Source organism: Cyprinodon tularosa, unplaced genomic scaffold (genome assembly GCF_016077235.1).
Source record: "Cyprinodon tularosa strain WSP-4 unplaced genomic scaffold, ASM1607723v1 ctg165, whole genome shotgun sequence".
Taxonomy (NCBI): Eukaryota; Metazoa; Chordata; class Actinopteri; order Cyprinodontiformes; family Cyprinodontidae; genus Cyprinodon; species Cyprinodon tularosa.
Genome location: NW_024038483.1, coordinates 654,929 through 725,301, shown reverse-complemented (window position 1 = coordinate 725,301; position 70,373 = coordinate 654,929). Strand labels below are relative to the sequence as shown.

The following is a 70,373-nucleotide window of genomic DNA, read 5'->3' as shown; positions in this document are numbered from 1 at the left end:
CGATTGGCTGATGTCTCACACCAAGCATCGCCCCCTGGTGGCGATTATTTGCGGCTCAGGACTGGGAATGCTTGCTGACAACCTGAAATGTCAAGACTCCTTTGATTACTCTAAAATACCAGGCTTTCCTCAGAGCACAGGTAGTTTGAAAATAAAAGAGTTAAAAGTTTATCAATATAAAAATATATATATATTTTTGTTACAATAATATCACTATTATTGTATTTTAATGTACACTATATTGCCAAAAGTATTTGCTCACCCATCCAAATTATTGGAATCAGGTGTTCCAATCACTTCCATGGCCACAGGTGTATAAATTCAAGCACCTAGGCATGCAGACTGTTTTTACAAACATTTGTGAAAGAATGGGTCGCTCTCAGGAGCTCAGTGAATTCCAGCGTGGAACTGTGATAGGATGCCACCTGTGCAACAAATCCAGTCGTGAAATTTCCTCGCTCCTAAATATTCCACAGTCAACTGTCAGCTGTATTATAAGAAAATGGAAGTGTTTGGGAACGACAGCAACTCAGCCACGAAGTGGTAGGCCACGTAAACTGACGGAGCGGGGTCAGCGGATGCTGACGCGCATAGTGCGAAGAGGTCGCCAACTTTCTGCAGAGTCAATCACTACAGACCTCCAAACTTCATGTGGCCTTCAGATTAGCTCAAGAACAGTGCGCAGAGAGCTTAATGGAATGGGTTTCCATGGTCGAGCAGCTGCATCCAAGCCATACATCACCAAGTGCAATGCAAAGCGTCGGATGCGGTGGTGTAAAGCACGCCGCCACTGGACTCTAGAGCAGTGGAGACGCGTTCTCTGGAGTGACGAATCGCGCTTCTCCATCTGGCAATCTGATGGACGGGTCTGGGTTTGGCGGTTGCCAGGAGAACGGTACTTGTCTGACTGCATTGTGCCAAGTGTAAAGTTTGTTGGAGGGGGGATTATGGTGTGGGGTTGTTTTTCAGGAGCTGGGCTTGGCCCCTTAGTTCCAGTGAAAGGAACTCTGAATGCTTCAGCATCCCAAGACATTTTGGACAATTCCATGCTCCCAACTTTGTGGGAACAGTTTGGAGCTGGCCCCTTCCTCTTCCAACATGACTGTGCACCAGTGCACAAAGCAAGGTCCATAAAGACATGGATGACAGAGTCTGGTGTGGATGAACTTGACTGGCCTGCACAGAGTCCTGACCTCAACCCGATAGAACACCTTTGGGATGAATTAGAGCGGAGACTGAGAGCCAGGCCTTCTCGTCCAACATCAGTGTGCAACCTCACAAATGCGCTTCTGGAAGAATGGTCAAAAATTCCCATAAACACACTCCTAAACCTTGTGGACAGCCTTCCCAGAAGAGTTGAAGCTGTTCTAGCTGCAAAGGGTGGACCGACGTCATATTGAACCCTATGGATTAGGAACGGGATGTCACTTAAGCTCATATGTGAGTCAAGGCAGGTGAGCAAATACTTTTGGCAATATAGTGTATGTTAGAATGTAGAGTTGTTTGTTTTATATTTTTCTGAAAAAAGTAAGACAAGAATCCACTGCACATTGTTTCCAAGTTTGAAGATGTTTCACTTTTCATCCAGGAAGCTTTTTCAATTAAAAGTTTTTTTGAGTGACTATGACCTGGATGACTGCGAATCTTCACCGGCGTTTTATATTTTTTTTCTATCATAATATTATCTCTTTAGTATGGAAATGGATTGGGGCCACTGAAAAAAAAGTCAATTAATTTTTTTTTATTTTATTTCAGTAAAAGTCAGAATTCTGACTTTAATCTCAGAATTCTGACTTTTTTCTCAGAATTCTGACTTTAATCTCAGAATTCTGGATCTTAATGTAGATGGGCACCATGAAGGAAGAGATGTGGGAGCACTCAGCTTCACTGACAAAGATGTGAGTTGTGTGAGGAACACTAACACATTGGTGGAAAAATGACGGAATTAGGTGATTTTTTATGTGCCCAAGACGTCCCCGGTGATGCTATTTCATTAATGATAGAGCAGAAGGTGATTAAGGCAAGAGAGCTAGTTTAGTCTTTAAAACAGACAAGGCTGCGGCTTGATGCTAACATGTTTGTTAGCTGTCAGAATTCTGAGATTAAATTCAGAATTCTGAGAAGAAAGTCTGAATTCTGAGAAAAAGGTATAAATTCTGAGATTAAAGTCAGAATTCTGACTTTTTTCCTCATATTATATTGAAATAAAATTTAAAAATCAGTTAACTTTTTTTTTTTCCGGTGTCCTTAATCCTCTTCCTTATTTTAGACTGATATCTTGTAAAAAAAAAAATATATATATATATATAATAGTGAACATAAAAATCTAATCCTAATTTATTTACAATCTTCTTTGTTTTTAAGTATCTGCAAAGAAACAATATATTTATTTTATTTCACTTTTTTAATTACCAGCTATTGTTTAATTAATGAAAAAGAGAAAATGATTGTTTCTGTATATTTGCTCTTGTTGCAGTGCAGGGTCATGCAGGTCGCCTGGTTTTTGGGGAGCTGAAGGGGAAATCATGTGTTTGCATGCAGGGTCGCTTCCACATGTATGAGGGTCATTCCCTCCTTAAGGTATGAACTTGCCTATTTAAAATGTTCTTATTGTTGTTAACATTTCATATGTGTTTCTGTGGTACATAAAACCATCCAAAGATAGATTTAAAAGTTGGCCAAGCAAAATATTAAAATGGCTCAGACTTGAATATCTAAATGGTCTGTGAGCAAAAAGAATTCTGCATTAAACATGACAAACAGATCATGATCACTGTCATGGAAATAATGTTACTAGGACATGCCTTGTGATTTTAGCTTTGGAGAAAACCTAATTCCTTCATATGTGTATTTTTAGACAAAGTTTGATTAAATGTGTGGAGAAATTTGTAAAAAAAAACAACAACAAACAAACAACACAAAAAAGCATAAGAACACATTAACAACAAGAATGGTGCTACGTATAAAGACATTTCAGCACACTAACAGACTTAAACAATGATCTGCATGACATTCAATCCTATGTATTTACTCTGAACATGTTACGTGTCATAAAAAACAAAGTATACAGGCCATGATTCTGACCTGACAATAAAAACCACTCACCGACAATGCGCTCCTATAAACAGTGGGATGAAAAAGTTCAGTCATGCAACCCTTGTACAACACTTACATAATAATCAGCAGGCTAAAACCTGTGCGTTTGAGAGATGGTCATGCTCCGGTTCAGTCACATGCAGGCTTTTAGTGGACTATTCAATGCAGCCTTTGTTTCCTTCAATAGAACACACATTAACACACAAACGTGCTCTTTTCTGCATGTCACAGTGAGACTGCCCTAGCCTCCTCTAGGTGGCGCTCTGTGAAAGGACCTTCAAAAATAAAAAAAAGCACTAAATCAAAATGAAATCTTTATCCAAAGGGTGAAAACACCCTTTGGATACTCAAATGTTATGTATAAAACAAGGTTGTGTGACTGTCAGGAGACACAGCCTGTTTTTCTGTGGTTATCTTTCGAAGCAAAAATCCTGCATCACCTGACAATCCAGAGCAAGACTGGGAAGTTAGTTCTTGGATGGCACTAAAACAAACACAAATAAGAAATACAAATCTATCTGTTTTGGGTTATTTATTTAAATATATATATATATATATATATATATACACTATATTGCCAAAAGTATTTGCTCACCCATCCAAATTATTGGAATCAGGTGTTCCAATCACTTCCATGGCCACAGGTGTATAAATTCAAGCACCTAGGCATGCAGACTGTTTTTACAAACATTTGTGAAAGAATGGGTCGCTCTCAGGAGCTCAGTGAATTCCAGCGTGGAACTGTGATAGGATGCCACCTGTGCAACAAATCCAGTCGTGAAATTTCCTCGCTCCTAAATATTCCACAGTCAACTGTCAGCTGTATTATAAGAAAATGGAAGTGTTTGGGAACGACAGCAACTCAGCCACGAAGTGGTAGGCCACGTAAACTGACGGAGCGGGGTCAGCGGATGCTGACGCGCATAGTGCGAAGAGGTCGCCAACTTTCTGCAGAGTCAATCACTACAGACCTCCAAACTTCATGTGGCCTTCAGATTAGCTCAAGAACAGTGCGCAGAGAGCTTCATGGAATGGGTTTCCATGGTCGAGCAGCTGCATCCAAGCCATACATCACCAAGTGCAATGCAAAGCGTCGGATGCGGTGGTGTAAAGCACGGCGCCACTGGACTCTAGAGCAGTGGAGACGCGTTCTCTGGAGTGACGAATCGCGCTTCTCCATCTGGCAATCTGATGGACGGGTCTGGGTTCTGCGGTTGCCAGGAGAACGGTACTTGTCTGACTGCATTGTGCCAAGTGTAAAGTTTGGTGGAGGGGGGATTATGGTGTGGGGTTGTTTTTCAGGAGCTGGGCTTGGCCCCTTAGTTCCAGTGAAAGGAACTCTGAATGCTTCAGCATACCAAGACATTTTGGACAATTCCATGCTCCCAACTTTGTGGGAACAGTTTGGAGCTGGCCCCTTCCTCTTCCAACATGACTGTGCACCAGTGCACAAAGCAAGGTCCATAAAGACATGGATGACAGAGTCTGGTGTGGATGAACTTGACTGGCCTGCACAGAGTCCTGACCTCAACCCGATAGAACACCTTTGGGATGAATTAGAGCGGAGACTGAGAGCCAGGCCTTCTCGTCCAACATCAGTGTGCGACCTCACAAATGCGCTTCTGGAAGAATGGTCAAAAATTCCCATAAACACACTCCTAAACCTTGTGGACAGCCTTCCCAGAAGAGTTGAAGCTGTTCTAGCTGCAAAGGGTGGACCGACGTCATATTGAACCCTATGGATTAGGAACGGGATGTCACTTAAGCTCATATGTGAGTCAAGGCAGGTGAGCAAATACTTTTGGCAATATAGTGTATATATATATATATATATATATATATATATATATATATATATATATATATATATATATATATATATATATATATATATATATAAAATTCATAAACTACAACTTTTCCAAAATTCTAGAAAGAGAAAAATTACATGTTCTTTTAGAATTAAAAGTAAAAAAATGGCCAAATGCTTTTATATTAAGTAACATTTACTGTAACAACTACTGAATAAAACTCATAAAACAAACATGTAAAGTAAGGTCCTCTAACTTACTTGACAAACTTTATATTGTGAATGCAAAATGTTTTTGTAAAGAAGACAAATGCCTTTTTATTATATAATATGTAATTTTTTTTTTATATAGCACTTTAAACATCCAACAAGACCAAAGTGCTTTACACAATCATAAGATACAAATGATCAAAGTAGTACATAAAATTAGCAGATATAAAGAATGAATAAAAAAAAAAAACAGTAAGACAAATTCAACATCCAGATTGTCTCAAAAGCCAAGCATTAAGAAGAGATTTATAGGTCAACATTAAGGTTGAGCCGCTTGTTAGGGTAGGTCACCTTCCATGTTGATATGTTGCATTAAGCTCATCATGTACTGTCTGTTTTATCCCCTAACTTCTCTCATACCCACAGCATGAAAACCAAGTTCCAATAGCTATGAGATGCTGCATGTGGCATCCTTCTCTAGATTCAAATCCAACTAAGATCTTAGTAAGCTAGATACTGAACTCTCTCTCCTACAGACGACCTTTCCCATTCGGGTCTTCAAGCTGATGGGTGTGGAGACTCTGATAGTAACAAATGCTGCAGGCTCATTGGCTGATGGCCTGCAGCCTGGTGACATCATGATCATCAAAGACCACATCAACTTTCCTGGGCTTATTGGTCTAAACCCACTGTGTGGGCCCAACGATGACAAGTAATCAAATTGCCATAGTTAATATTTTTACCTTCATATGCATGGTTGTTTTGATGATATTTTACAGTCCTTGAAATGTTTTTCCTGATGCCAATAAATTGATGTTTACAGGTTTGGGCCACGTTTCCCAGCTATGTCAGGTTGCTATGACAAAGGGCTGCGTAGCCTTGTGATGGAAATCGCCAAACAGATGGACGTTGCTGGCCTTGTGCAGGAAGGCGTGTATGCCATGGTTGGTGGGCCCAACTTTGAAACCATCGCAGAGGCCAAACTGTTGCATCGACTGGGCGTGGACGCAGTTGGTATGACGCTCTAAGACGCAAGATGTGCTGAACTGTATCTTGGCCTTTCTCTCTTTTTCATACTGTAGCTCTAACCCTAGATATTTTTTTTTTGCATTCACATTGCATTCATTTCTGTTGTGTAGGGAGAGGGCAGCATGTGGTTGCTTTTCTGAAGAGAGTTTTCAGTTGCATGCATGGAGAATAAGGGATAACAGGTTCATTTAATAATGAACATTTACTCACAAATGTAAACATTTATCTCCATATTGCTCACTGTAACATCTAGTTTGGAGTTTTATACAACTGTAGTTGTTCTTTTTTTACAGCTTTGTGTGTAAATGCTCAAGAGGACTAGGGTGCCCATTAGTTTTCACATTTAAATTTTTGTTTTATTAGGTTTAACCAACAGAACTTACTGTAATTCTAAAAAGATTGTGTAAAATCTACCCACTTTGCAAGCAAGTCATCAACTGCTAGCACAAACATGTTTGCGAGCAATTTACAAACCATATAAACATACATACTGCAATATTTAAAAAGTCAAAACAAAGTAAACAATGATATTTCTTAGTGTTTCTACAAGCACTGCTTATAAATGTAACTTTCTGTTAAAGCTTGGCCTTAAAATACCTCTGCAAAACGCTTTGCCGTTTACTTTGATCTTCTTGTGTTGCAATGTGTTCTGACTGATTTAGATGGTAATAGACAATCTTAAAAAACAATTGCATTAAAATCTGTCCTCAAGTTATTACAACGGATTTACCATAGCGAAAAAAAACCCTGCAGGTTTGTCACAGAGTGGCTATGAGCTGTGCACTGTAGAGGTGATTCAGTCATTGAAGCAATATTATTATTAAAATATCAAGACAGTTGTGATTCAACTCAGCTGCATTTTGTTAACTCTTGATTTGATTAGCTGTGTAGCTTTACAGATGAATAATTTTGACCTAACCTCGTGTTGCTCTGCTGTTTTCAGGGATGAGCACAGCACCTGAGGTCGTTGTGGCAACTCACTGTGGTCTCAGAGTCTTTGGCCTCTCTCTGATCACAAATAAGGTATTAATCCGTCACACTGACATCATGCAATTATAACTCTGCATATTGTTAGACTGTATGTTTTTTTTAAACATTTGCAGGTATTGAGGAATATAGTCACTTAGAAATTGGTTGCTAGGCTGTTTCTTTTGTTGTATCACTGCCTAATTGATTCATTTGTCTCCGCTGCAGGTGGTAAAGAGCTACGAGGACTCTGAAAGTGTAAACCATGAAGGAGTCCTGGAAGTTGGCCGGTTGCGCTCTCAGACCGTGCTGCAGCTGGTCACTGAACTTATCAGCAGGATGGAGATCAATAACAATGAAAACACAAATAATGTGTCCTGAACTAACACAGAAGAATCTGATTGGTGCCTTTAATACTTTTATAACAGGGAATGCTTTTCTTGTCACTCCTTGTTATTACTTACCATTAAGTCTGTTTTTTATTTTTTATTTTTGCTGAACTGGAAATATTATTTATATCATTATGGTGTCTACCTGATGTTTATTATTGTAAAATAGAAAATAAGTAATCATCTCCGATTATGTGATAAAAACAACAAAACTTGTACAACAATAACAACCTTGTTTTATAGTGCTTTATTGGAAAAATGCTGTTGAATGTATGTATATTGGTCTTGAATGATTAAATTCATTTGTAAAGTATTTACATCTTAATCTGAGTGGAATGTTCTATAAATCCTAACAATTTTTATCTTTTGTTTACTCACCTTTGGTCTAATATTTACATCCTTTTTACATCTTGATCAGCTCAAATGTACCTTTCCCTTATTGCAGACTTTTACACAATATTTAATTTCAGATATGCATAAAATCTTAACATTATAAATTTTCCCCCAAAAAGAGTTAGTTAAATATATACCTGCAAGACCATAGGCAGAACTTTGATAAACACATCTATACTTGTTCAATTGTAAGAAACATGAGTTTGAATTTTGAAATGATCAGTTAAAGAAAAATCTTATTTGATAAATGGTTTGGAGACAAAAACATTCAAATCTAAAGTTTGATTACCCATTTAACATCTATCAACTTCAACATGGAAGAATACACTACACAAAAGACATCTGATGGACGTGCAGATCCTGCCTGTTGATAATCTATGATGGATAAATCAAACAAAAACAACTGAACAGGCTTTGTATAGCAAATAGAAAATCTATTAAAGGAACAGTCGATTAGGATCTGGGAATTGTGGCTGTGCTGGTTGTTCTGGTTCTCTTAGATATTTGCCAGAGGGCGTCCTGAGACCACTGCTGGGCTTACTGATTCTTCACACCTGAGTGACTGCACACATGTGGAACCGATCATCCTCTGCATATAGGAGGGGTGGTACTCCAGCCATTTAATGTCTGAGTATTATCTAGATATGGTAACATAAAGCTCAGCTCTGAGCCATTTGTTCCTGTCTTTTCTTATCCTCACTGTTTCTGTGCTTGTATATATGTATGCCCTCCCAATGTACTTGAGGGAATCAGACAACTACATGTTGAATTTAGCCTCCAAGTCACAAGTTAGAATTGTTACTTCCTGGTCTCTCTCCATTGCCCTCTGTCATCAGGATGCTTCTCTGCAACCATTCAAATTTTCTGTTAACAAATTTGTCTCCTCCTCCACGACTGGGAATATCTCTATATTCCCCCTCTGATGATAGCAGATTCCCTGGTCGTCAACTGTGTCAAGTAAGGAAGTATAAATTCTTAGTTATTTTAATTAAATGGAAGTTTTGCTTATCTATACTTTACTGGACTAATTATTTTTGAGTTGACCTTTTACTTTTATTCCTTAAATTTCATGCAATCCTCAGTACTTTCTACTCCTTACATTTTGACCTCAATACTAAAGAAAACGCAGATAAACTGGGCTATCCGAAAAGTTTTTAATATTGTGATTGGATAAGAAGATGTCCAACTTTTGTAAACCTGTGTCTAAATGTAGTATTGTAAATTACCAAAAAAATTTCTAGTTTTTTATCAGTTTGGTCAGATAAAATACTGTGTAGTTTACCTGACCAGCCATACACAAATGATTGTTACAAAGTCTGTCATATATTTACTGGTTCCTGTCCTGTTTTGTAACCTTTTGTTTAACGTCAGTGCAGCTAAGCTTGAATGTACTTTTACTCGTCAATAAAGGCTACTCAAAAGGCCTCTGAAATCTGAATTTTTGCACAATAGCAATTAGTCTTCATATCTTGAAATGAAACACATTACTGCTCACTAGTGCACATATGGGTTATTTATACATTACTATTGTACAAAAATGCAATACTTTTCAGTGGACATATATAAAGCTGAAATTGGCAGCCTAATACAGGTGCTGGTCATAAAATTAGAATATCATGAAAAAGTAGATTGATTTCAGTAATTCCATTTAAAAAGTGAAACTTGTATATTATATTCATACATTACATACAAACTCATATATTTCAGATGTTTATTTTGTTTAATTTTGATGATTACAAATGACAACAAATGAAAATCTCAAATTCATCATATCAGAAAATTAGAATATTACTGAAGACCAATAAAAACAAAGGATTTATAGAAATGTTGGCCAACTGAAAAGTATGAACATGAAAAGTATGAGCATGTACAGCACTCAGTATTTAGTTGGGCCTCCTTTGGCCTGTATTACTGCAGCAATGCGGCGTGGCATGGAGTCGATCAGTCTGTGGCACTGCTCAGGTGTTATGATAGCCCAGGTTGCTCTAATAGTGGCTTTTAGCTCTTCTGAATTGTTGGGTCTGGTGTATTGCATCTTCTTCTTCACAATACCCCATAGATTTTCTATGGGGTTAAGGTCAGGAGAGTTTGCTGGCCAATTAAGAACAGGGATACCATGGTCCTTCAACCAGGTACTGGTAGCTTTGGCACTGTGTGGAGGTGCCAAGTCCTGTTGGAAAATGAAATCTGCATCTCCAAAAAGATGGTCAGCTGCAGGAAGCATGAAGTGCTCTAAAACTTCCTGGTATGTGGCTGCGTTGACCCTGGACCTCAGAAAACACAATGGACCAACACCAGCAGATGACATGGCACCCCAAACCATCACTGACTGTGGAAACTTTACACTGGACTTCAAGCAACGTGGATGAAGTGCCTCTCTTCTTTTCCTCCAGACTCTGGGACCTTGATTTCCAAAGGAAATGCAAAATTTACTTTCATCAGAGAACATGACTTTGGACCACTCACCAGCAGTCCAGTCCTGTTTCTCTTTAGCCCAGGCAAGACGCTTCTGACGCTGTCTGTGGTTCAAGAGTGGCTTGACACAAGGAATGCGACAGCAGAAACCCATGTCTTTCATACGTCTGTGTGTGGTGGTTCTTGAAGCACTCACTCCAGCTGCAGTCCACTCTTTGTGAATCTCCCCCACATTTTTGAAGGGGTTTTGTTTCACAATCCTCTCCAGGGTGCGGTTATCTCTCTTGCTTGTACACTTTTTTCGACCACATCTTTTCCTTCCCTTCGCCTCTCTATTAATGTGCTTGGACACTGAGCTCTGTGAACAGCCAGCCTCTTTAGCGATGACCTTTTGTGTCTTGCCCTCCTTGTGCAAGGTGTCGATGGTCGTCTTTTGGACAACTGTCAAGTCAGCAGTCTTCCCCATGATTGTGTAGCCTATAGAACTAGACTGAAAGACCATTTAAAGGCTTTTGCAGGTGGTTTGAGTTAATTAGCTGATTAGAGTGTGGCACCAGGGGCCATCAATTTTGAACCTTTTCACAATATTCTAATTTTCTGATTTGATGAATTTGAGATTTTCATTTGTTGTCATTTGTAATCATCAAAATTAAACAAAATAAACATCTGAAATATATGAGTTTGTATGTAATGTATGAATATAATATACAAGTTTCACTTTTTAAATGGAATTACTGAAATCAATCTACTTTTTCATGATATTCTAATTTTATGACCAGCACCTGTATATTCCAAATTATTCAACGTTAACATTTTTATATAAACACACACTTTTATACTATGTGGCATTTTTTTGTCCTTCTCATTACTTTTTCTTCAATACTTTAAGTAGTATGGAAAAATAAAATGTTATACTTGTAGGCTAGGCAAGGCAAGGCAAATTTATTTGTATAGCACAATTCAGTACAAAGACAATGCAGAGTGCTTTACATGACTAAAATACAAGAAGATAAAACAGAATGAAAGCAAGTAGGAAAAAATTAATAAAATAAAATAAAAAATGTAGAAACAAAAAAGAATATTTGTACAGTACATACTTGTACATGAGTAAAAAGCTTGATCTAATACTTCAATTTCTTCAAATGTTTTTTTTATTTTTTTTATCCGGGTATCTTTAAATGTTAAAAATGTAAAAGTTTAACACTAACAAAAGTTTAAAAGTTAAAAGTTTATTCAAATATATATATAAAAAAAAAAAAAACTTCTACTTGAGTAATGATGGTGATTAATTTTGAGACCTCTGCTGGTCGTTCCTTGCGGGATCATTGTTGTTTTTTTTTTTTTTTTGCTCAAACTCTCTTTTTTACTTAAAGCTCAGAGAGCTAGAAAACACCAGGACAGAACCTCAGGCCAATAGACCCACAGGTGCCTCTCAGGAGAACTTTAGCAGAACAAGCCAACATCAAGCAGACACATCAAGCAGTTTTGGCTTGTTTAACAGTGTAGTCCTGTTTCTCTGACTGTGACTAACTGTATGTGCTCCCTTTCATTCTCTGACATGGAAGCTGATCTGCCTGGCTGTGTCTTTCCTGGGCCGGGCCGCCTGTGGAGCTGGTTGACAGTTACCTTATGTGTCTCTGCTTCTTTTTTTATGTCAACTCCTTGAACCCCATTCGGCCTCGGCAGATGGCCGCTCACACTGTGCCTGGTTCTGTTGGAGGTTTCTTCCTGTTATAAGAGTTTTTCTCTTTGCAGTGTCGCTACAAGAATGCTTGGTGTGAGGGATTGTTTTCAATGAGTCATGTAATCAGCTGGTTTTCCTTAGATAGAAAACTTTGAATCCATCTGACTGTATGATCTGATTGAAGTGTCTCTGCAAATTGCCTTGAGATGAAGTGGTAAACCAGGCATCCCCAAAGTCGGTCCTCGAGGGCCGCTGTCCTGCAGGTTTTAGAGGTGTCCCTGCTTTAGTATAGCTGATTATGATGATTGAAGTCAAGCAACAGCCTGTTAATCAGCTTTCAATTAAAATTAGCTATGTTGGAGCAGGGAAACCTCTAAAACCTGCAGGACAGCGGCCCTCAAGGACCGACTTTGGGGATGCCTGTGGTAAACGTACACCCATTGAGCTCTTTCTCCTGCTGTCTTGATGTTTTACCCACATTTTATATTAAGACAGATTTGCCATAATATTATCTGATTTAATTCAAATAATTAACACACCAAGGCCCTAAAAACACAAATTATTTAACCACTGTTCAATAAAATAAAAAGAAAAATTTGGACAAGCTGCTTCTGCAGAACCACTGAACAGGCCCATCTCAAACCTTCCTTTCATCAGTAATCAAAAACACTTCCTAATGATGATAAGTCACTTTCATGTCTTCTAGTCAGGTTTCCATCCTCACAACAGTATAGAGACTATCCTTGTCAAGGTGTTCAATGACATCCATATAAATGCAGACTGTGGAAGAACCACAGTACTTGTGATGTTGGACCTTAGTTCAGCATTTTAAACTGTTGATGACCTGATCTTATCTCATCTTAACATCTTGCAGACTGGGAACTGTCCTGTTGCTGAAATGTGCTATATAAATAGACTTTCCTTGCTTGCAAAGATTGATTATGCTGCTTGAAAGGACTTGGTTTGGCTTCTTTGATAATTTAAGCTTCTAAGAGTCTCTTCAAACAAAGTGAAGTTTATTGGTAGCCAAATTTCTGAAAAAGAAGTTATTCCAAGGAACTGCCAGCTAATCAGAAGCAAAATGATCTCAGTGATTATAACAAAGAGATGAAAGAAGACAAATATAAAATACTTGCCAAATATATATTTTTTTAATAGCATCTGAGATAGCTTATATAAACAGTAACATTTGGCTTTTATAGCAGGAAATGTAGAAAGAGATGTACCAGCACAATGAATCTAACTGATAATACTGTTAAGAAAAACTGAAAGTCTGTTTGTCTTATAAATGTTTTTTTTGTTCGTTTTTTTTTGTACGTTAACTAAAGAATGTTTTTTTAAAAAAATGACAAATTCCAACACAATGCTTTCTTTTAAATTCAGAAAAAAAAAACTGTTAGTTTTTCCGACAAAACAGACAAAACAATCTTGGGACAATAGCAGAAAAAGCAGGTATGTTTCTGTTTTATTTGTGATGCATAATGCCATAATGCTTCTTATTTCCACTATAGAAGTTTCACTCATGCAGGCCTATCAATTAGAAACTCTGCTAGCAGCTCTAATTTTATTCTAATTCTCTTACTCCTCAGATAAAGACATTTTGATTTGTGCAGTGTGTAATTCATTGGAAGCATTTCAAGATTTATTTTTCATTTGGCATGATTCCTGTCTCCACAGTTTGCTATAAAAAATTAACTGTTAATTTCTCCTTTAGTTCAAAACGTTGTTAAGTGGCCAAAAGTCCTTCACTACCCTCTACATTTCAGGACTGAGCTCTGCAATGGCCAATCCGGAGTCAATAGACCTCCTCTTCATTTCTCTCCTGATTTTATTTCTTATTTTGTTGGTTCTGATTTTGTTCTGTTGGGTTCTGAAGCATCACAAATACAGGTAAACATCTTAACCTTGCTTTAAAAATATTTTTGATTGGATTTATTTAAGTTATTTGGAGAGATGTTCCATTGAAGCAATTCTAAAGTTCAAACTTATAAAAAAAAAAAAAAAAAACTGAGTGCAATATGTGAAAGGTTATAAATCATTCAAGTATCTTTTGGTGGAGTTTCAAAATATTTCTGCGGGGTTCTGGTTCTACAGAAACCTTACCGAGCTTAAGATCTCTGCAGGACAACCTCCACTGCATATGGTCATCAGAACAAAACCAGAAGATGCAAAAGAGCTCATCGATCACCTCATGGACAGATTCGTTTTTCAAGTGGAAATGGGGCCACATGAGGAAGGATCCACAGAGGAATGTAGGCAGCGAAACGAGTCAGCCTCAGCAGCCACTTCCAATCCTTCAAAGTGTACGTGTTATTAATTTTTTTTTTAACAGTGATCACCAGTGGTTTATATGGAGGTAAAAAATCATCTAATTTTAGGTCACATTTTTCTACAGTATTTACAACGTTTTATTCATTTTTTTAAAAACATATTTTAATCATCTTTTGTCTCTACCGCAGCTCCAAACATTCTTACCGGTAGATATTCCAGGTGGATCAGTTTTGCAATGCCTTCACAAAAAGCAAAGGAATTAGGTATTAGTATGTTTGAAAATACCAGTTTTGATCCATTTTATTTTCTGGATTTTATATCTAAAAAGCAATTTTATGCTAAATAATATTCTCCCTTGCAGCTTCAAATTCTTGCTCTCCATCCGCTGATCAAAGTCAAGCTGAAATCCACGCTCTTCAGCAGCCGGACCAACCTCAGCATGCTTCCTCCTCCTGTCAAGGAGCATCCAGTATTGAAATCAATACAGAGAACAAGCATTAGAAGAATCTTCCTGAAGGAATCATTCACAACTCCTGATAAAATAAAGAACTAATTAAAAATGAATGACCTATCCCTTCTTAGAGTGACTCACCTCTTCGACTGGAGTCCCTGCAGGTAACAGAACAGGAGTCTGTCAGCAGATTTTACAGCCAGTATGCATTAGTGTTGTGTAAATACAGAAATCCCATTGGTACACAATTTTTGCACAACCTTTCACCTTAAAATTAAGAGATATAAAATAAAGGTTAAATACCTTAAAGCTGTTTTTTTGTCAAGTCAAAATGTTCTTACAAAGCTTTGTGCTGTGTCAGGAGAAATATGATGATTCAATTATAGAAATAGAAAATATTATGAGAAATATTGGAATACATTAAATTAATTATTAATTATCAATAAGTTATTTCCATGATTTTGGTATGGATCATACTGGCTTTCAATATTGTATCTTTGGCAGAAAATGTTACATCTTGTTTATGTGAGAATAACAAAAAACAAATCAAAAACTAGAAAAGCACTTGAGAGCGCAGACCTCCGCCAGGCAGCAAATTCTGCCTGTTATTCTGACCTACACTTAAAGCTAAAACTCTCACATGATCTGGATCATTATCAAATTGAATGAGGTGCACTTTGGTAACAATTTCCTTAAAGTCTTTTAAGTAAGTTTTAAGTAGGCTGTCAATGGTCACTGCTGCCACTCTGTTGGGGGGGTACTGCAAGTTATTCCAATTAATGTAAAATAATCCTTTTAGAAAAAGCCTGCATTTAGAATTATAATGTGGATCATCACCATAATTTAATGGATTGTTCCTTGGACTGAGGTGCACCTTTGATAAAAAGTTCATTACAATCCGTTGATAACTTTTAAAGTTATCCTGTACGCAGACCCACAAACAGACAAACACACAGACAAACCCGACTATTTATTACCTCCTTAGCAGAAGTAATAGTCAGTGACAAAACACAAATATCACCCATACTGTTGCTTTTGTTTTGCTTAAGTTAAATGCACTACAGTTTGGTGACATACATCACTCTGAGCCTACAATTGATATATATAATACATAAACAGCATGTCTTCCATATTTAGCCTGCAGAAGCATGGCAAGCATTTTAAAAGGAGAATATAACCACATTTAGGCAGCATAAAAACAGCAGGTCAAAGTAGCCCAATGTTACACTGACGTTTAAACTGCATTCTATCAGGTGTCTCAGCCATTGTGTCTTTGGGCAAAACACTACCTGCATTGCTTACTAATGGGGGGGCCCAGTCCTGCCTGTGTATGGCAGCGACGATTCTGTCAGTGTGCCCCAATGCAGCTGTGCCTACAATCTAACTTGCAACCATGTATGTGTGAATATGATTGACTGGGTGACTAACTGGATGTTGAAAATGTGATATAATTACAGGCTGTTTCGCTTTCACAATAACATTACATATAATATAACACTTAATATTCAAGCTTACAATGCACTGTTCTAACCACTTTGAAGTGAAGTTTGTTTTCGGTTTGATATTGGATTTTTTTCCACTCTCTGTATTCAGACACATCCTCCTCCTCCTGTTTAACCCGATGCAGGTGCAAAGGCTTTACCACCCCTTATCATGCATACTATTTACTAAGAGCTACTTGTGCACCAATACATAAGTCCTACTGGAGGCTGGTGATTCAAATTAGTTTAGCTATAGTTGCAATTGAAGAAGTACATACCAGCTTTACATCTATTACTTGTGAACACCACATCAAAATGCACAAAGCCGCCTGCATCAAACAAAGAATTATGCTTCAGTTTAATATGACACTTGATCATTCATTTATATTTTGACAATACAGTAACAAGATCAAGAAATATAGCTATGCAACAAAAACAAATTAAGAAAAAATATTCCAGTTTTTTCGTCTTAACAAAAAAGCAGTGCATAAATATACTTTACCACTATCGTTTCTTTAATTAAACTTGATTTTTTTGTTTGATGCCAAACCACTGCTTTAATAATTGTTCTACTTTTTGATTAATTTTAGAATGAATACAAGTATTGATAATACCACATGGGGGCAGTAATGGCAAGTATTATACATTATGTTGTAAGAACATTGAAAAATAAAACATCTTTGGACAAAAAATAGAATGAAAAATGAAACTGTCAAAAGTAATTGTCTCTAATTGACATTAAGTAAAGTCAGCTCTTTTGATCTCAAATTGAGAATCCCTGAATGCTACTGTTTCTATGTAAATGTTAGTCTTCATATGAGGGTAAAACCTTTGTTTAAATACACAATCTGGATGAGGTACAGTAAACTTTAGCTGACTTTTAGCTAAACCTACCATCACTCATCATAATGCTTCTGCAAATATGTACCTTATCTGTTAAAAACAGGGCAAGTTAAAAGCACCTGCAGAGAAATCTTCAACTTGTTAACTTCCACCAAAAGTAAACCTTGCTGATTTGACCCATGTAATGCTGATTAATGCTACAGTCAACTATTTACTGACCTGAACTGAACGTCTCTTCCCAAAAAGGCAAAATTTAACCCCAAAAAAATTCCTCCACTTGTAACAGGGAACCATAAACATGAAACATTTCAACATGAAAATGTATCTGAGTTAATGAAGCAGTAAGAGAGAGTTATACTTATTCAAAAGCATAACAGCATTTTCTTTTCACTACCAGTGCCAGCAGGACTAATTATTCTAAAATAATAGTAATAATCATATATCTCAAAATCTGTAGCACTGTGTATGTCACTTCAGCAGATAAGAATGTTTATTTTTTTACTTGGTCCATCTACATTTATAGATGAAGGTGAGCTGTTTTCCAAAATGAGTCATCTGGAAGGAATGGAAGTTCAAGTTTTAGACCAACTTCAAAGGCTAATGTCACCCAGAGCAGCCTTTAAGGATCAGATGATTCAAGAGGGAAAGAAAAGCTTATATGTTGGTTCGCTACTACCAAATAGAATACTGCAATCTTCAGTACTTTAAAGGAAAAAGTCAGACTAAGTTAGTTTCTAAAGGATATTAGAATAAAACAGATGGTTTCTGAGTATGACTTCTTACGTTCAGACTATAGATGGAAGCGCTTCCTCTCACTCTTAAACCTTTGAACTGCGGGGGGTGGACAATATCTAAACATCTGTGATGTGTTAAGTTTCATTCACTCACACTGACACAGAGGAAGCTCTGTATACCCTAGATAATCTAATTTTCCATCACGTTACATTTAGAAACTATGGACACTCATTTGTGCCAGGAAAGATATACACAGTTAAACACGTAACGTAAGACTATGCATAATACATTAGTATCAAAACGTCATAAAGATTTTTTGAGGGGGTTCTAAGTTTTTTAATCAGCCTGGGTTTGTTTAATTTAGTTGCAAATACCAGAAAGAAATTATTGATTGTAAATTGATAAATTGCTTATACTTCTTATAGGCCAAAGATTTAAGATGTTTTTGAGTGGGATTTATTTTGGTTCATATCAATAATTAGTTTTTTCAATGTTATAATGCATCAAATCTCATTAAAGAAGGAATAAAATTTATGGTTGTCTGAAATCTCAATTACAGTATAATGTTTTGGGGGGAAAACTAATATTCCATCTATTTAATGCCTATATGGTGATTATCTCTAGCCGTGATGGTGTAAGATGATGGGTAGACACTCGAGAGGTCAGCAGTATTGTTCCTTTTCTTGTGTTAAAGGATAATATGCTATTTTACATCTACTATAATTTTGCATGTTAAAAACATGTTACTGTTGTAACAAGGTGGACACGGCTTACCATCTCTTGAATGAGCAGAACAGTGGGGGCAAAGATTCGACATGTTTGCCTTCAAGATGCTGATCATCACAACTTGCAAAATACTGGAAGGAAGATATAAAACTGAGGCATTGCTTGGTGTTCTGCTCTCTTTATTCTGTTTAAAATTTAGGTGCCAAGTGAGAACCAAAAAAGTTTGCAGCAATTATAGCAGAAAGGGTCATTTTTTTCATTCAAGGAACTTCCTGCAACACTAATCTTTCATGCATCTGAAGGAATCATTCCAGTGCACTCACTGACGCATCTTCCAGAGTCCTTTATCTGGTAGGCTATACGCCTGCATTTATTTTATAGGTGGAGGTGTTATGACGCCTTGTTCTTGTCAGTGTTTACTTTTAATCCCAAACATCAGATCAAGTCAAAAAGTTGTTCAGAAAGAAGTCAATCTTTTAGGAAAGGAGATAATAATTTACTCTTGCAATAACTCAAGACACTCAAGCCCCTTCCAAGCCCGGATGATTTCTGAATAAAAGGTGAACCTTGTATTGTATTTTTGCACTTTACAATTAAATTATGTTACTGTCAGATACTTAATCTTCATCAAAACATTGACAATTTTTGGATGAAATGTGACAAAATGTTTTACTGTAAATGTTATTAGCAGAGCTCTTGCTTTGTCAACTGCCTGGCTTTCCAAACAAAACTGACAGCACAAAGTGAGAAAGCGTCAGACTGAAACATGGGAGTTTGTGATAGATGCCCAATAAAATATACAAGATGTTATCTAAGCATTCATTTTTTAGTTATGCATTTTGTGCAGGAGTTTTTTGACAAACTCTAATAAAATGAGCCCATTGTTAGCCATAGGGCTGAAACAATTAATCGGGATTGATCGATTATAATCGTCAACTAATTTAGTAATCAATTAACCAATTAACTGGAGTTTAAAGATGGTAAAATATGCCTTCAGGAGACAGATCAACCAACCCTTGAGCAGCAATTATTCCAAAATTGTAAAAGAAAAAAAAAGAAAAAAAAAAAAAATATATATATATATATAGAACTTTTACATTAAGATAAAAAAAAAGCTTTTTTCTTCTGTAAATATGTCCTATCCAGAACTCCTCAAGTGGAAATGTTGTAGTTGTACCTGACTTAATTTCGTAAAAAGTGTTCTTTAAGGAACCTTTGGTTACCTGATAATTCATCGATTAATTGAAAAAATAATTGACAGATCAATCGATTTGCAAAATAATCGTTAGTTGCAGACCTAGTTAGCCACATAGTCCAGCTATTTAATATGATGTCAAAGAAGTGAAAGGTTAGAAAGAAGCATTACAACATGTGCAATCCTCATTTAATTTCTTCAAGGTTATGAACACTCAGTTTGGAAAATATACAACTATTTAGAAACTTTAAAAAGAGAAGTATCATTTAAGATGCATACTTAATATCTAGTTCTATCTATATAATTTTAATTTCAACTAGGTTCAAAGTAAACAAACACCTGATTTTGGTAAATTGGATTAGTTTTGAAGCTGTTACAGCCTGTCTGTTAGATTAAACAGGGAGTGACCAAAAATGTTTGCTTAAGCAGCTGACCCTCCACTCTGATAGAAGTCCTGCACACTCTCCCTCCTCAGATATCTGTTTCTGCTCTGCTGTCTCCCTGACACACACACTCACACAGAGGGAGGCTGATAACTGTGATTCCGCTGCTGAATTTTTAACGCTGTTGTGGAACTTTTTTTTTTTCCAGTCGGGTTACTGTGGCACCGGGGTACTGTTACACAGACAGAGACGGGGAGACTGGGCTCAACTCTTTTCTGTTGTTTACTGAGGCTGCACTGACCCAGACTGTGCATGGAGTGTATGGTAGGTCCACATATTTATCTGCACCAATGCATGTTTTTTTCTGTAACATTTTAAATAGTTGATGTTTTAAGCAGTTAACTCTGTGATGTCTGACAAATAATAATACTTGTAACTATTCATTGTAAAACAATCACTAATATATCAGCACCCAATGTTAGTGAATATTGGCTTATGATATTTAATCTAAAGAGATAACAAAATCTACTTTTAGCCTGACTTATAAAGTGCATTTTCTCTTTAGATTTCTCTGTTTATATCTGTATATGTTTTGCTGCATGTTCCGATGGCTGTCATTTAATGAAAAAAAATTGGCATTAAGCAGGTTGATGAAAAATGTCTTGTTCATCTTACTAAGTTGTCAGGGTTATGCTATTGATCATAGCATAAAGAATATCAATAGCTTCAGTTCTGCTTTCAAGAGTTTTATGTTTCGTCTTTAACTTTGCCTGGTCTAATTGGTGTTTAATATCCCTGACTGCCATTTTTGGCATCTTGAAATGCCTGAATTATTTATCTAAGTAGGTTTGTTAAAGTGTTGCTGCTATTGTTTTCCATAGCAGTTGCATTGGAAAGTATTTCTATTTTACTTATAACATTTTGTCATTCTGCTTGCCTGTCAAGATATTGTTTTTTTTAGCCATTTTTAGCCATTAATGTTTTTTGAGGTAACGTTGAACTTATTTAAGTGTTTGATTTCCTATTGAAGTTAGTTTCACCTCAAACTGGCAAAAATGAACTGCTTGTTTATTTCAAGCCAAATTCCTACTGACATTCAGAAGGCTGGAAATATTTCAGTGCCAAAAAAAAGAAGGAGGGACTAAAGATGAAAAGCAGTTAAATGATAAATTCAAACTGACTTTACTTGACATCTAACCAGGCTGACAAACTGGGCAAGTTATGAGAAAAGGTAACCTGAATTATAAACCCACAAAACACAATCGAATTTTGTCGCTTATATTAGCCATTTATGTCTCAAATGAGGTTGTAACGGTTAGAACTGAGGCAATCTATGTCAAACTTGTCCCATTTGAAGTTAATATGTGTGATACAAAAACTAAAAAATTAACAATACAGGAAAATGCTACCCGCCATGCTTCATAGAGTTGCTAATGTAAAATTAACAAGGTTTGCTTGCTTAACATAGCTTTAAATCACAGTTCACAGTTTTATTTCCAAACTTTTTGTTGTTCATTTCACTATTTTACCTGCTCTGAGTCCCTTTTATCCTAATTTAACCAGGAAACGTTTCCAATTCCCCAAAGTTAGCCAACTATGACAGGTTTTCACTGCAGTTAGACTACTTGCTAAAACATAAACCAAACAACAAACCTGAAAAATTTGATCTTGACATAATGATATATATTTCCAAACCAGGTGAAACCAAGACAACATACATAAATGCAGTGGCAGGTGGTTCATATACCTAGGCCTTCAGCGGGCACCCTTCAACTTAATTTATGTCTCCAATGCATATGTCCGTACCTTGTACGGCATTTAATTTAAAATAACAAATTGTACGCCCTGTTTCTACCCAGGAAACTTTGCTCAACTGCTCAAAATGTCACAAGCAGCAGATGCTGAAGTTGGAAAAATTGAACTTTTGCTGCTTGACGTGTCATATCAACAAATCAGAGAAGCTGATCTGGGCACTGGCAGGGAGACAGACACAGCTGCTGCTGGAGATTCCCAGTTTTTTAATATTTTAAGGCAGGATTCTAATCTTAATGAACTGACTGCACAGACCATGTTTTGAGGTTGACTTTCTCACTTTAAAACATCTTAAAACTACTTTTTAACCCACTGATCACAGGAAATATAGCAAATGCCATTGAACACAGGAGCAGCAGAACGATCAGACGCATCTGTACACAGTTTACACACCTTAATGTATACATGCATAAAAAATGAAGCAGCAGGCACCTCTTTGCTGCTCAAATCTTGGTGTGAACCTCTAGCTCTACTTTATAACCACAGCTCGGCAACATTTACACTATCAGTAGCCGTTCAGATTCAAGATGCATCTAATTACCAGTTAAAATAGAACATAAAGCATCAGGGATGCTGATTATTTTTGAACAAAATACATACTTCTGTCTTTGTGCAGGAAGTCTTAGTATCTCTATTTAGTATAAGCCAGAAAAAAAATTAACAAAAGTGAATCTAAAATGCAGATCGTTGCTAGTTTAACTTAAATGTTAACATTTTGCTCTAACTGACCAATCAGAGGACAGAAAATCCTGACGTTAGGTTGAGGACACTTGCTGGCCCAGCGGGACAAATGTGAAATCTGATTGACTGAAGAAAACATTCATCACGAATGTTGTTAAGGTAACATCAGCAAACACTGGTGATTCTGAAGGCCCTGGGCAGATATGATTGACATGGCAACGCACTGAAATCTGATTGGACAAAAAATATAGCAACCACATAAAGCAATTGCAAGCAGTGCAGCTAAAAGAAATGCTACAAAATTAGGAGAATAGATTGTTTGGAATAAATTAAAACAGTCGGAAAGAAGAAAAAGTTTCGTTTGTGAACTTAGGTTAATGTTTATGATTTATTTTAGGCGAGCAGTGAATGCCTTGAAGGCCCTAACAGCCCACCACTGAATACATGTTTTCAGTAAATGGAGCAAGAGATTTATAGTAAAAAACTGAGACAAAAAAAAAGAAACTCAGAGAGTCTGTGGATTGATAGTAATACAAATGTTATGTTTTATTCAAATCTAGATCCATAATTTCTAACAAAGCATTCTCCAAAAAAATAATAATAATCCTCAAAACTCATTGTTTGTTTTCTTCTATTTACATCACCAACATAGTTCTGAAAGTCACAAAGCAAATTCATTTCTGAACAATGCAATATAATTATGATTAAAATGGAATAAGGAAGACAAAAAAAAAAGAATCACTTTAAAATAAGAAGCCAACACACTAGTTCCTCTTCCTGTTTGGATGTGACTCCATCCTGAAGAGAATTATCAGCTATGCTGCTGCCATCAACATCTTTGTTTATAGATGTTGGAGATCAGCCTATTTTTCAGTGTAGCCCTGTTTCTCTGACTGTGACTGGCTGGATGTGCTCCCTTCATCCTCTGACATAGGAGCTGGCTCGGAGCTTATCTGTCTGGCTGTGTGTTTCCTTGATGGAGCCGCCTGTGGAGCTGTTTGACAGTTTCCTTTTGTATCTCTGCTTCTGCCTCCCTGAGCCCCAGTCAGCCTCGGCAGATGCCCCCTCACACTGAGCCTGGTTTTGCAGGAGGTTTCTTCCTGTTAAAAAGGAGTTTTTCCTCTCCACTGTCGCTACAAACACACTTAGTGTGAGGGATTCCCTTCAAGTGAATGGGTCGATGTAATCAACTGGTTTTCCTTAGATAGAAAATTTTAACTCAATTTGACTGTATGATCTGATTAACTGTAAAGTGCCTTGAGATGACATGTGTTGGGGATTGGCGCTATATAAATAAACTGAATTGAATTGAACTAGTTAATTTCCTTCTTCAATTCATTAACCTGCATAACCAAACCAATGTTCATTTCACTGTTTTTCTGATCAATCCTAGATTTTAAGGTTGTTTTGAAATAAGTTTAAAGGTCTTTGGTACAATAAATATAATGACTTTTGTATTAAATATTACATTTGAATGACAGACACAGAAAAGTACTTTGAAAGGTGTTATATGGGGGCGACAGTGGCATCAGATGGAGGAGTTTGCCCTGAACTCGAAGGGTTGACAGTTTCATCCCCAGCTCCGGCTTTCAGTGTCATTGTGTCTTTGGGGAAGACACTTCATCCGCATTGTCTACTGATACCGTTCATTTGCCATCCTCAGTGATTTTTACCATATCAAATAAATATAAATAGTTATTTTTCTCTTACCTTTCCACCTACCTCTCACCCATCACCCTTTTATATATTGTGTTGGTATCTGTCACTAGATGTTTGATCTGATGCAAGTTCTACATCTTATGATTAAATTTTTTTTTTTATTACACAAATGTTATTCTGCTGGCTGGATGGACGGATGGATGGACGGAAGGATGGATGGATGGCGTCTCATGAAATTGAATCTAAACTAAGTGTCATATTTTTCTCCCAGTTCAACCCGGTCCTGATGCTGTTACCGTAACACTATGACCCTCAACACTCAGCGAGAGAAGGAGCCTCTGCGGCGCCGAGGTAGCACTCCAATTCCTCCGCTTTACCAGCAGCTAACTGGGACTTGGGACCTTCAAAGGTCTGTGAGCACACAGCCAGAGCGCCCTGCTCCAACTCGCAGCCACCCTCCTTTAGGGCAGTCAGCATCTTACCATCCCGGAGACAAGTCCCTCCATTACCGCGCACACTGGAGTTCTGACTCAGATGACGACTCCCAGAGTGAATCAGAGTGTGTTTACAGAGTGGTGTTGCTTGGCGACCACGGAGTCGGCAAGACCAGCCTTGCAGGAATCTTTGCCGGAATCACGGAGAAAGATGAACACCCTGGAGGTGGGATTCTGTTTGTGGAACCCTTCAATAAATTAGGTGTCAGTATACTTTCATGCTTTCCCCAGTCCTCTAATTTATTGCTGTTTCATTAAACAATATGTTCAATTTATTGCTCTGTGTAAACATGTCTCTGAACTCTGGTTTCCATCAGTCATGATGGGGTCCAAGGTTCTCAGCATTATTCACAGGAAATTAACCATAGAGGCCATGAAAACAATAAGCTGGTGTTTAGTTTGCAGAGCTGGGTGCATAGCTGTCTTGGTATCTTCTGGTGATTCCTACAATACATGATTGACTTGGAAATGTTTAGATCATGGCTTTATAGGGCCTCCAGAGCCTCTTGTTCTAGTGCAAACAACCATAAAAAAAACACCAAAAAATAAATTCTGTTAAACTGTTGAAAGTTTAAAGTGACAAACTATGAAGAGTAATAATAGACACAGGAAAAATTATTAAATTAAAGAAAAATAAATGAGCTGCCATCTTTAATCATTATTAATAACTGTTGGCCAGCAATAAAATTGCGAGCATGTGTCACTGCATAGTTGCACAGTATCTTTGACTTTGTTATGGCATGGTAACCTTGACAGGCCCGACAGTATTGATCTGCTCCTGTGTCACGTGACTTTGGGCCTCTGGCTATGATTGGGAACTCATATTGATCCATTGGTTGTCTGACACACAGTGGGGATAGGGTTGATGCATTTAGTTTTCAAATTGAATTACTTGCAGGTGTTATTTTTTGCATGCGTTCTTATGTACACCTTTATGGCTGTTTTGTTTCCTTCTTTGTTTCAACAGACAATATATTGACTGAGAGGTATTTTTGGGCCTTTGTTAGAGGAATTTTCAAATTTTGTTTTTTACGTTAGTTCACATTAAAGGTTCTTCAGTTTGGTTCAGACTAAGATATCTCAAAAAGTTTAATTCGTCAGTTTAAATAAGACCTTTTTACTTTGTCTCAGGTGACTTGAGTAATCAGAAAAATAAGTGGAATTAATTGAATTTTGGAAAAAAATCTTTTTTATCCTTAAATTATAAATAATACAATGATATCTGCTTACTGTGCAATAAAATTAATAATTTTTAGGATATTTAACCCGTTATGCTGACATAATAACCCAATTTCACCTGTAGTAATTATATTTTTGCAATGGCTTAGTTCTATAAGATTCAAGAACATTAAACATGTTCTTTATTGAGTTAACTGCTGTAAAAATCAATACAATGCAGTTCAAAGTATGGTGATGAAAACCTCTAAACAGTATTTGGTGATTTAATTCCCAAACTTTACTGTTCAAGATTTCAGGACAATTAAAGAATTATGAAATGCATTGGTGTTATTTTACAAGAATTCAGGTTAAAAAAGTGTTGTTTTTTTTATTTGCTTCTTAACCTATCAGGTAGTGATTAACTTTCAGTTGAAAGGGTAGAGAAAAGAAATTAGATTTACTTTACTGTGAAAAAATATGAAAAGAATCTATCTATTTTAAATGAAATGTCTGAAAATATTATATTGGTAACATTCAGTCATATAAAATAAGCTTAAACTGAAAAAACAATGTTTCTATTATTATGGAAGAAGAACTACACAGGAAATAAATAAATGAGTAGCATTAAATGCAGTATAAAAGGAAAATCTTGCTCCATGTATTTGATTGAATATTTCTCAATTAAAATAATTATTTTCCTTAAGATTTAGTTTGAATAAGATTTGATCAAAGGCTTAAAATCTCTCAATTATTGCAGTTATTTTAAGGCACCTGAAAAATGTTCTTCTAAACACTTGATAAAAAATAAATAAATACTCGTCAAATATGTATTTTGATACATTTGTGGCTCTAGAAGTAAATTTGGGTTTAAGTATACTTGTGTTTCAGGATTTTTTGTTGCATATAAAAGTGCAGCTTCATTTAATGATGCAGCTGCTTTCAGCATAGGCCCGCCACCTGCTGGTCCAGCAGTTTAAAAATGGAGAGCAAAGCCACTTCCACGTTGAAGCAAAACCAAAAATATAAATATTTACAATGTAAAAAAATTAAAAGTATCAAATAAAAACATAAGAACATATATTATATATATCTTTAAAAGGCCCTAGAACTTCTCATGTTCATAAATATGTTTTTTTGCTTTCCTTCCAGGGGACATATATGAGCGCACAATGACAGTGGATGGAGAGGAAACAACACTAATATTGATGGATACTTGGGAGAATGATAAATTGGTACGCTGATGGTGTTTGTTTGTGTTTATGTATACATATGCTCATATATGTTTGTGAAGATTAATTCATGACGACTGATTTTCACTGTATGCATTTCAGTAAGTTTAGTTCTGTTCAGGTAAAATATGAAGCATGTCAAACAAAATAATATATTTTAGGGGATCGTATACCTTCTATCAAAAGAAAATGTCACGCAAACTAATATTTAAGTTATTAAGTAAAATGATTTGCTTTTGTAATGCTAAAAACTATAAATGTCATGATCCTCAGTCTCAGATTAGAGTCTTTATTTAGTTCATACTTTTTACACTCTTTGTGCTGTTTGTTATGTTCTTTATTTTTTTCCATGTTCTCTTATTTTTTGCCATTTGGGTTTTGCTTTATCATTATTTTTTGATCACTACACCAGATGTTTTTCAGATTATTTTTTGTATATTCCTAAGTTTTAATAGTTAGTTTAATTGTTACTAGTTAGTGCTATTGCTTTATCAGGTAACCTTTCTCTATTATTGGATAGGTTCTGTTAGTTTCTTCCTCATTTTTCCCTGTTTTATCAGTTCCCCCAGCCATCAGGAAATCAGTTTATTACGCTCACCTTTTTCTGCTCATCTTGCCTGTTGCTTGCTACTCTTTATGTCTTTTTAATGCCATCAGTTTTCTGTCATTGTTTCACCACTTCTTTTTTTTTGTTTCCTGTCTTCATGTATGTATTCTGTTTTTCCTTAGGTCCCGAAGATCCAACCTTGACAATAACAAATTGTGTTGTTCTATATAAGATATAAGCTATGGTTAACATAGTGATAGCTAAATAAAACATCCCAGTCATTTAAGAAAACTGATGTACACTTCTGTAAATTATTTACCAACATGATTGTTATTATTTATCAAGTTTTTTTTAACAGAATTTAATTATATTGTGAAGGGGTAGTGCTATGATACTTGATTTATTTGGGTTGTAAAATAAAGTCCACTAGGTCTATTATTTAGCTCATGCCTCAGTTACATAGTAAACACTTTACATCACAATGATTACAGACTTATGCAGCAATCATTGGAGCCTTGCAGATGCATTTGGGCATGTGTTCATTTTCTAACTTTATGGTCCCCTCCAACAGGGGGCAATAACAATGTACTCAATTGTTAACAATTTGATCGATATCAAAACAAATAAAAATGTTGCAATTTTTTTCTGCCCGTGTAGTCCATGGCTCCAGCCAAATTGAGCAAATCATAGGGATGTTTTAATCAAAGCACAGGTGCTCCAGCGGTCGCCATGATAAGTGCTGTCCGAATTAGGCAGGGAGTAAGAAAGCAGGTAGGAAGAAGACGTAGGATGTTTACTATTGATAGTTAATGCTCCTATCTGCCACATAGGACATATACGATTGCCCACAATCCTTTGCCTGACAGGATATAAAGACACAGACCACCTATCGGAGTAAAAAAAAAAAATAATACACAATTTCGTGACACATGAAAATCTTTATATATGCTGGGCTTTATGATGGAGAGCTTCAACCTCCGACTAAATTTGTCTAACTTTTGTTTATTTCAGTTCTTTTCTGGAAGGCTGTAGTCCCAATTTGACAAGCATCAACCATGTGTGCTTCCGTCGCATTATGACATCAGTAAGGCTAAAGGCTGAATTCCTGAGCATTGACTTAATAGTGAATCGGAACCAGGACCAGGAGGAAGGAACAAAAATTTGTTTCAGAAGGAGCAGATGAGTGATAGATCTTTCAAGTGTTGGTAACAGCAAAACCTTTTTCCCTTTAACCGAACATTCTTATGTGCTCCTATGCTTATAAGTTATGGGCAAATAGGATTGTTGACCCTAAATTACTCAGTACATCAGAATATTGATAGAGCAATCTTTATTAGATTCTAAAATTATAAAATAATCCCACAAACTTCCAATTTCAGAGTTTTGATATTTTTCAAATAAGGAAACCAATATAGTTCATACACTGTGTGCAGAATTATTAGGCAAGTTGTATTTTTGAGGATTATTTTTATTATGTGGCCACAATTGTGTTCTCAATCAACCCGAAAGACTCCTTAATATCAAAGTTTCATATTTTTGAAAGTTGATGTGTTTTTTTTTTTAGATTTGGCCATTTTATTTTATGTTTTTTGTCTGTGTGTGCAGGTGTTTATTACTGTGCAGAATTATTAGGCAACGTAATAAAAACAAATACATACCCATCTCACTTGTTTATTTTCACCAGATAAACCAATATAACAACTCAAAATTCAGAAATCAAGATTTGCAACATTCAAAAACAAAAAACAAATCAGTGACCAATATATCCACCTTTCTTTACCATGATGCTCAAAAGCCTTCAATCTATAGATTCTGTCAGTGTCTTGATCTGTTTGCGATCCACATTGTGTGCAGCAGCCGCCACAGCCTCCCACACACTGTTCAGAGAGGTGGCCTGTTTTCCCTCCCTGCAGATCTCACATTTCATGAAGAACCACAGGTTCTCGATGGGGTTCAGATCAGGTGAACAAGTGGGCCATGTCAATTTTTTTTTTCTCCTTTTAGACTAATTCTGGCCAGCCACACTGTGGTGTATTTTAATGCATGAGACGGAGGATCATCCTGCATGAATATCATGTTTTTCTTGAATGATGGCAATTTCTCTTGTACCACTGTTTCAAGAAGGTGTCTGTCTTCCAGAAACTGGCAGTAGGTCTGGGAGTTGATCTTGACTCCATCATCAACCCAAAAAGGTCCCACAAGCTCATCTTTGATGATACCAGCCCATACCAGTACCCCACCTCCACCTTGCTGGCGTCTGAGTCGAGAAGGAACTTGCTGCCCTTTACTTTTCCAGCCTGGTGCCCATCAATCTGGCCCATCAAGACTCACTCTCATTTTATCAGACCAAAACACCTGCGAGAAATCAGTCTTGAAACAATCTTGACGTTTTGTCTTGTGTGTCTTATTCAAAGGTCGCCTTTATTCAGCTTTCCTTACCTTGGCCAGGTCCCTGAGTATTGAGCACTTTGTGCTTCTTGGCACTCCAGACATGTTGCAGCCCTGAAATATTGCACAACTAGTGGCTTCCTGTCAGCTTCACGCTTGATCCTTCTCAATTCATGGGGAGTTATTTTGCATCTTGTTTTTTCAACATGCTTCTTGCGCCCCTGTTGGCTATTTGCCATGAACCGCTTGATTTTGTGATGACGCTTGATTTTCTGCTTCAAAAGCTTGGCAATTTCCAAACTGCTGCACCCCTCTGAAAGACATCTGACAATTTCTCTTTTCTGACCCATTTTGCCAAAGGAAAGAAGTTGCCTAATAATTAGGCACACCTTATATAGGGTGTTGATGTCATTAGGCCACAACCCTTCTCATTACAGAGATGCACACCACTTGATTTACTTAATTGGTAGTTGGCTTTCAAGCCTACAGTATACAGCTTGGAGTAGGACAACATGTATGAAAGGGATGATGTGGTCGAAACACTCATTTGCCTAATAATTCTGCACACAGTGTATTTGTGGAGAAGCTAAGAAAAGTTTAAAACCTAAACCTTTAAACTTACAAAGAACAAATAAGGCTTTAACTACAGGTGGATGCTAAGTCTTTTTGCTGTGTTTTAAATTTGATTATAAACAGTTAATGAGTCTTCTTTTCTGTGTACTCAACTAGAAAAAGGGAGACCCAGCTTGTCATGATGACTGTCTAAAGGTGGGGAGTGCTTATGTTATTGTTTACTCCGTCACCGACCGTTCAAGTTTTGATTCAGCTGCTGAGCTCCGCATCACGCTAAGGCGAGCCCGACAAGCCGAGAATCTCCCCATCATTCTTGTAGGAAACAAGAGTGACTTGGTCCGGGCCAGAGAGGTCGCTGTGGAAGGTGGGTCAGTATTTCATAGCTGGAGAATGTAACTGTCTGAATGTTAAAAGGGGAATGACTTAAGACCATTTCATCGTATTTTAACGACTAAACACATTTCTTTCTTTTCTAGAGGGCCGAGCTTGTGCTGTGGTGTTTGACTGTAAATTCATTGAAACGTCGGCATCTCTGCAGCATAATGTGTCTGAGCTGTTTGAGGGGGTGGTGAGACAGATTCGTCTTCGTCGGGAAAGCACTGACGTAACAAGGCACAGAAACTCAATCTACAAACGCAAAGAGAGTCTAACACAGAAGGCTCGCCGTTTCTTGGATCGACTGGTGGCACGAAACAACCAGCGAATGGCAGTGAAAGTGCGCTCCAAGAGCTGCCACGACTTAGCTGTTCTTTAAGACTTCAGGACTGTTATTGTGACTTCTTGAACGGTTGTGATACTGCGTACTTTAGCTATGTATCACAATCAGTGGGTCAACCTCAAACAAAGCTTTCAGTACAAATGAAATGACCAAAGGTACTCACTGTGACTAGCTGGTTCCATTGTTTTACTGTCTTGTGTCAAAATCAGTGTCACTTTACCTGCAAATGGCTATAATTTGAAGAATTCAGATGGATGTAACAGACCGTAGTTGTATGGTTTAGCGTTGATATGAATGTCTGTAAATGTGTCAGTAAAGGTGATGTTATTCTTCATCATGGAGAACCTGATTTTCACTGTGTCCACTCTGTTGTTGTCTTGAGATATCTTGTATTTAGATCAGTATGCTAAATAAATGTTTAAAAGAACAATCATCAAATTTTTGTGGATGAAAACCTGTCTGCATTTATAAGTTTTTAAATAGTTTGGTCTTTATGGTACAGTTTTTTGTTTACAGGTTTTCTTTTTTTGGTTGACTAATTTCTTTCATCATATATCTATTTTTGGAACCTCTAATAATGTGCCTATATCCTCTAGTATGCTGAGTGTCTCCCCATAAAATTTCAAGTCAATTTAGTTTATTCATATAGTGATTTCTCAACACATGTCATATTAAGGTCTTTTTCAGAGACAATTCAGTCAGACCATACAGTCAGATTTTCTGTCAAGTTTTCTATCTAAGGAAAACCAGTTTATTGCATCAACGTATTGACTTTGCAGGACACTCTTTTCCTGGACGAGCATGTGGTGGTAGATATTCGATTGCGTTTTTTTTTGTTGACACTTCAGCAATCCCTCACTCAACTTTAACAGGAAGAAAGCAATCAAACCAGCTTCAGTGTAAGCAGTGATTTGCTAAGGCCAATGGGGACAGATGCAGGCTGATACCCCTTTCAAACTGTTTGTAAAACCTGTTAAAACCCACGAAGAATCAGTTTTTAGTGACAGTGGGAATAGCACACTGAGACGTGTCTACCTGGGTCAAATGACTCAGCAAGTGACTCATGTTAAAATCGCCTCGGCTGATCAGCATTCAGTGGGAATGCCAGACCGGCGTTGAAACACAAAATGACGTGATGACTTTGAACGGCATGAATGTACATCACAACATCGCTCCGGTCGCACGTTTAATAGCAAGCCTTAACAACTCTGCTTTTATTCGAAAAACATGGCACTGCTCTGGCAAGATAGAGAGATTTGTCAGCTCCTTATTATCTGCAGAAAAGAGGAGATTCGTTTACATTTACTGTAGTCTTCTGAGGACGGGCAACAGAACAAAATAATAAAGAATACTCACTATGCTCTGGCTCCGGTCCAGGTTGCTCTCTATTATTTACTTCCCAAATTTCCGTCGCACTGTCGAAATCAGCAACATTCACCCTGCTTGATGCTATCATCAGACACACAAAGGTGGGGGACAGTGGCTACGCAGCTTGCCAGCAGGGGTTTAGACCCTACTTTTCAGTCAAAATGGGAAAAGAGCCAAAAAACCAAGCAATAACGGGTCAACCCAGTTGTAAAAAACCTGGGTTTTCATTGTGTTAGCAGCTATACAGATGCTGATCCATCAGTCCTTTCTACATTAAAAAAGGTTAACTATCTCCACAGGAGGCTCTTTTTAGTGAAGAAACAGCTAGTAGATGAGGTCTAAGACAGTTTTTCTTGTCAAAAGGGAAAAAAAAGTGCACATGCTGTTAGTCACAGTAAAAGCTGTGTAAAATATAACTAATTATGGCTAAAAATGCCTGGTCCCTTTTTTTGGACCCAGTTCAGCCCTGTGTCCAGTATAAGCTCACTGCACAACAGACTGAGTACTTTTCTGTTTTCTATGGGTTGCTACCATATTCAGAGGTTGCTACAGAAAGGCATTACAACTTGCTCAAAACAATGTTTTCTCTACCCTTCTGACACACCTGGGATTAAAAGCCTGGTCCCACAAATTATAGTCAAAGACCTACGACTTAGGGGCCATAAGGACCATAGACTGAGGATATTTGTTTGTTTAATAACTCTTGTTGCCATTATAAAAAAAGGTATAATTATAATTTTTCACCCCATCAGCTTATCAATTTTTGTACAGTTTTTGTACAGATTTTCTTTTTTTTCTGTAAGCTGAAATATTTTATGCTAAAATGTACCGTATGTCGAGAAGGATTAACTAGACATATGTTGTGTGACAAACTAGAATCTTCTTACTACTATATAGTACTGAGAAGAAATAAGATACTGAATTTAGTTAATGTAATAAAGAAATAGGAGAGGAAAAGTTAGTGAAAACATTACTTTCCATTTTATCAGCATGTAAACGTGTCTAGTTACTGATGGTAGCTGAAATTGATTTGATTTTTATAAAAAGAAAAAGGTTTTTAAAAGTATGAAATTATTTATTTTATAGAGTTTTCTTTATAAGAATCTTCTGTTTAGGCATGTTTTGTTTTTCATTAGCTGAAGATCAAAAATTAGTTGTGAACTTAAAACAAACGCACTGTAAAATGTCCTGTATGTTTACTGTTGCCTTGGTAATTTGCTGCCTGCTAGCCAATCTCCGCTTGAAGTGGTTGTTTGCTGCGCGGTTGCTATGATAACACAGTCTAATGCAGACACCTCTATGCGGCTGAAATAAAACAGTCCAGATGGAGGGAGATTATCTTTGGGATTTCCCTACTCTAATTCTAAGTCTGCAAAAAGAAAAAAACTTTATCTAGTCATCTGTGCATCCATAGCCTGTAGGACATTTAGTGTCAACCATGACATTTAGTAAACCATATCTCCTAAGCTCCTTTTATAGGCAAGGAATAGGTTAGAATTTAGAGGATTTTTATTTATGATTTGTTTGAATGCAAAAATTACCATAAAAATTCCTGTTAAGGAAAATCAATGTTATGAGATTTGTGAAGCATCATTTTGTTGCATGAAGTTTGCATTGAATGCCCAGCATGCTCTGTTCCCTTTCCTGCATCCAATAAAACAAGTTCTAAATCAATTATTATGATAAATAGCTGCCAAATATCAACATCAGATGCAAGTGTTAAATCACGACATGCATTTATTTTCTTTTTTTTTTTATTCCCTCTTAAAATGAGTTTTCTTTGTTAACTTTATTCCATGATAGGTGAAATGTACTTTACTTGTGTGAAAGTAAATGCACCATTATTGGTGCAAAATAAATTAATGATTCTCTTTCTTCTCTTATTTTATACTTTAAAAACATCAATATTGAGATTATGTTATTTTGTAAATAAAGAATAACAATCTGAGAGATAATGTAATATGATTTCCAGTTTGTGGGCAAAACAAAGTGTCTGTGCCCGGGGCCACAGGAAAAGCTAGCACTGCCTCTGTTCTTACCTTTTATCTGAAATTATGTTCAGGGAATTTTGCAGCAGGTTTGTCCTCAATTTCCTTGTGTAGTAGAGAGCTCTTCAGAGTGTTGTTGTTGTCATTCAGCTCAGCTCCAGTTTGTCAGTTTTATCTTTCGGTGATTTCAAAAATGGGAAATTGGAATAGAAAAATTTGATAAAACTGACCTAAAGCTTTGTATACATGTTCTCCTGTTCTGTTTCTCAATGCAATCCTGTGTGATGGAAAGGAGACCTGTCCAGGATCTGGATTATCTAGCACAAAAAACCTGTAACGTTTGTGAATTACAAAATTAAATTGGTGATTGCATTGAAATAATTTGGTAACAGATCAAAGTTACAGCTCTTATTTACATTTATCAGAGCAATTTTATAGATTATTTCTGTTGTATAGCTTTGTTTAACTGTAACAGCTTTAATTATTTAGCCTGCAAATGTTCATGCTTTTATTGCCAAAGTACATAATTTAGACTATGTAAAATCTAAAAAGTATATAAAGTATATATACACTTTATATATATATATATATATATATATATATATATATATATATATATATATATATATATATATATATATATATAGTGTAAATTATGTAATTTAGACTATGTGAAGTCTATAATTGTTCATGTTTATATATATAAAAATGAACAATTTGTCAACAAGAAATCACTAATTGGTCATCTTCGATTTCAAGTAATTGAAAGACTGTTTTTCAGCAAACAAACTCTTTATCTAGGCTTATTGTGTTTTAGAAAGAAAACAAATAAAAAAATAAATAAATAAATAAGCAACTGTAGAATCACAATAATGACCAGAACTAATAACAATAAACTATAACACAAATAAAATATAAAAAAGCAACATAAGGATATCACAGTTTAGAGTAAGATGCACGTTTAAGAACCAGGATTTTGTTACGATATTTGGGACATGAATTGTTTGCTTTAAAAGGTAAGAACAAAACTTGGTGTGTGCTCAAACAATCAGCCGTCAGAGTTCTTTACCAGTCTCGTTTGCTCTCTGATCATGCAGCTTAGTCCAACTTCTCTTTTATACAGCAAATTTGAATAATAAATTGTCTATATTGGTCCACATTAGGTTGTGCAAAAATAACACCCTGGAAAGTATTCACCAGGTAACACTGTGACAGAGTTGCAACAATAGTTGTAATTTAACACGTATCAGGGTGGTTTAACTAACACTGGTGTAAAGTGTCAAACACAGTGGTTTTAATCATTCACTTATTCCTTCTGGCCATCTACACAGTAACCAGAGCTGATCTGGGGCTCACTGACTGTCAAGGCTGCAGTACTCAGACACCACCAATGCAGGAGAAGTGTCTTGCCCAAGACACAAGGACTAAGACAGACACAGCTGGAATTCAAATCACTCACCCTCTTGTTACAAGAAGAAGTTAAGTGTTATCTAACCATCCATTTTCCGTCATGCTTATCCCAGCTGGGGTTGCAAGAGGTGCTGGTGCCGATCTCCAGCTGTCAATGGGCGAGAGGCGGGGTACACCCTGAACAGGTCGACAGTCTATCGCATGGCAACATAGTGACACACAGGACAAACAACCATGCACACACACACGCACACCTAAGGAGAATTTAGAGAAGCCAGTTAATCTAACAGTTATGTTTTTGGACAGTGAGAGGAAGCCGGAGTACCCGGAGAGAAACCACACATGCACACGGAGAACATGCAAACTCCATGCAGAAAGACTCTGGGCCGGGAATCAAACCCGCAACCTTCTTGCTGCAAGTCAGCAGTGCTACCCACAGTCCTTTGCAGCCTAACTGTAGTTACTGAATGTGTTGTAGGAGTTCACAGGTAGAATGGAAATGTGGAAGAAGAGGCTTAAATTTAACTCCACAGATTAACACCAACTCTTTGGAGGAATGAACACGAAAGTGTTGAATCGACGCTGTACTTTTAGCATATGAGCCAACACTGGAAATCTAACTCATTCGATTTTGCAGTTCACATAATTGTGAGTTCAATCCTCAATAAAACTTAAAATGTTGAATTCGGTTTTCACATCTTCCTCAAAGCTGCAGAAGTTTCTCTCTAAGAGATACCGTTGATTAATTCTGTAAAAAGTGAAATAAAGTTAAATTGGTGAGAATTTACATCAAGTTGCTAACAGTCAGAGCCAGCTTTATCTCCAGCCCACATCAGACAGCAATGCTGTCCCACTTTTTTACTGATCAAAATTTTTCTATCTGTCTATCGATCAGGTGTTTTGCTAGCCCACATGTACAGCGCACTCTCACACAGACAGATTGTGTTCTGCAGGGGACAGTAGATGGAGGCGGAGTGTTGAACATTGATTTGATGAGGGTAATGGAAAGAATGTCTGACTCTGCTTAACCCCTGTGACACACACACAGAGTGATGTGTAAACATCCTCTCAGTGGAGGAGGACCAGAGCCTCAAAGCTGTGAGTTCAGCTCCCTCCTGAATTTGTTAAGAATAGCAACATCTTTAAAAAAAAGTATCTCCTAGGGGTTTTTCAGCTTTATGTCCACAGGGTGATGAAACTCATTTTTACTGGAACTGACAGTTTAGAACTGTTTCCACCAAGATATATTTTATTTTGTGTGCTGATCTAGTGTTATAGATATGCATTAAAGATATGAAACCCTTATAAGGAGCTGTTGTTATAGCTGTATAAAAAAAAAACTTTATCAATAAATTTTGACATATTGCTGGTTTGATTGATGATTGATTGTCCAGTCTGGGTTTGCAGTCATGGCCTTCTCATTACTTGGATAATGGATTGAACAGAACTCCATAAGATGTTAAAGTTTTGACAATTTTCTGATTACCTAACTTTGCTTTACACTCAGCCACATCTTTATCCCTGATGTCTGTCGTTCTCATTGGTCTTTGTGATGCTGTTTGATCATTTAATTTTGATATCAAACCTCTGAGGCCTTTGCAGATATCAACATTCTTTTACTGAAGAGGTGACATCCGAAATCAGTGGGTTGTATTGGGTTAAAAGCTTGCAGAAGTAAAAGTGAGTGAATACAAATGCATTTATGTTTTTTATTTAAAAGGTCCATCCATCCATTTACTGTCACGTTTTTGCTAAGCAGGGTCGTGAGGCGTGCTACTGTCTTTTTCCAGCTGTCTACGGGTGAGAAGTGTTTTTACAAGGTTCTCATTTTAAGTCTGCTTATATTCGACACACAGTGCAAACTGTAATGTCACATAAAGGTTGGGTTGAAATACCGCAGGATTTGAAACAGGAGTGAAAATAAGGTCACAGTTAAAGGTCTTAAATCTTAAGTAAACAAATGTATACCATTCCTGTGAAACAAAGCAGACAGATGGTAACATTTTAAGAGCTTAAGGTAAGGTAAAATCATTGCATATTGGTATGAAAAGGTTAAAAGAAGAAAACCAAAATTCCAATCAAAGATGTATGTGTGCTTTTTATTTATTATTCCGATGTTTGATCTTCGAATCAAAGTTTGGAAATTCTGTGCTGCTACTTCTATATTCTGAAATGCATGGTTTTTAAACTTTTATAGATACACAATCCCTCAGTCATGTGTTTGTTTTTATTTAAACACAAATAAATAAATAAAATTGTAGAGAAATAGTTAAAGAAACACGTATTCCTCAGTTTGTTCGAGGTCAAGTTTATTTCTCTTGGCTATATGCAATAATCCAGTTTGTTTGGTAGACAGACAAGCTAAATATCACAATTTATTTGTTTTTTGTTGTTTTTTTCCTTCACAAACCAGATGAGCTGACTCGTGAAACCACAAACCTTAAACCCTTTCCTCATGGCTGTCATGCTATACTGAAACATTAAAAAAGCTATCTTTGTAAAGCCAGTGTTTTCTGTCTTTTCTTGTTGATACTGAACAACGGCAGATTCATGAGTTATTAGTTTCCACAGGAAGTCCACAGAAGTTCCTTCTTCTATGTAGAAACACTACATTTGTATTCTGGGATTTACTCTCAAGTGTCCAAAAAAAATCTCACGGCTGCACTGCAATTTGTAAAGAAATGTCACAGTGGTGTCAAACAAAAGCGTGAAGATTTGTCCCAATTTTTCCCACCAGGCGTTCCAGGTGAAGTTTATCCTGCGTTTAATCCTGAAACTTAACACTGCTTCAGAATATGTCAGCACAAAAAGCCTAAGTAAAGGTCTGATCCAAAAGTAAAAAAAAAGTAACATGCCATTAAAAGTCATACTTTTATGGTTCGCTTCGCGTTTCCTTACCTTAATTCCCACAGGTGTGTTTCTGCACTAATACTGTAGCTTACCTGTTAGATTTGATTCTATTTGTTTGTAATAGGTCATGTGATGCTAATAAACTCGGCCCTATCCAAGTTTCAGTCATAGGGAATAGTCAAATGAATGAAGCTTGACAGCTTAGAAATAATTAAAATAAAACCCGGCCTAGTCGTCACTGTGAGTTGTACGAAATATCTTTTGTATTTCTTTTTGTGCCTGTATTATTACTGACCTGGACATCACTCTTACAAGCCTTTCAAACAGTTCAGGCTCTTTGAGGTGCATTTGATTTACAGACAGTGCAGCAAACACCAAAAGTCAAACAGTCGCCTTTATTTATTTTAACTGTGCAGCCTCTGCTCTGTCTGACTCATTTTATCTCTCAGACATCAGCAAGCCTGCCTAGGATAACTAGTCTGAAATGCCTTCAGTTTAACTCTTCAACACTCTGGCTCCCCCTGATGGATTTTCTATCAAGTTTTTCTCCCTAACTGCTTTTTATACAGCACCTTTCTTTTTTTACCTACAATTCATAGATGAAGAGTCATTGAACCCTACTGTATATAGAAAAAAATTGTTAATGAAAGAAAACACAAAGATGTTGCAGATTTGGCTTGACGTACTTTACAGCAAATAAAATGTATGTATGAGTTTAAAATGCCCAAAATGAAAGGAATCGTTTTATAAGAAAAAAACAATAGTTTTCCATGTAATAAAATGAAATAACCTGTTTTAGCATAAAGAACCATTTTTATTAAGAACTGTTGAAGTAACAGTAACTAAGAACTTTACCTTTAAGAAAAAAAAAGATGCGATTACTTTTTTCTTAGAAAGACTTTCCTTCAAAATCCTATGAACAGATGAACAAATAGCCAGTGTTGGCTTTCCCTCAGTGAAAAATGGCTACTATATTTTTCTGGATAAACTTTTATGCCAGCAATTCTCCCATAATTGTGTAATTTTGCTATCCACAGCAAAACCTAATAGTATTCATTTCTTCTATACATTTTCTAATGTGAAATTTAAATTTTCAGGAAAACTGTGGTTTTTTTGCATTAGATGATAGCAATTTTTGAACGTAGCAAAAAAAAAAAATTATATGGATCAAACCTTTTCAACTGCGTTGCAAAAAAGAAATAGCTAATAGATCATTCATAGAGAAGCACGCGTAATTGAAGCATTTTCTGACATCATATTTTAACTTATAAATTATACAAGCAGTCATATGCAAATGTTATAGCTTCTCTTTTCTTGTTATTGCCTCTCTAAAAATACAACTGTTTGTCATACCAAAGTATTTGGACGTTTAGAAAAAACTTGGTTAAAAATGGATAACATGGTAGAAACTATAATTGAATAAATTATAAATGTATTGATAGCAATGTTGAGCTCTGGTACACAGCAAAATAAACAGTTAAACAAAAACAAATCCCCCACTAAAGGTGGTAGTTTTGTGATTTAAAAGAGATTGTAGAATATTGTATACCAAAATGTAATTTACTGCAAATGCCTTTTCTTAGTTTGACTATTAAAAAGGTTAGTTAAGAGTGCAGGAGAACTGGAGGGATGTGAAAACTTGGTAGGAGGCCTAGAAGGAAATGTTTGGGAACCTCTGTATTCCTGCAATCTTCTTATAAAACAATTAGAAATGTGTCTCTAAATATGTGCAAAGGTCTTTTCTGAGCAGATTTCAAGTTATCATTTTCTAGATTGTAACTAAAGCTTTTTATATAAGTCATTCTAGGACCTACATTGTTTTTATATTGCTTACATTTATTGTTTTACTCTGCAACACTACCATTCACTGTATAACAACAACATAGCAGTTTGTGTGTTTCAGGATGTTTGGGTTGCCATGGTGCTTGATCAGAGAGGTCCTAAAGGAGAACATCACCTGATTTGTGTTTTTAGAAGGGAGTTGGGGGTTTATATGGCTTCTGCACAAAATCAAATTCAAACTTGAGAGTGTTTTCAGTATTACTTGGTGAGCTTCTTATATTTATACAATGTCTTGTATTAGAAAGCTGCTCTTCAAGAATTTTTTTCATGATCAAATACCACAGCCATCCCAGAGGAGGCTCAGTTAAACAGTACTGAGATCCCCCTGGGTTTTAGGATACGTCTTATGTCTTCATTAGTTGGGCTCTTAAAGGATCTGAAATGTTGATGGGTTTTCCATGGACTCTCAGCGATTTAATAACCTCTGCGGGAGATATAGGGGATACAGGAAGTTTGCTTTAGCTTCTTATTTTTTACTGTTTGTCTTTGGAGGTTGACTGTTCAGATGTAAGAATAGTGTTTCTTTTTAAAGACATTGCTGTTATTTATTCACTAAGGTTTATGGCAATGCTTTCTTGTAAAATCTTTTTTGGACAAATCTGCCTCATTTTACACTGTTTGAATGCTACAAGGTAAAATTACTTTACTTAAATATTACTTTTTTTTCTTTTTTTTTGTGGTAAATAAAAATTCAAGTCTGAACAAAGGCCATGTTTTCCCTAAATGTATGCATGTTAAGATGATCTAGGATGGATGGGTGTTTTGTACCCCCTGGTGATCAGTAATGGCATCTATTCATTCTGGTTTGTTTACAATGTTAAATATATATTTAGTAGCTAATAGTATTTAAATGATCTTTTTCTTATTTTATTGTTAATCACCCTTATCTTCTTATTTGGATGTTATTCAGGCTTTATAAATACAGGAAATGAAAACATCTATATTCTTTTATCAAAGGGTGTCAAACACAGTCACTTAAAAAAGTCTTTAAAATAGCAATTGCAGCTGTATGGATTAGCCTTTTGATTCTATAACGTCTTATACAAATTACCCTCGACTATAATGTCAGGACCTTATTCATATGAGAATATTATGAATATTGTAATATTCAGACTTTAAGACACTTTCTTCATATAAGAGCAAGTTCTAATACTTTATGACATGATATGCCCTTTTGGCTCTGACAGCCAATTAAATTGCTGAGACAGGTCTCAAGTTTGATAAATCTGTTTTAATGAAAAGACATATTCAAATTAACATGATTACACTGAAACTCTAATTTTGGTTTCCATTCCTTTTAAAAAATAATTAATCAATCCTTAAAGGGAAATTAAATACTGTTCATTAACTTGTCTATTTTTTTATACAGCAAACAACTTCAGCTTCTTTTGCAGAATTGTGAAGATGGCAGGTCTTGTACTGGAGTTCGGAGGTGTACAAAGCAAAAAGTAATGATGAAAGCACCACTCCCTGTGGTGCTCCTTATTTATCTTTAAAGTAGTAAAGATAGGGGGTTTTGGCTTCCGTGGCTGATGCCATTTATCTTCAGGGTTCATTGGAAAAAGGTGAAATTCATCTCTGACGGGTCGCCAGTCCATCACAGGTCCACAAAAACACAATGTCACACAGAATCACAGTGTTGGTTGAGGTAAACATTCACTCCATCAGGGCAAACCAACCAATGGAGGTTGGAACACCACGTGCTCTTGAAAACTGTCATTTGAAGTTTCTGAACAAAATAAAAGCCTTTAGTGAAGAAACACATCAAGCTTTAAACCATGAACATGCACAGGAATCAGTTCTGTCATGTTTATATTTAATTTTTTCAATTTTATCAAGGAAAACTTGATAGACTCAGCTAATAGAGTGCTTGGCTCACAACAGGTTCTCTCCCCTGTTTGGGATCCCAGACCCAGGACTGGTTCAGCACTCAGCAGCTGATCTATACTCATAATTCTGGATTTTCTCTGCTTACATGCAGATATAAGGATTTCCAAAATGGCGAACATTTCACTATTCAGGTGAAAATTGTGTGTGTTTTACAAGCACCATGTTGTCTTAATCAGCCTCCGTAAAGTTTTCTAGAAATGAAAAATTTAGACAACACATCAGCAAAAAGCGAAATCATAAAAGTGATTTCAGTGCAGGAGTTTTTCCAGAGCTATTGATGTATTGATGGATAATGAAGCTATGCTTCTGCACAGGATTTCTGTGCCATACAAAGGAAGTATCAGTTGTGTTTTAAATCATTCTTACTATCCTTTGAAGATTTGAATTGAAAAATTTACCTTTGAAAATTATCTGGATTCTTATGAGCAATATATGTATTCTAGAGTTTTAAGCTAGATCTAAAGCGTCCCACCCCTTAGAAAGAAAAAAAGAAAAACAGTTAGGTCCCCAATAAGTAAAGTTTCTAAACTTCTAATGCATTTTTATTTTATTTTGAGCACATTTTCCTGCACAATTTCCATTGTGCAATTTCAAAGATTTATTAAAAAATAAAATTTTTGATTTTCCTCTGTGTTTACCTCAAAAAAATTAAATATACACGTTACACTGATAAGAAGTTAGATTTAACACCAACTAAAGAATGTCCTTAATGGCGTTTGGTTCTCAGGTCCAACATGCACAAATGGACCTCAGACTTAAACGTTCTCTTCTTTGTTTGTACTATTACCCCTTACTGAATGGCTACAACATTTGTTTGTCTGGTAAGGAAGAAAACCTTTGATAATTTTATTCTAGATAAGGTCTAGTTTATCGGATTTCAACAAAAAAACAAAAAAAAAATCACACAGCTATATATTTCAAAACTAAAGCCAGTCATTACGTCAGTTAATGGCTGGAACCTTTTATAAATACTAAGAAGGAATATTAGATTAGATTAGATGAGCTTTATTGATCTCACAGTGGAGAAATTCACTGGTCACATATTGGCATAGTAATTAAAGAAGGTGCCAGCAAGGAGGAAAAAAGTTGCATTAAGAATAAACAATATATATACAGTATATCAAGGTATATACAGTATATCAAGTTAAATAAGGATTAAGGTAATATATTTATATAATAAAAATCATCATCTTAAGAAGATAGATATTCAATATTCTGTTCTATACCACAACAGCGATTTCTAAACACAGATCTGATATCAGAAAAATTTTAGAAACATTTAGCTGCTTTATTTTTATGCCTTGCAGCACTTAATACCTAAATCTGCTCTATAGGGAGGAGGAAAAACCTCTTGTATAAAATTTAAAAATATTTAGACTGTTGGGTTTTTGTTCTATTTGATGTTTTTTTCTTTCGAGTATCCAGTTTGAGTATCTCCTTATTTCTTAGTTTTTATGGTTAAATTCTTAGTTTATTGTGTCCTTTGGTTTTTTCTGTTACTGCTCTAGTCTTGGTTCTGTTTTATTTTCTTTTTAGTGTTTAGTTTTACTTTCCTCCATGTTTTTTAGTCTTTGTGGTTTAATTATTATTTTGTTGTATTTTCTGATTATAGTCAGTCTTCCAGGTTTTTCATTTGTTGCCCTCTGCTGCCCTCTCGTGTCTTCCTTTTTCCCTAGCTCCTGTTTTGTTTCTGCTTCTGTACTCACCTTTTTCCTATCTGTTCACTTCCTCTTTGCTGGGTCCTCATCTTACTTCTTCTTACATGCTCCAACTTCGTCTCTCTGACCCTTCCTCCTTGAGTTTTTATTCCCTGATGTCTCCATGCTTCTCTGGTTTGTTTTCAACTTATATTTTTCATGTTTTGAATTTTGGACTCCTGGTTTCTTGTTTGTTTTTTGAATCTTGTTTTCATTTTTTTGGATTTTGGGTTATTGGTTGCCTGTTTTTTTGGACTTTGTTTTTTTAGTAACTCTTCATAAAATCAACCATAAATTCACCTCTGCTTGCCTGCCTCTGCTTTTGGGTCCACAACCCACAAACAAGTCCTGACATAGACATTGCTCGGAAAAAAAGACTTAATATTTTTGAAGGATTGTCCAGTGACCTTAAAATTATTTTCTGTAAGGTACAGGTCACATTTTACTGATGGGGCTTATGGAGCAGTTCCATATAAGCCATAACCTGGAGCATTGGATTTTTTTTTTTTTTTTTACAGATAAAAGTACTTTCCACTGTCACTATAAGCATGCTTGGTGTGAGGGATTGCTTTCAAGTCAGTGAAATCAGCTAGTTTTCCTTAGAAAGCTTAGAACCAATCTGACTGTATGATCTGGTTGAGTTATATCAAGATCAAGATGTCATGTGTTTTAAATTGGCAAAATATAAATAAATTAAATTAAATTGAATAGTCAAAGTGTATCATATTTTGTCTGAGTCACTATGTTGCTCTTCTGGCTCATCCCAGGGATGATCTTGAAAGGAAACTGAAATTGTATCCTTTACACAGACATGTGCAGGAGTGTCTATGAAAACAATTTTGCAGATGATAGCATAGTTTTTAGGTTGCTGCACAATAATGAATCCAGCCATGGTCTTAGAGGATTTTATCAGGTGGTGTGATCTTTCCTTCTTAGTGCTCAGCACATCCGAAAATAAAGATAAAATTACCGATTGTAGCTCCCACTCAGTCATGATCCCACAATTATTAAGAACCAATCTGCTGAAAGGGTGGACAACTATCTTGGCACCATTGTTGATTAAAAACTGACTTTTACCAAGAACTGTGAAGCAGCATGTAAGAGGGGGCTTCAGAAGTTGTTCAGTCTTTGGAAACTGTTATTTCTTAACAGTGTTATTGTCATGTTGGTTTGTAGTTTTTTTTTACCCATATGCAGAATCACATGGAGAACCAGCGAATTTTAATGTTTTATTTACAAAAGCAACAGGAATCTGGAAACAGAACTGCAGGAAGTCAGTTGAACTTTCTGGTTGGTCTGAGGTGAGAAAACAGGCTGATCGGGAAGGAATTGGTTGATTGATTTGGTTACTTGAGAGATGAAGGGGAGGTAGCATGAATCTGTAGGGGTTTGATTCAGTGGGCTTTGTAGACTGTACCCCAGAGGTCCAGGAGAATGTGAGTGAGATCCAAGAGCGTTGGTACTTGCAAAAAACGTCATGCCGGAGAGTGGGCAGGCGGGTACAGCTGCACACAGGTGAGACCTTTTCCATAAAGATCAGAGATGAACTGAGATTTACTGGGTGTTTGGAATAATAACAGATTCCCCAAGATATTCACAAAAAGACAAATTTCAACATGAAGGATATTCCTGCTTTAGGTCTTTGGCTGGAATAACATCAGGGGTAGTCATCCTGTGAAGAGAGATGATTCGTTGCCTCCTCGTATACACGCTAGTCATGTTGATGGTGAAATATTCTCAGGTATGCAGCAAACATCCTGTCTGTGACAGGGAGTTCATTCCCACATGAAAAACAGCAAAAAAACAGAGACCCTAACTGATTTGGTTAATTGGGAAGCATTAACTCTTCTAGTCTAAAGCATTTTTTTTTATGACCATTCTTTTCTTTTTAGGAATTGCATATGTCACCATGCCTGCATCACTGTTATCTGGTTTGTTGGAAAATCTGATCACGTTAGGTCTCAGAAAAATACATTGAAGTCTGTGATTCTAATCAGAAATGTAATGTAATGGTAATATAAAGGTTCATTGACATGCACTCTGCTGAAAAGTTAAGTTGAATTAGCTGAGCTAGGGAGGAGATTTGGCAGAGGTGGGTAAAAGTACAACTGGTATGCAGGTAAAAGCTAGACCAGCATCTTATAAAGGAGATCTTGGATGATGATTGGCATCAGAGTCTGTCTAGTCCGATATTGATTGGTTGGAGCTTTGAGCGTGGTACATCGAGAGGCGATCCAGGTGAGGTTGATAAGAAACTTCTAGTCCAGGTCTAATTTTCACTTCAGTAATGACATAGAGCAGGCATCCCCAAACTCGGTCCTCAAGGCCCCCTGTCCTGCAGGTTTTAGAGGTTTCTCTGCTTCAGCACAGCTGGTTATAATGATTGCAGTAGACCAAAAGCCTGTTAATCAGCTTTCAATTAAAATCAGCTGTGCTGGAGCAAGGAAACCTCTAAAACCTGCAGGACAGGGGGCCTTGAGGACCGAGTTTGGGAATTCCTGACATAGAGTAAATCTGTCTACAAGATTGGTTCAAATCCACTAGGTTTCTCTATGTATAAACCAGCCCCTTTTTTCTAAAATTTCTTGATGCTTTGTTTTTTGTGACTCTTTACGATGAATAAACTAACTTGTATTCATTAGGAGAAAATCTGTTATGGATGACATTTTGTTGGCTATTATTAACAACGGTTGCCTGCATTTGGTGGTGACTGGTGATTCATAGCGGTTCTCTGCTGACATGCAACTCGAGTGGGCCTCATAGACGGTGGTGTTAACAAGATGTGGAACTGGGATTGTGGTTTTCATAAACAATATGTGCATGTATCATCTTTTTCTTAAATATTTTTTGGCTTGGAGTACATTTACGAGGCACCCTCCATTTTTATAAACATTTGATGAATAGTATATAAATAATCCTGATTTGTTAAAATCCTGGTATTGATAAACAACTGTGAGGATTTTTCGGTGGATTCATCGTTTTTTTTTTATTCTTATTTTTGATCAGGAGGATGATGTTACAAGCCAGGTGTTTGTCTCACATTGCTGGTGTGCTGTGGTTCATCAAAAATGTAATCATTTTGAGGAGGTTATGTTGTGCTAGAATAGATATATATTTTAACTGAAAATATTTTAACTGAATGCACATGGACCAAAAGCACCAATGCAGTAGGAGCTGAAGTTGGCCTCCGATTCAGGGAATGAGTAAAGGGCAATTTCCCTTAATTTTTCCCTACCTAATCTACTCTCATTAAAAAACTGCAACACCTGGACACATCAAACCTGGATTATATTATTCTGAACTGTTGGTAGAATAATTAAAACCTGGTCTGACTTGTGAAACCTCAATAAAGTCAATTTCTAACACTTTTTTTTAGAGTCCATGTCACACTAGAAGTGGTCTGGCTCTAAAGCTACAACACCTAGACGCATGTAACCTGGGCTAGATTATTCTAAGCTATTTGTAGAACTTCTAGATCCATGTTTAGGATTCTTGAAACCTTTCTCTGATTTGCGAAACGTCAATAAAGACTGATTTTAACACTCGTAGGAATCATGGCTTGCTGATAGATCCACAGGTTTTGAGAAATTATTTTCAAAAACATTTATTTCATATAAATGTTAATTATTTTTATAAGCAGTAGTAGTAGCTTATATAATAGTAGTATAATATTCTTATTTTTATCAATATTATTGAAATAAAACAATAAATTTACAAAAAAAGGACAATGGTATTGCTGGCAGTGAGAAGTAATTGTTTCTAATTGCAGCAGTATAATAGTCGTACAAGAAAAGGACAAACTGATATTGCATCCACAAAGGTCCACAGTGTGTGAGAAATGATTAACAGAAAAAAAGAATAAAATTTATAACATAAGCAGTATTAGATGTGTGTTATTAATATATGCTTCTCTGTGTTATTCTTATTGCAACAAACTGCATTATTATACTTGTATTTGAATCAGTTTTAAAGATATACTGTATATATATGATAGATTTGGAGCACTTGGTTAAAGTTTGCCTGAATTGATGCATGTCCCAAGCAGGATTCGAACCGACGATTTATTTCCTTTTTCTTTTTTGTGTTCTCCTTCTTTCCTACCCCCTCTTCTCCAAAATATTGGTCCCCAACATAATTGTCAAAGTTTTTGTTTTGTTCAGTTTCCTACCATCTACTTAGAAGTAGCAGGTTTCATGTTTCCACAAACCATCTGACTACTTAATGGCCTTAAGATGTGTAATACAAATATTTTAAACATGGTGGAACATGTAACGTGCACATATTGTCATATTTTTTTTTTATCTCAATTAATTTATTTTTCTTACAAATCAAGAAATAATTTAATAAATGGGTATAATTTTCTGAGTATATTAAACATTTGTTGTAAGAGCAACATCTTACTACTATATTAACTGTAGGCAAAAGTCTGATTACTTCAGCTATGCACATCCACCACACATACAAGTGACTTTCTAAAGTATTGAATCACATTGCTATGCCGGATCTTAATGAAATATTGAGGGAGGTTAGATAAGGCAAGGCAAGGCAAGGCAAATTATTTTGTATAGCACAATTCAGTGCAAAGACAATGCAAAGTGCTTTACGTGCTTAAAATATAGGAAAATAAAACAGAATCAAAGCAAGTAGGGGAAAAAAAGAATAAAGAAAGAAAAATAAATAAAAAAATGCATTAAAAACAGTTGGACTAAAGAAAAAAAAAGGCTTTCTGCACTTTTACAGTTTTCTGGAAGTTTGTTCCAGATAAGTGGAGCATAGGAAATAAATGCTTCTTCTCCATGTTTAGTTCTGGTTCTAGGTATGCAGAGCAGGCTGGAGCCAAAAGACCTGAGTGGTCTGGAGGGTTGATACACTGATAGCAAGTCTGTGATGTATAAGCCATTCAGAGATTTATAGACTAAAATAAGTATTTTAAAGTCGATTCTCTGAGATACAGAGAGCCAGAGTAAGGACTTTAGAACTGGGGTGATGTGCTCTACTTTCTAAGTCTTAATGAGGACACGGGCAGCTGCGTTCAGGATCAGCTGCAGATAGATATACTTTATTAATCTCCCAATGGATAAATTTAATTGTCACATTGGCTGTTTCTAACTTCTAATTCCTAACTGTTCACAGTCTGAATAAAATGATTGCAGGAGCTGAAGAATTAAGCTGTATGGTACAGTAAAGAGAGATTCTTAATACACATGTATGTCTGAGTTTAAGTCATGTTTGTCATGTATAATTTTCTTTTTAAAGGGAAAAACCACAACAAAGACCTAAACATGACTAAACCCTAATTCTGCTAAATATTTCATCATTGAAACTGTATTTTTTAAAATGAATTATTTAAAAACATCAACTGCAGCGTTCCCAAAATTAGCCTGATTAACATGACCAACTGGGGGTTTAGGCAAATATGCAATACTAAATGGGACCACTTCTACAGGAGTAGTTTCTGTGTCAAAGAAGAGCAAAATTTTATACCAGAAAAAAGAGAACAATAGGTTGTTGGAATCATGATATCAGCTGACGCCCCCTTTAAGAAGGCATCAGAGATTAACATTTGCAAGAGCAAATGTTGCTACACTAAAAATAAAAATTAGAAGGAAATTACAGCTAAAAGGGGAATTCGAAGCAACAAAAAAAAAAAAAAAGGTTTTTAGAGCAAGATGGGTTCCTTATATATGTGGTCTAAATACTAAGAAATTGCTGAAATCTGCCTTTATTGAGGTTTCACAAATCCCAGACCAGGTTTTAATTATTCTACTAATAGTTCAGAATAATCTATTCCAGCTTTGATGTGTCTTGGTGTTAAAGCTATTTAATTAGAGTAGATTAAAGATGCTGAATGAAGGGAAAAATTAAGTGGAATCACCCTTTACTCATTCCTACGAATAGGAAGCCAACTTCATCTTTGGAGCAGCGAGTACTTGTTTCCCCTCTTGGGCAGTTTTTACTTCATTGGCGTTTTTGCCACAAATAAGTAACCACATCCGTTCACGGAATGTGAACAAACGATCCCTTTTACGTTTCTGTTCTGTTTTTTTTTTTTTTTTTGTCTCCCGAAATGGAAAATGAAATTCAAATTTTTTTTTAACGTTTACTTTTCCCTTTTCTGTATTTTACATCAAAAATAAAATCGCCATTTGTGTTTATTTTTTAATACCCGTTTCTGAATAAAGACCCTTTCTCTTTTTTTCTTTCTTTTTTCTTAACCCTTTAAAGCCCGATCCAAGAATAAAACAAAACAGAAAATTACTTTTTTTTGGTTTGAGATCCTTATTTGGCCTTTTAACAAAATATGTAAAAAGAAAAAACAGAAATACATTTTTGATATTTATAATTTATTACTATGTGATAAGTCAAGATTATTTTTTGTGTAGTCTTCTGCCCTCTCTTATCGGGTATATCTGATTGTGTACAATAGGATTTTGAGCAAAGTTTTTACCATTAAATTATGCAAAAGGTGTCAGACGCATTACATACATTTGGCATTTACAGGGTTAAATGAAAAATATTTTCCTCCTCCTATGTTTTAATGCAAGGACAGCTTGTCCAATCAGAACAGGGCTTTGCTGCAGCCTGACCAGTCAGGGAGACACTTTTTTTTTTTTTGTGCGTGACGTACAAAATAGAAAAAAGGTGTTAAAGTATCGGGGGAGCGGTGGGTCTGAAAAGGGTACAGAAAGTACAGTCGGCTGGAAAAAAACACAGTTTGACAAGATGAACAGCGCAGGTAGGTTTATAAAGTGTTTACAGCTTGATGCATCCTTTGCAGCAGTAGGGGCTCATCCAAACATTTTTTTGTTCATTTAATTTTTTTGTTTATTTGTTTGTTTGTTTTTTTCCAATGATAATATTTGAATTTCTGAAATGCTTCAGCTAATAAGGGGACTATCTGAGTCATATGGTGAAAATGTTGCAGTTTCAAAAAAGATAATAAAAATCTTTCATGAGAAAAAAAAAAAAAACGGTGACATGAACCAACTGTTCTGTCTATCATTTAGCTTTGCCTGATTTTTTCTGCCAAGATGCTCAGCCTGAAGTTTAAAAGAGTCTGACAAACAGCTTCTTTCTATAGCTGTATGTAATGGAATGGAAGAAAATGATTTATTTATTTTTTAAATAAACCTGAATCTGCTATAAAGGAGACTTGTGCGCTAAGGAGCGCAACCACTCCCACGCAATGAAGGACAAGGAAGGGCTGAGTGATGAGCTCAGGGCCTCCCTTTGTACCTTTCTATCAATCAAATATATTGCTATGAGGTTTTACCAGAAAATTACGAATATATTAAATAACTAGAACTGGAAGTTATAGTTAATTAATAGGTCAAAGGTAAAACTAATTAATTCTAATTAGTTTGAAGTCGTAGGGAAGTCATATTTAAATGTCAAATCATTCTGGCTTCAACGTGTATATAAGTGTAATCTTTATCAAACCATATAGTTCCAAAAGTTAAATTTCTATATAAAAAAAAATCCTGTCTGTGTTTTTTTCGTTATCTTATGCAGGCAAGTTAGTTATACGTCAGCCTGTACACATAAATTCAATCAAACTTATATCAAAGGTCATCTGTCAATCAAATGTTTTCGGTCATAGCATCTTGATTCATATGTCACAGCTAAGGTACGCAACGGTTGAAATAAGAAATAAGAATAATTATTTACTTTCCCATTGAGTTCCGTCCCAGTGTTCACGGGGCTGGGCGTCTGCGTCTTCGGCAGGCGTAGAGCTAACAGAACTGACAGCGTTGCGAGGTAAGGGCTCCAACATGTACGGCTGGAAGCCTTCTACACCAAACCAAGCTTCTGCCGACCTGGCGTCGTTTTCTACAACATCTTCGTCCCCGCTTTCCTCCTCTAAATAAAAAATTTATGATGCAGGTAACTCATCAGCGACCTCAGACACAAAACTCTCCTCTTGCGTGTTTCCGCTGTCCATAGCGTTCCTTTACAGTTTCGTTTCTAAGTCACCAATTTAGTGCTACTTGGTCCCAATGTAATTTCCCATTGTGAACCTACTAGCACTAAGTTGCTAACTATGGGGCCAAAATTGTTACTTTATTATTTGCAAAGGTGTGTGGAGAGTTGTGTATCTGTATCTCGATTTGTGTGTGTGCAGTGGGATTTGAAAATGTGTAAATGAAACTGTAAATGTGTGCGGAGATTTGTGTGTCTGTACAACAATCTGCAAATGTGTAAAACTCCTGTGTGTGTAATCCGGTTTGCAAATGTGTAAAAAAATCCACAAATCTGTATTCAAATCTACAAATGTGTACTGAGATTTACAAATCTGTAGTAAGATTAACAAATCTGTAGTAAGATTTACAAATGTGTAGATCAATCTGTAAGCACACACAGAGACACTTATGTCTGAAGTATTTTCGGTTATTTTGGCCCCATAGCTATCTGGTTAGCAAGATGCTTCGAACAAACCGGACACAACCAAACTTGCTTGCCAAGCTCCCTCCACAACAATCCCGCCCTCTTGATAAACGACCAATCACATTCAATTTATTAACTCGTATAAAGTCGGGCACCACTCGGTAGAATTCGGAAATGCAACGGTTGGAACGGCTGTTTCCCTACTATCTTAATTAAATACAACTTCAATTTGCTTACTGACCAGGATTTTAGCCTCTTACCTAAGAGGTCGGACTTCTGAATGCGGCTTTTAAAATCCAGTTGTCTTTCACCAATTTAGGCTACGGCTCTTAGCAACGTTATTAACCACCAACCAATGAAATGTGTCTCTTTTCATTCGAATGCTACTTAAAAAAGAAAATCCAACCTAAGTGATAAATTATTCACTGTGTAAAATAAACACAAAAGACTGCGAGTTAAAATGCTATAGTACCTTTATTAGCTACAATCACACAATATTATATCTAATAACTAAGCAAAGACTAAACACTACTGAAAATAAGCAAAAACAAAGAAATATGCATCAAGTGTCTTTGACTGACTGCTGTTTTTATATTTAACCCAGGTAAAAGTAAACAACTTACATTCACCATTGTCATTATATTCCTTGGTCGTCATTTTTCCTCATGTTTGATACAAAGAGTAAGAAAAAGAAAAGAGGGTTAGTATGCAAACAAAAACATATAAAAACAAATGCAACAAAAACAAAAAAAGACAGTTCATAGCTTATTCAGCTTCTGATTCCCAGCCTCAGGGTGAGGCTCAGGTTGAGGCTGGGAATCAGCGGCATGAATATGAGTATCTGCAATTAATGTTGTTTTAATGCTGACATTAATGCTGAAATTGGATTCTTTCAAAGCCATCCAAAATTTCAACCAGCTATGTCAATGTTATTGCTAAACAAATTCCCTGAAAACTCTGTGAATGTTTTCAGTTTTGGTTCATAATTTTAAATTAGGAACCAGATTATTTTGGAATCACATTATGATCGGCTGATAATAGGGGGGTTTTAAGTAAATATTAGTTTTATTTTGTAAGAACTAATATTTAACGCTGAACTACGCTTATCCATCTTTAGCTCTTTCATTAGTGGGATGAGTTGGCATGAATTTTATCTCTAGATTACCAGAATTTACAAAGATTTATTACTACCTAGCTATGAGCCTAGTGTGTCCGTGGTGGTTGCAGGAATCAGTTAAAGGCAGATTTAAGATCTTTTTTACCAAATCAACACAGACCAGATTAAAAGGATTCATTCCTTCAGCAATCTGGTTCCAGCTGAGCCATTTTTTTCCTGCACACATTTATGACAACTTTAGAGAACATCATGTCAATTTTGCCACTTCTGTGAGATATGGTGCACTGTAATTGCACACGGTATATGAAAAATGTGAATATCCTGAAAAAAACAGTTATAATCTGAGAAATTTGGTATTTAGAAAATGAAATCTTGAAGAATTAGTGCATGTTTTCCTGGGTTTAACATACACTTAATCTAAATGGTTCTATGCACCGGATTGTCCTTTTGGAACGGAGGCACGCCCTGTTCCTGAGAAAGAAGTGGCTGCATTTAATTCTGTCTACCTGTCCTGTGGCGAAGAATGTTGCAAATGCAAAATATTCATTGCCTTCTTTAGATATTGGAACTGGTGCGATTCAGTTCATCTGTAAATGGAGACATATGGATGTAACCCCCCTTTGTTGAGGAGGGGTTAGGTCTATGAGGGTGATGGGTGGAGCTGACAGGAGGTGGGTTGTTCTGGGAAAAACGCTGTCAGATGATGGGGAAGACTGATGGGTGACTTGTTGGGATGCATGAAGGGTTATGCAGCATCACTGGTCCTACACAGGTGAGTGATGGGCAACATCTGACCTGAGAAGAACAGGACCTGCTCTACATTCTAAATAAGACTCTTTTCCTGGTCTTACATCCTGGGAACTGATGCTGACTCCCTGGAAAATGTGATTTTCTGAGTGGAGTTTGGTTTTCTCTGAAAAGTTGGAATCGTTTCCCAATGGTATCTGGGAGGATTCTGAGATTTTATAAGTTCGACCTTCCATTCCAATAAGTGGAATAAGGAAGTAGAGGATGAGTCCATGCCTAATTGTGTTCCTGATGGGGGCTTCAGGTCAGGTCTCTCTCGACAATCATCATCATGATCTGATGAACCGATTTTGCCAACAACACTGCCTGTTCTGTTTACTCATTCTGATCTTTACCATCAAACTCACTCCTAAAAGCTTCCTCTGGCCAGGCTTTCTATTGTCTCAGCTCATCTAACATCTGTACCTTGTTTGGAAACCTCTCTCTTCCGTACTCCTCTTATCCTGGAAAGCTCTCTTTCCTTGTGGACCTGGATCCTATTCTTTTTGTGACCCGGTTTTAAACTTGGCTCTGGAGGACAGAAGCTTCTTCCCTTTTTGCATGGGCGTATGCTCATCTCCCATGCTATCTGAGCATACCTCCTGATCACCTGCATGGAAAGGGTTTTAGTTTGGCAGAACATGGTGACTTTATACTTTATGCTCATGTCAAGATTGTGGAGAAAAAGAGATTTTAAAGTGTGGTTTTCCTCCAAACCAGGAGCGTTTTGCCCCTGAAAAAAGGCGGCTCTAAACCGTCTATAATATTCTTCAGGCGCTTTATTCATTTTGTCCTTGATGCAAAGGACAACAAGCATCATGGAGGCTGGATAAGCATGCTCTGAATATTTCTCTCAAAGCCTAGCAAAGAGAAGAATAGCACTCTCTTACGGAGGGCTGAAGGCTCTCCATGAAAAAGTAAACACTCCTTAAAGAGGTAAACACTCCTTAAAGAGGTTCTCCAGATTAGACTCAATTTCTCCTGAGCGGAGGGGTTGGATATACCTGAAAGACAAAGTCTACCTCTCTGAGGTAATCATCAATTGTGGCTTCAGCATTACTGGGATCAAAACGCTCCAAGTCTTGGGCGAGGGATTCAAGTTGCCGGGTTACTAGTCCCTGTTCTGGGATTAGCACCGGTCCTGAATCATGATCTAACAGCTTTAGTCAAATGCTATCATGGTAGGATGGACATTTCTGCTCTGACCTTCCAGAGGGCGCTGGAAACCGTTCATTGTACACTGGTGGACTTGCGTCCCATTGGTGGCTGAGACGCAGATCTCGGTTTCGTAGGCAAGGCAAGGCAAGGCAAAGTATTTGTATAGCACAATTCAGTAAAAAGACAATGCAAAGTGCCTTACATGATTAAAATATAGGAAAATAAAACAGAATCAAAGCAAGTAGGAAAAAAAATGCAGAAACAACGTTTGTTTTTAGTCTTGATTTAAAGGAACTCAGGCTTTCCGCACTTAGACAGTTTTCTGGAAGTTTGTTCCAGATAAGTGGAGTATAGGACCTAAACCCTGCTTCTCCATGTTTAGTTCTGGTTCCAGGTATGCAGAGCAGGCTGGAGCCAGAACACATAAGTGGTCTGGAGGGTTGATACACTGATAGCAAGTATGTGATAGTGTTCTTGGCAGATAGTGTTCTGAGTTAGACCAGGAGCCTAGGCTGCTCTATAACCTGAACTATGCGTGCCACTCAGGTCTGTCATCCTCTGTGGTTTGAAGCTGTTCTGCTTAGTGGAACTACACACTGCACTACCAAACCTATCCTGCTCCATCATCATAGTTCTTAGCTCTGTGGTCACATGAGACCTCCTTCGGCCCTTCTCATCCAAATTCTCTAACGCAGGAATGGCCTCACTCACTTCCTCTAACCCTTCATCCTGTAAACAAGGGACCTCCTTTCTACACTCTTCCACCCTTCTAGCTCTATTTTCAGCCTTTGGATGCTGTTCTGTTTCTAATTGTGACTTTCTCTGATACAGCAAAGCAATCTGATCCAACACATCCTCAACCAACAGATCCCTCAGATCTGTTGATTCTCAGACTAGCCTTCTCCGGAGGGCTGTGTCATCAGAAGGGATTAGTTCCGGTGACATCAGTGGCACTTGATCACAACAATATACACATACTTTATTCACATGCTCACACATACTTTTGCATATATAAAAGTATTTGTGGTTTTGAAACTGAATAGTAACATGAAGTGAAACCAGTCCGTTATGACACCAGATTTGAAACAAGAATACATCAATAGTGTCACAAGACAACAAAGAAGTAAAATAGTTTGGGGCTGATTCAAATAACAAGTATATTTTCATTTTTATATATTTGTCAATTTTTTTAGACTTAGACCACTATTATTGTCATTTTGTATACACGGAGTGTTTTGTACAGCTTTCATAAGCATTTCCATTCCATAAAGTGCGGCAGTGGTCAAATGTTAAAAGTGTGCATGAAAAAAATGGTGCAAAAAAACGCATTATATATATTGTGCAAAAATGCAGTATTTACAAACAATATGTGAGAAAAATGCATTGCCTAAGTTAAAAGGATGAATTTAAATTTTTATTTGCTTTAATTTCGGTTTGTTTGTTTGTTCATGAGTGGTTTCCAATTAGAAGATCTAAGTAGAAAGTTTCCATGCACCATTTAAACAGAGAGATTTGCTGTTAAACTCTTAGAATGTCTTTGAGCGCTGATTGATTAAAACTTAAACAAACTGGGAATGTTTTCTGCACAACTCTGTGAATCTCACAAATCAATGGGAACAAAGTTTTCCTATAAGAACAATGTTTTTCCTCACAGTCGCCCCCGGCAAAAAACTTCCACTTATATTGCTCCATTTTCTCTAGAATTTCTTGGAGTTGTGTGGCTTAGCAAATTTGACATATTTCAATAGCTGCAGGGGCAGTGGAGGGCAAGTCACAACAAATGTATGATGAAGCTCTTTTCTACCCTCTTAATACCTCACTTGAATTGCTTTCTCTTAATGTGGGAGATTACTAAAGCCCAATCACATGACTGAATATGTCAGAAAAAAAAGAATCCTGTGTAGTCAACATGTTTGATTTACTAATTACTGTAATGAAAAAAACATTTTCCTAAGTAGAGAGAACAATGTTAAAAGAAGTATAACATAGGAAAGTGTTTTTCACATTGATCCCAATAAATATTAGATATAAACAACCCAACAATCAAATCCAACCAGCCCAATGGGGATGGTTGTAAATTTCTCATATTGTTCATAAAAATTAGAATTCTAAAAATTGCATAGAAACCCTGATTGTGTTTTCAAGCTGTATGGTGACTTTAATATTACATTATATCCTGCTAACTGGTGTATGTTCTATTTTCTAATAGAGGCACTTTGTTACTTTTCGTGGACAACAGAAGACTTACAGTAAAGAAAAAAAGCTGTTATAACCGATTATGAGATTTAAACATTAGAGATGGGTTCATAAATATCTGATTGTGATATTTTGTTGTGAATGTATATGATTAGATTCATTTCTTCAGTAAATGTATTTTAAATGATAAAAAAAAAATCGTGCTGAAAAATAGCTGCCATTTAGGATGGGCAGCTGCACCTTTAAAAAATTTAGTCAGGTTGGTGTTTCTGCTCTTTCTGCTCTGAGGGGGGAAATATGCACTAAAGTGGTATTTTGATCCCATTTCAAGTCTTAACCTGTTCCAGTGTATTTTCTAAATTGCGACAAACTACCAGGTGCAGCTGAATGAATGCAGCTCTGAATTTACAAGTTTCAAAGAAATAAAGCCAGTAATAGCTGAACTTTCCCTGTTGTTTATTTCAGCTGTATATCCGCCTCTTAATGCCCCTGCTGCAAACCCGTTCCCAAACATACCTGGCTATGAAGGAATTGCAGGAGGTAAGTCTAGTCCAACCAGCCTAACTATGTATCTGGGCAGCATTTACAGCTAATTTCCTATTACTATTGCAGGTGCTGCCCTGCCTCCTCCTATACCTTTACAGCCAGTAACTCCACCGCAGCCTGCCCCCACTCCTGATGACTGGAAGTAAGGCATCATGTTACTGAGCTGTGGCAGGCAGCAAATCATATGTGGTCTGGGTCAGCATCCAGGAAATATTTTTATTTTCAAGATATTTTTTATTTGTGTGTGTATTTTTCTTGTCTTTCCTTTAGAATCCCTGAACTGTCAGAGGAGGAGGCTCGTGCTGCATTCAAGGACTATGTGGAATCCCAGTGCTGCTACAGGTCAGGTCCCGCAGAGGAGGGTGTGATCACAAGCCTGGAGTCATTTAACACATACAGGGTGACTGCATTTCACATGATCTATAACATGTTTACACTTTGGTTTTTATTGGAAAACACTTGGCTTTAGATAGCTGTCTTGGTTAATTGTGGATGCTATCAACTAGTGATGAAAAAATTAATCGGATTAATCGGGATTAATCGATGATTGAAATAATGGTCAACTAATTTATTCATCGATTAATCATCCACTGGAGTATAGAGACTCTCAAGCATGTCTTTAGCTGACAGAGCAACCCATCTTGAGCAGCAATAATACCAAAATTGTAAAAAAAAAAAATATAAACATTTTACATTTATGATAGAAAACAATGTTTTTGTCTGTCAATCTGCTCTTTCCAGAACTCCTCAGCCAGAAAAGTTTCAGTTTCAGCTGGTTACATTTTCGTAAAAAGTCTTCTTTAAGGACATTTTTTTATCCAATTATTAATCGATTAATCGAAGAAAATAATCAACAGATTAATCAAATTGCAAAATAATCATTAGTTGCAGGCAGCCCTACTACAAGAACACGTGGGTGGGACTAAGTTCGGAATGGCACCCAGGCTAAGCAAACTCTGCCCCATACAGAACTCCGGTTCCATGAAAATTATTTTTGGTGAGCCCTCTTTTGACTTACAAAAGGTTGTTGCCCAACTTCCCACAGTCAAACTTGTATTATTATACACAGAATGCTCTTTATAGAATAATATCCCCAAACAAAAACATAAATTCTTTATCAATGAAATAGTCCAGGGCCTTAAAAATATCCTTTAGTGACGTAATTTCAGGAAAAGTCTTAGCATTTAGAATTTCACCTCTGTAAGATAGAAGTTATTCCAAAGCACCTTAGGATTTAAGAGAGCTCCTAAAGTAAAACATGTAATAGGATTGGTGAGGGGACCTAATAATGATACTAATTAATAAATAATAATCCTATAATTACTGGTTTTGATTGACTTTATCATCTAAATGAAATAGTTTCATCTAAAATCGGTCAAAGTGCCTCAAGTAGCATTATTTTATTAAGGATAAATAATTAATATGTAAAATATTAGATAAGTATCAAACAATGGAAAAATAATACATCAATAATTCAAATAAGAATTCCAAAAATATTTACAGATTGCGAAATGCTGTGAATAATAAGAATTTCAAAATAACTTAAAAATGGTTGCAAAAGAATATATAAATAGAATCTAGATAAATATAATAAACACACTATATATGCACAGTGGGAGGAGAAAGTATTTAATCTCATGTAAATTATATCAGCATCCAAAATTTACTTGTATGTCATCATTATTCGTGTTTTTTTTAATACTGCATATGATGCTTTTGTTGTATGAACTAGCTATAAGAAGACATTTTCACTTCTCGCAACACAGTTAATCACACGTCCTCACCGAGATGAAAAACTCCCAGAATCACCCTATGAAACTAATGTGATAAAAGTTTAGTGAATGTCAGGAATTGCTGTATATCCTCTAAACATATTTATAAAAGCAACCACAGAATCTCCACTAGCACACATCCCAAGTTCAGTTAGTGTGGGATAGACTAACAACACGTACAGAAACCCTTGTTCCCTGTTTCACATCTGTGGTATTATATCGCTTACTTTGCCTTTTTTCTCTAAAATCGGTACTCATGCACATTTTGTTTTAGGCTGAGGATCTGCTAAAGGTATAATCAAGGTTTATAGATTTAATTTTAATAAAGATGAAGTATTTTCCTGCAGAAATTATAGCTCCTCCCAAAGTTTAGTCTTTTGTTTTCTAATAATAATCACTGATTTATTAACACTAGATCCCTTCTCACCTAAAGAACTGTTTCCGAATCACACTTTTTTGTAGTATTGTAGCCGGCAAGTAGGTTGCTATGGCAATAACCAGCATAAAAGATGAGTTTAATGGCTGCCTCCTTTTTTATTAAACAACTGTACACTTGCTAATGAGAGCTCATTTAACGGTGCTAACATGGTGCTAACTCCAAGACTCATGCTGTGGCCACCAATACTTCAGATTATAAAATTAACTTAGATGGCAGCATATAACAGATATAGAAACAGCAGCAAATATAATCATAACTTTATAACCAGCTTCTAATATCCAACATGCTGCCCAGTGCATGCTGGGAAAACAAACTCCAGCTGCCCCAACACACTAAAATATATTATTAAGTAAATAAACCAAAGCAGCATAAAATTAGTGCTGTTTTAGTAAAATCATTTTTGATAGTATGCAGCACAACCTGTTTCCCTTAACAGACGGTAAATATCAGGTGTTCAAATTTTTTTTTTTAAACTTGCAACCAGAAATATATAGTATTTGTCTTTTTATGTGTATAGTGTTTTAAGCAATGTTTTCTCTCCTATAGTTGCGTCTGGAGACGTTCACAGAGTCCAGAAAAACTGAAATGGCTGAGAAACCTTATGAAGGTAAGGTTATCTGAATAAAAACATTCAAGACGGATGCCTTATATATTATAATTGAAAATTTGTGATGGAAGATGTTTGTTATGAGCCTTGTGCAATTGTTTGTTTTTAACCAAATGCATAAAGTCTCTAAATGACAGAACTCTGTGAAATGTGAATTAAGAAAACAGTGTCAAAGGACCTTATGGTTGATGGCTTGTAGGATAACCTTCATTTAATTTAATTAATCTTCACATCAAACTCCCCAAAAGTCACTTTCTGTATTTTCTATGTTTTATGTTTGTCATAATTAGTGCTGAGATTAAATGCAGGTAGCGATTACAGATAGTTTATTGAAAATAAGGGACAGGAGACAGGTGATCAGGGTAGGGAGTCCAGTTTCACACTAGAAGAATGGAAGTGTTAGTGCTTTAGGGGTTCAGGTAACAGATCAATTGATGTGATGGTTTAGATGAGGAAGCATAATGTTCCAGCTGTGGAGGGTGGACCGGCAGGTGGCAGATATGAGCGTTTTCTGAGTGCAGAGGGAGGAGCAGAGACAGAGCAGCCAGCAGGACTTCCAGCACCAAGTCTCCAGTAGGGACTAGGCCAAGGAACCAGAGAAGAGTCAACGAGGAAGAACTGCAGGGGAGGACATAGTCAAAATGTTAGTATTAGGCGACTTTTAACACAATCTAAGCCCAACAGGCAACTGTGGGACCTGTTTACCACAGGATGTGATTTAGCCATCAGGCATCCGCCTCCTAGTGTTTTATGGCAGTTGGCAAACTATTTAAAGTGCATTACCACCACCAAATGATAAGGAGTTAAACGAGAAAACAGGAAATGAGACTCCCCCGAGAAAAAAAACTTTAACTTTTTTTTTATAGTTTTCCAAACTGTATGTTTTAACCCAACATAATGAAACACATAATCAAAATCATCCTTGTAATTTCTTATTTGTCTAATTTGTCACTCTGCCAATTTCTGATGGTTCCATTCGTTTTCCCATCATACTTTCAACTGTTTCTCAGATTAAATCTCTCACTTTTCTGCAGCTTTCACTGTTACTTACAGTAGATTTTTTCGTTTTTCTTTGTCATCTGAGCAGTGCAATTGATCACTTCCACCATGAAAAGTACAAAATCCTTCTTTTTAACAATCAATGAATCTTTTGCAGTGTTGGGGCATTCTTCCAGAGGTTTTGAACTTATCATTTGCTTAACTGTTGGCTTGGGTCTTTCTGACTGTGATGGGATTCTTTTTGCAGCTTCAGCATAAGTTATTCCGAGCTCCATTTTCAACTTTAAAATATCTTCAGATCTTTTGCTCACTTCACAACCGTGATAAGCAGCAGTCTGTCTTCCGCCACAGTTACAGCATTTAATTTGAACTTCTTTACCACACTTTCCATATTCGTGCTCTCCGGCACCCCTTCCACACTGTTGTTTGCCCTTACATACTGCCGCTATATGAACAAATTTTTAGCATTTAAATATTTTGACATTTTGACATTGTAGCTCATATCAGATGAAAACCCTACTGGGTAAATTCTCTTCTTAGAATTTGATCAACGCTGATAGGCTGTCACTTCTTTCTCCTTTTCTTGCTGTTTTTAACCATTTCACCTCTTCTACTTTTGCATCACTTATATTTTCAAGAATGTCTTTGTCACTTATTTTTAGAGGCACTCCTCCAATGACTCCCTTGCTAATCCTTTTGTTCTCCACCAAGCTGCACTCAACTATTTTCTCCTCAATCTTGTTGATCAGAATGGCTTTGCCTTGTTGAGCACTGTCTCTGCAGTTTATTTACAAGTTTCCACTATAGAGTATTTTGGCCCTTCGGACGTCTCCTACAAGTTTGTTTAATAGATTTTTTTAACTGCGCCGGATTCCAATCTGTAAAAGAGTCTCCCTGATTAGCTAGTTTGAGTATATCTTTGTAATAATTTTGTTTTCCTGTGGAATGTCCAGATTTCTCATCACTTGATCTGAACTAGACTCCCCTTCAATTGATCTCTGCTTTTTCTGCTTTTTCTCATTTTTTTTTATTCTACTCTCTTCCAATCTTCTTCATTTTCACTATTTCCTTCTTCCATCCCACAAGAATCGCCTCCTGTTTCCTTGCTACTCACAACCCAGGACATGTCTTCACAAGTAACTTTTTCTCCGAAATCCCACATCCTCCGTCACCGCCCCGTTCCAGACCGCCTGTTCAAAGCAAAGCCTAGAGCCTCTGCTGTTCCTCCCGTCTGGCTCCGCTCCAATTTCCTCGGAGCTTAAGGGGAAATTGCATAATATTCTTTTAAAATTTAAATAGAAGCAAAAAATGCGGAAATTAACAGTTCATTTTATATGATTTAATAAGAAAAATTCCCGCCAGCATCCAGTATATGTGCAGTTTCTGCCCAAATATTTTCTATTTTTTGTGGATTTTTGTAACAGGGATAACTAGGATCATACATTGTTTGTATGAACTATATTTGTTCTCCTCAATGAAACTTCTAAGCCTCTCGGTATAAAATAAATATTTTGATTGAGATGAGAAATCAGCTTCCTGGTATGTTGAAGTACCAAGAGTTTGCATCCAATAATAAAAAAAAAAACAGTCTTAGTTTTGGGAATATATAAGAATTATGCTCTAATTTGTAGTTACCGATTTGTCCTTACCATATTTTAATCTGACAAACCGAATCTTCTCGACATTCTTTTTTCCTGTTTGGTGCGATTGCAATTGCAGATCTTGACCTGGCCGGACCAGAGTGGAGCAAAAAATAGCTCGGCTCTGTATTTTGACAGAGAAGACGTATGTGGACGCAGGGAGATGGTGGACTTATTTTATTTAATTTTTTTCAGAAGCATATATAAACTAATTAATATAGTCTATTAACCTAAAGCAATATACATGGTATGGTTGTTCCATGTCAGGTACGCCAGTCATTGACCTTGACCAACGCACCTTACAGTGGAACTACAGTCAGTCCCTGGACTGGCATGGCTATCACTGCCCCTACATAGTTAGGGACTCATTTTGGAATTAGTCATGCTTCATAGTCATGGAAGGACACTTTTTGAGTTCATTTATTTTGCTCAGGCTACCTGTAGGCTCATAGCCCGCCAAATGTTGAAAGGGCAATGTTATTGCCTTACTGTTAATATATAGTAGAAATTCTACACATTCAGTAATAAAATGTCACAGGGGATGATATGGGGGCATAGTCATTAAAGAAGGGGTTTGATTTTTTTTTTTTTGATTTTTTTAAGAAGGGGGATGCCATCCCCCCTCATGCCGCCTCAACTCGAGTACTGCATGGATGGTGATGTGCGGAGGAGTAGCGTTGGATGTGGAATAGCTCTCGTTGATTAAAATGACAGTCAATTACTCCGCATGACGTACGTGAGCGGGGCGGAGCGGAGAGAGAATATTTGGAATCTGGGTGGGTAGGAACTTACTTTGGGTATCTGCCTCCAGAAACCGTTCCTCCTTTAAACTCTGGATAATCATCATCTGATGAGGCACAGCTGGGCGTTAGACCTGACTGTCACACCCTGCAAATGGAGGAGAAAAAAAAGAAACCAAAACACTGCATAGAAACATTTATTTTTTTCTAAAAAAAAAATTGGGGAAATGTTTGTCTTTCTTTGTTGTTTTGTTGTGTAGTAAAACCCTGAAAGAAAGCTGGAAGGAAAACTATACTGATTTTTATGGGTAAAATTATGAAGTTAAAATACTAACTTCATGCAATGATAAACTATTTTTTTAACGTTTAATTAAGTACAAGTTTTCAGCAGTTGATTTTTTTGTTGTTCTCCACAGGAGAAATGGCTGACTTCTACGCTCAGCCCGCCCCCACACCCTGGCAGGTTCAGGCCAATACCCCCAACCTCTTCAAAGAGGATACTCAGGAGATCCGTGTGCCCTACACCTCCTCCATCAAGGTGACCAAGTCAACCTGCTGCTGCTTCTGCTTTGGACATTTTCTTACTACTAATACTTGAGACCTTTTGATTTATTGTCATGCTGCGCTGTTCCATTTCAATGTGAAGCATTATGGTTTTAAAGTTATAAGGCATTGTAACTAAAACTGACTTTTGAAGGTATTGCAAAATACTGAGACTTTGTAATCCAGGTAACCTAGGAGGACAAAGGCTATGTGACTTTTCTTGATAAATAACTACTCTAACTTACATGTATTCAAACAATTTGCAGAAGAATGTTGAGTGATTGGTCCTTATCAAAAAGGAAAAAGATATCTGTCCCATAGATTTGCTATTGAAAGATGTGCTTTACATAGGCCCAAATCAGAAAATGTGCAAATCCCACTATTAATATATATATATATATATAAAAAGTAAATATGTTAAATTGAAAATATATATTATTCTGTTTAAAAGCTTTTTGCAATTTTTTACTTTCATTGAACTTATCTCAGAAAATCTAGCTCTGCAAAATATGTGTAAATGAGAGAGCCACTTATTTTAGTTCAAAGCCTTAATTTATGACTTGCATTCAGAGAGTCTGTGCTTTAAAAAGACTGCAATGCTGCTTTTAACTCCTGTTTCTGTGTAGGAATGTAACCCCTGCCGTGGGGAGGGGAAAATTCCCTGCGAAGACTGCAATGGAAATGGATATGTAAGAAAACATTTAAGGTTTAAATATATTAATAATAACATTTTTTGCTTATAAAATCAATTCTATTTCACTAGATATTTATTTGAAATGCATTCAGATTACTTCTCATAGATGTATTTTGTCTTTAGAAACCATGCAGGATCTGCAATGGCTCTGGAAATAATGACAACCAAAGATGTTTGAGCTGTGATGGAACAGGAAAGGACAGGTAGTTTAAATCATAAGCTGGACTGTCTGATGATAAAGATATGCAGTGGGTGTAAATATGTAATTTATCTAACCAAAGTGATCTAGTTTGTTGCTGATGTCACAAATTGATTCAGTCTTAAAACAGAGGAACAAGCTGCCGACCTTCAGCGATGACAAAGAATAACATGTCTATCATGAACATTTCCAGCTGTGATTAGCATCATATTGAAGCAAAAAATTTCCTATTTTCCCTATGTTGAATGGAATAATAAAGAAAAAATTTTAGTTATATTTAATTTGTGATGCACTGATCCAAATTACCAAAAATTAACGAGTACATTTTTGTAGATTGGTTTAAAAACAACTCTGAAATCCTAATTTGGTCTTGGGTGTTAGTATGAATATTGTTGTTTGCAGTGTGTTGGTGTTATACATCTACACTGTGCAGTTAAAGGTTACAGTTGGTCTGTTGCTTCTCTTATAAAAAGAAGAATTGATCAATAATTAGATTCTGGAAACCTCCCTTCAAATAAATTGGTTGGATCTAATTCCAATTCATGCCACGTAGAACGATCATGGCATTAAGGGTAGAACTAAAAAAAGCTCTTTATTCCAGTGATTTAACTCTTCATATAATAGATATTGGACATATTTAAAAGAGAAATTAGAAAAAAGAATTAGAGATAAATTACTAATTTCAGCAAAGGATTTGATGCCTTTTTTTGTCTCGTTCCTCGTGTGTGGAAAAAAATGTGATCTTAAAAATCCTCAATAGTTTGTCTCACCTCTGACTGAGTTTTTATTTTTATTTTAAGTTGTTCCAAGTGCAACGCTGAGGGGAAAAAAAAGTGCAAAACCTGCAATGGGAAAAAACAACTGTTGACCTTTATAAAACTAACAGTGAAGTGGTAAGTTTGCATCAACAAACACGGTTCATTGAGGAAATGATTTGCATGACAACTTGTGTTTCTGCATAATCACCAAAAAGCTTCAAACATGTTTTATCACTATAAAATTTAATTAGCTGTAACCCAATAGATCATGGGAGGAAGGAGGCCTAAGTCTTCTATGAGGGGATAAAATTTAACCTTAGTATTTTAATAACTTTTCTAACAGCCAAATAATTGGCAATCCTCTTAAAGGGACAGCAAAAGGACAACCTAAAAGGACAACATAAAGAATGCTTTTGATACTAGTTTCTAATTGAATGTACAGACATTCTGAGGTGTTTGGGTCCACCTCAGATGGGTTTAATGAGATCAAATACCCAGCTTCCTTTAGTTTATAGAACTGCTTCAGATATGCCTGTCGGGAATTTCAGCACCACATGAGCTGGTTAGAAGAAGCCATAAAAAGTTTCCACCCCATCTGTGATTTGATCTTTAAATCCTTTGAAGAGCTAAAGCTTTTCCTTCCATCTTGCTTTCATCTATTACCAAAATAGTTTTATATTTTTTATATTACACACTTCTGGATGTACTATATTTGTGTTTAGCTTATGTGAAGCCTATACCCAATCCACCTGTCTCGTGAGTTGGATTTGCCTTTTAATTTGCATGCTTTGGTTTAGGACTAACAATAAGGACATCCACGTGGAGGAGCAAAACTGTGGCCTAAACAGTAATAAGATTGAATCTGTGAATGGGAAGGAGTTGTTCACGACCAGCCAGAACAGGGTATTCTCACACATAAACACACACTTACATTGTCAAATGCAATTACTATCTACTTCAGTTAAATTGTGTTATGATAATTGTTTAAATAACAAACTACTTTAAAATATATGACGAATTGTCTTTCTTCGCTTGTGTCAAGTAAATATCATCAAGTTGAAATCACTGAGGAAAGGTAGCCGGTTGAATAATGATGTGAAAGTGTTCCGCTTTGTGTTTTTCCTCACAGGTCTACCCGCTGTATGGGTTCCCAAACCCAGCCATCGCTGAAGCCTCCGACCGTCTGATCAAAGAGCATCAATCCAAGTTTGAGCAGACCACCCGGATCCTGCAGCAGGTTGGATTTTTTTTACTTGACTTGCAAAGGCAGGGCAATGTAGGGACAATTTTAGCCCTAGGCGCTGATCTAAATTTGTCCTTAAAAATTGAGTAAGGCATTTCCGCTTTCTGCAGCAAACAAACCTAATATTTGTGTCTTTCAGAGGCTGACGGTCGAGTTGGTCCCTGTCACTAAGGTGAACTACAAGTGGAAAGATAACATTCACGTCTTCTATGTCTATGGAAATGAGAGGAAAGTCAGTGCCGAAGATTACCCAGAAACCTGCTGCTGTGTCATCCTGTAGACAGAAAAAAAATCTTGGTTTTCATTCAACTCAAATCTCCCTTATATGCCTTAAATTTAAAAAAAAAAATTTCCTTCACCATCTGTTTATAGTAAGGTTTACATTATTACACGGTTCCTTGGTTTCTTTTCACCATTTTATAATGATATTCTATAACCCAAAGGTAAGACTGGATTTGAATTTGCTCTCGAATCAGTTTTCTTTGTCTTTTTTGTCTTTTACCTCAGATATACGATTGTCATTGAACTCTTTTATTATGTCTCAGCTATTACATTGATACCTCATATACATATGATTAAATGGGTCAGTGCCAACAAAAGCCATATTATGCACAACATAATCTTATAGTTACAAAGAACAAAATAAACCACTGATAAAGTCATTGATATATGCATTTATATACAGTATGTCAGTTTTAGAGCTAGTGCACCATCATTGATGCTTGTTTTGTGTCTGAGCCTCATCATCATTATTCAGTGAAGAGTTTAGTAGAAGAACAGAAATCAGTCAGCTTTATTAGGATTCTCCTAAGTTTAAATACATGTCTGATTACCTGAAGATCTGTTCTCACTGCAATAGGTGGATTACCTTTATTGAAGACCAACAGTGTTCTGTACAGAATAACATACCTCTTTTCATCACAAAAAATGCCTTGTTTATTAAAAAATATTCAAAAGTGTGTTCTTTAAATAACGAGAAAGAAAGAAGGTTTGCAGCCGCAGCAGATTCAGCGTTATGTCTGCTAGGTAGTTTGTTGGCCGTGGCCTTGAACGCAGGGAGGATCCATCATACTCACCTTCTCCCTCACCATATGATGGGGATGAAGTCTGAGGGAGAGCTGGCGGTTCCCTCCTGTGAACCCCCTCTAATACCACAACACTGCCTATACGCAATTATACGGTAGCTGTACGTTGGAAACACGTTTAGCGGTCCTCTGGAACACGTCAAATATGTTTATATGTGTTGGAGATACGTTCTTGATAAGCATAAGTTATGCATAAGTTACTCATAGATTTTGGATAAGCTAGAAACCCCAACTTATGAGTGACTTACACTAAACGTATGTCAATGATCAAATAACTTACCTGTAAGTAGGGCCCATGTATGAGCATATGCTGGCAAACATAGACGTACTTGCCATATGTCGACGTGTGCCAGCGTGTTTCAGCATATTTCACCATGCATGTGTTTATTACCACTGTGGCCTGCCTTCCTCTGGAAGAAAAGGGCTCCTATAAGAAGCGGATCATGTTTAATAACTTGTGTATCAATGAGATGTAGAGTATAGCCACCTGAGTTTTTTTATTTGTTTGCCAATTATGCATGTCTCTGTTTAGCTTTTGTATTTTTGTATCTTTAACAAATATTTTTTTGGATGAGATTGAATCTGTTTGCATTTTAAAAAATCAGGTTGACTCAATACTTTTGAGTAAAGCCTTTCTCTTTGCAAATCTGTCAATCATTTTGGGAACACAGCATGTATGTATGGACCTTGTCATTAAGACTGTTGATCATGCCTTGAACGGCTTAAATACAGCACTGTGACTGACAACTTTTTCTGCCACTAAAGTCAAGCTCTTTCTGTTATATATCTTTTTAACAAAAATAAACCAAGCCTTTTTTTTCTTCTGTTAAATCTGTTTCAAACTCACTTATGTATGTACACATACCATACCATACCATACCAACTTTATTTATGAAGCACTTTATACACCGAACAGGACCAAAGTGCTGTACACAATCATAAAATACAATAAAATTATAAAATAGAGAAAAAACGAGTGTAAAATACATATTAGTATACAAAAAGAATAAAACAAAGTAAAACCTCTCAAATTGTGCCAAAAGCCAAGGAAAAAAGATGTATGTTTCGAATGCCAAAACAATGTA

General features: G+C 36.4%; 3 protein-coding genes across 3 annotated transcripts in view; all 3 read left to right on the top strand.

The window, feature by feature from the left end:
- The window catches only part of pnp4a (purine nucleoside phosphorylase 4a), an 8,856-nt gene extending 1,031 nt beyond the window's left edge, over positions 1–7,825 (top strand). Inside the window, exons 2-7 of the mRNA XM_038280810.1 lie at positions 1–140; positions 2,477–2,580; positions 5,653–5,828; positions 5,940–6,130; positions 7,089–7,168; positions 7,340–7,825. The exon at positions 1–140 is cut by the window's left edge and continues 24 nt beyond it. Of these exons, the coding sequence (XP_038136738.1) occupies positions 1–140; positions 2,477–2,580; positions 5,653–5,828; positions 5,940–6,130; positions 7,089–7,168; positions 7,340–7,492 (844 nt within the window). The 3' untranslated portion in view covers positions 7,493–7,825. The remainder of the gene's footprint in view (positions 141–2,476; positions 2,581–5,652; positions 5,829–5,939; positions 6,131–7,088; positions 7,169–7,339) is intronic.
- Positions 7,826–20,149: 12,324 nt separating this feature from the next.
- rem1 (RAS (RAD and GEM)-like GTP-binding 1) lies at positions 20,150–31,685 on the top strand. Its single transcript, XM_038280815.1, has 5 exons — positions 20,150–20,401; positions 24,501–24,889; positions 27,031–27,113; positions 30,775–30,982; positions 31,095–31,685. Exons 2-5 carry the CDS (start codon positions 24,535–24,537, stop codon positions 31,370–31,372), a joined length of 924 nt encoding a protein of 307 aa, XP_038136743.1. The 5' UTR covers positions 20,150–20,401; positions 24,501–24,534; the 3' UTR covers positions 31,373–31,685.
- A 19,301-nt stretch (positions 31,686–50,986) lies between these two features.
- On the top strand, positions 50,987–68,495 carry LOC119780715 (protein SSUH2 homolog). The gene is made up of 12 exons (XM_038280856.1): positions 50,987–51,117; positions 58,489–58,563; positions 58,636–58,711; positions 58,840–58,969; positions 61,327–61,387; positions 65,183–65,304; positions 65,936–65,998; positions 66,127–66,206; positions 67,003–67,095; positions 67,758–67,863; positions 68,090–68,197; positions 68,343–68,495. The coding sequence occupies exons 1-12, from the start codon at positions 51,105–51,107 to the stop codon at positions 68,481–68,483; spliced, it is 1,068 nt and encodes a 355-aa protein (XP_038136784.1). The 5' UTR covers positions 50,987–51,104; the 3' UTR covers positions 68,484–68,495.
- Positions 68,496–70,373: the final 1,878 nt, after the last annotated feature.

Excerpts from the sequence above, each read along its gene's own strand:
- rem1 (XM_038280815.1), top strand. The coding sequence starts at position 24,535 with ATGACCCTCAACACTCAGCGAGAGAAGGAGCCTCTGCGGCGCCGAGGT. Across the intron at positions 24,890-27,030 it reads GAAAGATGAACACCCTGGAG|GGGACATATATGAGCGCACA; the intron begins GTGGGATTCTGT and ends CTTTCCTTCCAG. Across the intron at positions 27,114-30,774 it reads CTTGGGAGAATGATAAATTG|AAAAAGGGAGACCCAGCTTG; the intron begins GTACGCTGATGG and ends GTACTCAACTAG.
- LOC119780715 (XM_038280856.1), top strand. Across the intron at positions 58,970-61,326 it reads AGTCATTTAACACATACAGG|TTGCGTCTGGAGACGTTCAC; the intron begins GTGACTGCATTT and ends TCTCTCCTATAG. Across the intron at positions 67,864-68,089 it reads TCACGACCAGCCAGAACAGG|GTCTACCCGCTGTATGGGTT; the intron begins GTATTCTCACAC and ends TTTTCCTCACAG.